Raw genomic sequence first — 56353 nt, forward strand, 5'->3', positions numbered from 1 at the left:
ATAAATCTCCTAGATTATTAGTGTTTCATTTTTTTCTCTGCTCTTCAAGTCTCTAATTCGTGCTTTTAAGTAACTTGTCGTGGATGAAGGTTATCCTGTTTCTACCTGGATATGGGCCTAAGATATCTGAGAGACGGAAATGACAAAGTATGTATATATTTGCGCGTAGAGGCCTGAACTGATATTGTGCCATATTAAAGCAACGGAAGGGAGTCCAGGAGAGTATCTTCTACATGGTCCTTTAGGTTGTTTGAAGAGATGAGATATTTCCTTCATTATGAATGAGAGCTTGGAAGCCATTCTGCCGAGTTAAAAATGAAGAAGCTCTTCACCAATGTAGTCAAATGTATATTTCTCTTGACATTTATTTGGACGAGCTTCTTTTTGGCAAGATTCATTTCAGCAAAATTTTCAAATAATATGACAATATGAATGACGTCATTATTATATGCGATTACTTAAAAGACTGGTGTCAAACGGGAGAAGTCTAGAAGGATTAAGTAACGTTCTTATCAAATTTTGTCGCAACTCTGTAAGTTTTTGTTTAGAGTATAATTTACAAGAAAATAATTGAGCGTGACGGTATTCAAACACTTTGAGTGATGGATCTTAATGGAGAAAGATCTTTAAAAATTGTTCTGCTTAACACTCTTTTTAAAAGGAGATAGAGAAGCTTAGCCCAGAGTTAGCTGGACATTAAGAAATTAAAATTTAATTCTAAATTCTTCCGCTTCATATAAAACAAAAATAAAATAAATATCCTCGCTGCATATTTTTATGTATCTTTGTACACTTTTTTAAAGGAGATTATAAGGTTTAGAGAAAAAATAAAATTTAAGTTGAACTGTCGTTTGCTCAAGTTTCATAGTATTGTCAAAAATCTTTTGTCTTATTAACTTTCTTCTTTCTTCTTTTCTAAGCCTTATAATATCATTTAAAAAAAGTGTGCAAAGATACATACCACCTATTAAAATTTAATGGTCATTATTTTTTGTTTTATATGAAGTAGTCGTTTGTTAACAAAAAAAAAAGGTTTTTTTACCACATTGGCCTGAAAGGCCAAATAAATTGTTACTGGTACTATCTATTGAGCCTTAAATCCAACATAAAAGTATCAGTAAACTCCATTTGTTGGTTTAGACGTGAGTCTCAGACAAAGAGAGACACAAATACTTTAAAAACATTTAATATATAGATCAGATTCTATTATATGAAAATGTAGCTGAAATTAACTTTGCTGAAAAGAAACTTGCTCAAATCAATGGTGTTAAGAATATAATCTCTGAAAATAACCTCCCTGAAATGAATGTACCCCTTTTAAGACACATGATTATTAAATTTATAAAAATGTTATTGTTCAAAGTTTTGCTATTCATTTTGATTTCATATTTCGCCTGAATCAAGTTAACTAAAAGCATATACTAATTAAAAAAGAAAATATATATTCAGAGTGGTGCACTAAAATCTGAAGACTTTGAATTTTAAAATTCAACAAGATATAATTGATTAATTAACAATAAAATTTCAACATAAGTAAAACTATGAATAAAAGTGTGTATGAGCTCTCTTAATCATTCATGTAGCCACCCTTAGCGGTAACGATGGCTTCGAGGCAGCGGCGGCGAAAAGCCTGGCACCCGCTGAAGATAAACTCCTCTGTCATGGCGTCTCAGTACTTGATGGCAGTGGATTTGAGGTCCTCAGGGGTTTGATGACAGACACTGCCTTCCTTCCCCCAAACATGCACCCCAAAGGTGTAGTCGAAGGGGTTGGAATTAGGACTATAAGGAGGCCAAAAGTGTAAAAAAAGAGTTCAAAACGGTCTTGTAAAGGAGGATATGGTTTCTTTAATTGCTGGAGTCAAAAGTGGCCTCTCGTCCGTCGTAAGGCTCTTTCCACCCACTTTTTTTATAGCTCTCTGGACAGTCTTGTATGAAACACTGAGATTCATTGCATGGCCCTCATGGACAATTTCAAATGTTTCATATTTCCCTATTGACATAACATGTCTTATTCTTAATTGAATAATAATCTAGAAAAATTTCAATAAACAAACATAGTGAGGTACAAGTTACAAAAATTTGAGCACATGAATGGGGTTTCTTGGGCTGGAAATTCACTGAATTCTTCATCACTCTTACTTCTCTCAATGAATCTCTTAAGATTAGTGATCTGATTAAAGCACTTTGCATCCTCCATTGCCACCTCCTTTTCAGCTAGTTGACTGACGGAGCCCTCAACATCAATCCAGTAGAGTATCTTACTCAGATCCATCCACATGAAATTGGAGAACTCCTCCACGGGCGTCATCCATATCTCAAAGTAACCAAGACACGTACTGTACAGACACTGTACTTCAACACTGAAATGGTCACACCTTTGACTAAATCCATTCTTTTGCTTTTGTGCCAGCATGGACCTTGTCAATAGTTTTTGAACTTCCTCAACTGAATTGTTCTCCTTCTCCATCTCTTGAATGTGCGTCTAAAATATACAAATGAGTAAATATCGCTAAACTCATTGTCAGAAAACTTTTTGAGCAGCATGGGAAGTTTTTCTTGAGACAAAAAAAAAATATTTTAAGGCTGGATAAATCTGCGTAAATCTATCAATACCTTGGAATAATTAAAGCCACTGTGTCTTGTTATGAGAGAGGAAAGTTATGTACTCCACATCAGCAAACTCACAGTACTCCTTCAGGTTCTATGTGCACACAGTATAGATATGAAAATGTTGATACATTTTAAACATGATATTCTCAATGTCAACATCCAGTGTGTCTACTCCATGGTGAACACAATTATTGAACATGTGTGCTGGACAGCCCATACCAATTAAAGATTTTCCTGAAAGGAATTTTTTATGTTAGCAAAAACATCCCTCTCTTCATCAATACGCCAGATTCCCCCAAAGTTGGTACTGCAGTTGTCTCCTATAAATAGAGTACATTTCGAAAATATCCCTTTCTTCTCCAGTGTTTAGGAATGCATTCTGTAATAGCGTCAGTGGATTCATTTGGGTACTTTTACCCAGCCAACACATAATGTAATATTTACGAAAGAATATGGTGAAATAAAGGTTGGTTAGAACATTACCAGAAACTAACGTTATATTTACGTTGACTCGAGGTTATAAATATAACAAATAGATCCGTTATTTTGATAACCATGATACAACTTAATAATAACATTGACCAATCATACTTAAGTTATTATGACGTTGTTTCACGGTTATAAAAATAACACAAAAGTTAATTAATTATTATAACTTTGTATCATGATTATTAAAGTATCAAACCCGAAATCGATGATATGATATAACGAACGATTACACAAGTATACTGTTCAAGTGTGCATTTGAAAAAAAACTTATAATAATTTACTCATTTTATTGTGCTGACTCCAAATTTGGCATCCATTTTTTGATTGGAGCACCCAATTCGGAGAAAATTGTAAATATACAAATTTAGAAATTTGTCTTATCATTATATGATTATCTGCTTGGGTGAAAGATGGAGGAAAAAATATTAAAATGACTTTTTTCTACACTAATTTAGGGGGGGGGATATCAGTTTTTAATCATTTTGTTGATTAAAATCCAGAATAATCCAAGAAAAGGACGAAAAATGTCGAAAATGAAATGTTTATGAAACGCTCATTATATAAGATTCATTTGTCTTTGATAAGTATCAAAGTTAGTTGTTTAGCAGATTTTAATAATAATAAATAATATTTAATTATAATAATTATCAAAGTAAACTTCAATCATCGTGATCGGTTTAAAAAACTTCTACACCCACCCCCACACAGGCTGTAAGTTATAAATATATATATGTTTGTTTGTGTGCAGGATAGATTAAACGGGTTAAACCTCTTTCTAGGCGAACATGCTGTTGCCTAAATGTATTATTTTCTTCGATTAGAACACACAGACAAATATACGAAAAAATGTTTTTGTTACACAAAAATACCAAAAAAACAAAAACGGGTGCTCATACCACCTAACGCCCTTACCCTTATTTGTCACTTTGAAGCTATTCTTTAGCTGCATCATTCATAATTCATAAAAGACTGGAGCTATCTGGAAATGAATGTAAAACGGGGCACGTTTTTTTTTCAACAAAAAATTCACTAGTGTCGTTCGGCTTATTTTTTTTTTATAAACCCCTATTTCTGTCAGTATTTGGCGCTTTATTGTTTGAGTGGTTGGTGATGCTGTTATTCAGGAAAAAAAAAATTCTACGACTATATTTATAAGCTAAATTATTATTTTGAGTTAATTTTTTACGAATTTTCCAGCATTGAGTCAGGAGCGGTTAGTCAGACAAGCCTACAGCAAGAAGTGTAAGAGGGTATGCCAACATCTGTGTGAAATGGAATGAGAAGAGAAATGCTACAAGAGAACAATGTTCCCAACGTTGAACAGCTTGAACCAAAACAACAATAATCTATGAGATTTCGGGAGTCTAACCATGAGGATTCCTTATTGTTATTGGAAGATACTGATACTGAGAATAGGATGACAATTGGAATACCATTAAGTAAAAGTGTTTTTCCTGATATTATTGAAGATATAAATACTATTGAGTTTTCTAATGAGTCTACTGTTGAGGATAGTGAAGTACAACACTCACTCAAGAACTTTGATAACACTGGGCTTTCAAACACCGTTTTAAACACTCGACACTTGATTATCTTCTTATTATTTCTTTTTTATATTATATGAATATAAATATATGTGTTATTCTTTTATGAATACATAAGTTATTATTATTTCAGTCTTGGGGTTATATGTACTTGTATATGATGTTATTATTTTTAATTTAATAAAATATAATATTGTGGTACGTAATATTCTGTGCATTAGAAAGCGTTTTCATTACAATAGGTTTATTAAGGAGTTGAGCTCAACCATTAAACAACTAAGGGATAACATTATATCAACATTGTTTGAAAGTTATTTTTAACCATTAGATAACGTTAATATAACGCTTAGACAACCATAAAACAACCAAAATTAACGTTTACACGACGTTCAGACAACTTAAGGCTTACGTTAATACAACGTTATATCAACGTTAAATTGTTGCTTGGGTAATTTCAATTAATTTACTTTCCAGCCCACTTTTCTTTCAATCAAATGTTGCATGAGCAGAGGGAATATTTTCTCAACTTCATGATTGTTGGCATAAGTAGACACGCCATAGTGCAGGATTTCTTCGCGTGCCTTCAGAGTAATTTCGACAGAATGGGGGGCTCTCATAGCATTAACAATTGCTTCTGTCTTGGTGTACGCAATTTATATTTTTTGAGCTGTCACCAAATCTGGAAATCCTTAAAAAAACGCAGTTTATTGATCTGTAGTTATTATTATGCTTCACTATTTGAAAAGCGGGGGTACTCTCTGCAGCCGTAACTGAAGTGTCGGTTTTATTCACAAAAAAGTTGACGAGTTCATTCCTCTTGCTGCAGTTTAGTGTTTTGGAGAGTTTACGTGAGCTTTACCTTTATTTACTAGTTACCACTGACTAGTGCTTGCTCTGCATGTCATGCACTCAGCTTCCGAAGCATGACGGCCGAGATGAAAACATGGGTATTTTTTTATTTTCTTCCTTGAACTCACATTCACGTTTAGGCATGGCTGCAAATGTAATGTACTGCTGTAAATAGCGCATGGAGTGAAATATGCAAGTTGCTCAATCTTACCAGATTGAAAATGGCAAAGTAACATTCCAAAGGCTGAAAGTAGTCGTATTTGGAGGATAATTATTATGGCTCTGGCAACCCTGAGATTGGTCGCCAATGAATGACTCTATAGTCAGTTTGCACAAGAAGGTGATACCTAAGGGTGGTACCATTTTCAGATCTTGGAAGTCCAAAATAACTTGTAATCTATGTGAAAGACCAAGAAACATAAATATGCAACGAGACAAAAAAATTCAAAAAATATTACTACTATATTTTTGCGAGAGAGAAAAAATACCGAATGTTTTTGGAATCCCTGCCAGACGTATTTTTTATTTATCGTAAAGGGGGCATGTCCGGAAAAAAGACGACGTCTCGTCACCCTACCTACATATTATATGTACATTATACAATGTAATAGAACGCAGATAATTACTTATTCATTGCACAATGGAGTCCCATTCTTGGTAAGAGAGTAGATGGAAAAGAGGATCTACTTAACTAAGTTTTCATATATTAACTACAACCTAAATAGTAAAATGTGACGTTACCAAATGTAGGCAGAGCACCAAGACAGAAGAACGTCACAATCAACATATTTGTTTTTTGATATAAACACAGTTATGAATATATTATGTAAAATATTACGTTTCCATTTTATTTTCTCATTCATAGAAAACAAGACAAATAAGAAAAAAAACAGCAGATTTAAGAATGGTAATAACATTATTAATAATTATCGTCATTATACCTACTATATAAATGTATATATATATATATAAGTGAAAATAATAAAAAATAATTATAATATTCCTGTATTTACAACAACAATAATATTAAAGACGAATAAAAGAATGATAAAAAGTTTTCATCGGAATATCTATAACAAGACTGTATTTTTTACATAAAATAGAACACAACAAGAGCCGATGTCTTTGACAACAGGTAAAATGATTATTTAGATCGAATGGTCTTTTGCTTATTCATATTTGAGAGCATGAGGGAAATATATGAGGTTAAGAGATCGTCCATTTTATAGCCTAAAGAAGTTTCACATAGTAATTTTGAGCCTCGTACAAGATTTCCTATGGTCATGTGGAAGTATGTATTACCCGAGGACCAATTGGATATCCTCGTAAACGGATGTGTTACGAGAACCTCCTGTAAAAAAACAACAACATGGAATTAGTGAGTTGAAAGATGTAATGTTAATGGATCTCACCTTGGTTTGAGGATGAATAAGACTAACTCCTTGTTTATTGATTGCAATAAGGAGTAATTCAGGATAATTGGGATCTGTGGTCTGTTTGACTTCAAAGAATGCGGAACCAAAAGTAGGCCATCGATAAATGATTTTGAGGAAGGCGATTTTTGCGTCTTCAGGACTCATTCCAGAGTCTTGATTATATCGTTTTATGATTTCCCTCTTCCAATCTTGCGATGAAGCTGTTTTTAACAGATCCGAAGGCGTTATGCTCCTTAACATTTGCGTTAGGGACTGGAGTTCCTGTTTTGATTCTCCATATTTGACTCTATAAATGAGCGCTGCAAGAATAGCTGCCTCCTCTCTTGTGCAACGATGGTAGCCTCGAAGTAACTTGGGAAGTTCTTGATGGAAATGGAAAATAATGTCTGCATTGCGATCCTTACCGGGGACAGTATTCGTCCAAAGTTTTTTCATAAAAAATACTTGATATGTAAATTGAGGTGTGGAACCTGTAATAAAAAAAATAAAAAATAAAATTGTTCAAGTCCAGATATTGAAATGCAAGCAACTTACCATCTCTAGTTGGACGGGCCTTCTTAATCCAATCTGTGAGATGTCGAACAAAATCAAAGAAGAAATCTCCTTCAGGAACAGATATGACTTTATCTGCAATTTTAACAAAGAGGCTGAATCCCTCAGGGGATCTGAGATTCAGCCTTTGAGCAATGCTTTGACAAAAGTCTTTGGCCCTGGTGGATGAGTCTACTTCAAATGCCTATTAAGAAATAAAAATTAATAATTTTTTTTAAAATGTACAAATATCAAAACCCTCTCAAGACTTACCTCATCAGTGTCATCCGGAAAGTAAACTTTGTGAAATATTTGTGTAGTTTTTTGCTGAATGGCCTCTACTTCGACTTGATGAGGAGGATATTTTCTTTGTCCATGCCGAAGTGTCTTTTGGAGTCTTTGAATAGAGTCCAAAGCAATAGGGTGACGTCGCGTTCGCTGGAAAGCAGTTAACTCCTTCATTAGACCCTGACTGCAAGCAAAAAGACCTGTAGCCAACCACATGAGTTCCCAGCCTCTCTCTTCACTTAAGCGATTTCGATTATCTGTCAGTTGTTTCATGATTTGACAAAATACTTCATCTCGAAGAATTTCCTAACAAATCAAGTTATAAAAAAATCATTTAGATAAAAAAAATAAAGCAATCTCATCATGATAGTAATATTTATGATGAAGGTCAATTAATTGCATCTAACTGCATTCTTATAAAGACACACAGTTCTAACATTTAAGAAAAATGGTTAATAGGTGTAATCATTCACATTATGGATGTTCAATGTACAATAAAAAAAAGTTATGTAACTTGACACTCCCTAACGGAGGATAATAATAAGCAACGACCTTTATGAACCTAGGCAGTCCCTAACATAGCTTAAAACTTGAAATCTTACATGTTTGAGAGGTCCTTCAAAAACTTGATCAGTGAGTTCATTTCCAGTTCGAGTCCTTCTTGAGGGTAAATCGCCCATATACTTGAGTATAGCATGAAATATTAGACAGGCCTCATCCTTCATTTCATCCTTATTCATAAGTTTTTTGAGTAGAGGCTGTTTAATGGGCTCACGAGAATGTCTCCATAGTTCGTCATTTGGACGGATTCGACGAGCTGAATTGAGAGTCAAGCTTTTACCCACGGTTCTCTTTGTATTTGGAGGACGAAAATGATCAAGAGCGTAGTCCTCAAGAGTGTAGGGCTTTTCAGATAGTCCATCTGGAGAGCCTCCATTGATTGTACCTCCCATTCCCGGATGGAAAAACCGCCGTCCATGTTCGGACGGGTCCATGGTAAAGAGAGCCTGTTAAAGAGAATTAATTAGATCCGGTTTTTTTAGAACTCTATACTTATATATGTACACTGTAAACAATCTCAAAAAGTAAACAAAAGCCAATGGCACACCCTATAATTATGGTGTATGAGGCAAAAAGTGATAGTAATTCACTTCCTAATTGCAGACATTGGAAAAGGGCTTGTTTAAGTAACAAAGACATATTGAATTAAATGATGGATTGAGTCAAAAACAAGACTAATAACACTTACAAATTTTTATATGTTCTTAGGTTTTTGATGTGTCACAAAGAGTTTTATCAGCTCTATAACTGACTAAGTACATATATTGCGGATATACCAACACACAAAGCTCTACCCTCTCCCTCCCAAAAAAAAAAGTTAGATTATAATGATGAAATGCAAAAAGATTTACATGAATATATATCAAAGAAACGCCTACACATGAGAGGGAAATCGAATTCCAATCATGATTTTAATTTATGAAAATAACAAGAAATTTTTTATGGTAATAACAATAATTAGTCAAAGGTACTGTAATCAACCTTGTAGGTATGTACATTCAAAAAAGAGTGACCGCAATCGGTCTTTCATTTTTTAAAGAAATGATTGTAACATAAATTTTCCACTCTATTAACGCTACCATGACACTCCAATCCCAAAAACAAATTACATCATATAGAAATTTTCCTAATTAATGAGGTTCATCTCCATTGAAGCGTTACAACCACTACAAATAATTAGTTTTGGTCCTTCATAAGGCATTATGATTTCCCTTTGTAGGACAGTTTTTCCTTTAAATTCAATTTTATAAATTAATAGCATTTAAGGATAAATTAGAATGAAATTAATTTATAGGGAGAAAGTAGTAACTTTATTTTAAACGAATGTAGCCAAAAATACTTTTCCAATGAAAGTACCGTAACATATCCCCCCTTTACTTAACTAAATACAAATATTATATGTATAAAAAGCTTCTGGTCAAATATTTCACAAATGAAAACCACAAAGACCACAACGTTTAATATTCTATGCCTCGCAGTAGGAACAGTTTTTAAAGTACATATTATTTTTCACATGGCAAAACAAGTTGCCTATGCACCTCAATAAATGCAATTATACCCATAACTTATAGATATACTCAATAAATATTTAAATATACAACACTAGCATATAGCTAGCTTAAATATACAGAGCTTTTAAATGCAACTTTATTGATATGAGTTAAAATGCTGAGCTTAAATTAATAAACTAACTATATGCCAATAATCAAAATTGACAAGTTACTTGGGGAAAGTAGTCCGACAACAGATCACTGACTACTCCTTCCAAAAGTAACTAAGTTACTTTACAGACTGCTTGATTTTCAAAGTAACTAATTTATACTACAAGTTACTTTTTAAGTTACCTTTAGCAGCTGGAGTAGTTTTACAAAACATTGTATAACTCCACTTAGACATAAACATCTTGTAAATAATTATGAATTAAACAGAGCAGTGGGGTGAGCAAACCATTTGTTGAATCTATAAATAGGATCTCCTCAAATCCCCTGTCTGAAAGTATGTTTCTTTTAAGTGTAAGCACTAAACCGCCTAGACTGAAAAGCCGATCCACAGGAGCTTTTGATGGGGTTGTAGCATTATACTTCAAGAAAATTTTTAATTCTTTAAATAAACGGGAGAGGATACTTTCGAAGGAAAATTTAAAAAAATAGTAACTAACCATGAATTGCTATATAACTTTAATCTGACTACTGCTCTGGAAATATTAGCGCGTTAAATTACTTGCTACTGCAAAAAAAAAAAAAAAAATAATAGTCGGATTTGAGTAACGCGTTGGTGCCTCACTGCTAATAATTGAATGCCGAGACATGCTAGCCTAGGGCCAAAATTCTGCTGCTCTCTACGAAATGCTTGCTGGGATATGTATGGAGTAAAAAAACCTACCAGGATATCGTCGGGTGGTCGATTCAAACAAGGTAAAACGTAGCCAATTTCTGTTGGGAAATCACCCCGCTGATCCGTTCGCTCACATGTACCAACACACCATCCAGAATTGTTTAGTATTCTTTCTCCAGAGTTTTCGTCATCCAAGAGAATCAAATCCCCTTTGTTGACATTCAAAAAGGAGGAACTTTCTGAAATAATATGAATAATAATAGTTTAAACAAGATGGACAATTGATTACAGAATGCAATCCAATTGCAGATAGTAGCTACATACATGGTAAAAAACCCTCTATATATTTAGGTCATCCAAATCAAATATTTTGACATGTGCACATGACGTATGTAATATATAAATAAACTTAAATACATTTGATATCGTTACGCTTTCTGAAAATATACGTATGTAGAGGAGAGTGGCCGAAGATGGACTAACATGCATCGAATGCAATAATCACCAAGACACACTTACATTCCACTTGTTATGCGCTACTTTCAAAGGAATCAATCAAAGTGGATGTACATAATATATATGTAACTATATTTAGGTATGTATACATCTCCCTTTTACCTTTTCTTCCTATTATGCTTCTAGGTACTTTTCAGAAGAAGAATAAACTCACTTCCCAAGGTTTTAGAAATCACGGAAATGTAATTATATTGACCTTTATATAAATGAATATATATATTTATATAATCTTCAACTTATACTCCTTAGAAATATATGTATAAATACGAAGAGTACTATTAAAATTTTTTAGATTTCATTTAAATGTTTGTAGATCTCATTTAAATATAATGTAATAATTAAGGGAAATTCTCTCAGTTTAATACACATCTACATTTTTTATTTTTTTTTATTTTGTAAAGAAATGTACATATAATAAGAAATTAAGAAGCCTGAGAAACTATGAGAAGTTTCACTTTTGCCAAAGAAGAGAATAAAAACAATTATAATTAAACTAAGGAATGATTTTTGAATACAAATGGTATTCACAGCTAACAATATGATGGAATTACATATATTACACACTTTCATGGAAGACATTGAAGAAACAGGCACATCACAGAGAAACACACGAGAAGGAAGAGTTTATCTTCCTCAAAAAACCCTATTGCATACCCACGACTACCACCATCAAATGAATAATAGAACACAGCGTGAATATAGAAGAATCATTCTAACAAACAAAATTTCTAGGATACATACAGCTTATATGAATCATACTTAATAATAATAAATTAGAAATTGAGCTCTCATTCATTGAGGTGTAATGAGTTATGCAAAATGGGATTTTACATATGTAGAAATAAATCTATTTATAAATACATAAATAACTGTATCATTTCTTACCTTGTGCCTTGTAGTCTTGTAGTGCAATGACAAATTTGGATCTTTTCTTGAGTCCTTCTAGGAAATAAGTGACTAAATCCCGAATATCCTCTGCGTTTGGACTTTGGAAAGTAAACTCTTCAGAGCGGATGGTACTGAGAGTAAAGGTTTGAGCAAAGGCCTTACTGCTTCTGAAATAAAGAAAATGATTATAATGCAGATTTTTATAGGATACTCGTAAGAGACTAAAATAACACTCAAGGGAAGAAATCATCATTCTAAAAATAGGAGAGAAACTATTATTTTTTATTTAAAAAGAAGAGGTCTGCAAATAATAATAAAACCAGTTTTTCATGGTCAGGACATTCCACCTTCGCAATTTGTACACTAAATATTAATATATATAATGCAAAAATAGAATAATAGTTTATTATAACATTCAATGTACCTACAAAGTGGATTAATGAGGCTCTTTACTAGGCAACAACACACCAAATACTACTACCATTAATCAAAGATAATTTATAAGTAAATAAATATGATTAAAATTTTTTTGACACTTGACTAACCGCACACCACAATCACTGAATAACAACTTATGTAGTGAATATTTTTGAAAACTTTTTTTTACAAACCAAGTCGTATATTAATTTTTTTTTTTAGAAGAGGCTCGCCGGAAGGAGAATTTTCACTTTTTCATAATATGATAAAACGATGTATGTACATAACGTATGTATGTAATGTTTCAAAACTTATTGAGAGTTTTTTTTTCTCTATACCTTTCACGAAGGCATATATATGTAATACCATGTAGGACCGTAATGTATTAACATAATATAAGACGTTAACTTAGGCAAAAATTCTGAAGCGGAGAGATCCTACCTTTCCGGGCCTGCCAAACATCGCTCCTTTTTAAAAACTTATTCGTATTAATAAGGATCGGCCTCCTTAATAACAGGCATAATGATTATGATATATTTAAATATTCAAGGTCCCCCCAAAAAAAAAAAAAAAAAAAGATATACATATATATGGTATGAATCTCAGGGTGTACCTCATGTATCTATCTAAATACATACGATAATAATGTATGTGTAAATTGAATTTGAAATAATGAAATAAGATCCAAAGAAATGGACAACAAAAATTTACTTTCCCGACCTTCCCTCCTTTTCCCTATAAAAGAAGAAAAGGCCCGAAATTAATCGGAAGTTAGTTTATTCCTCCCAACAACTCGCATTAAAGTACATTCTTTCAGTTGTCGATTTTTCTATTAATCATGTTTCTTATTATAGTTCTGTATTGGTAAATTCAAATTAGCTCAAGTGATGATTTGTACAATTTTATGCTGTTATTGAAGAATAGTCATCCCACACAGTTAGAAAGAATTGGCTAACTTCCAATTAATTTCGAGTCTTTTTGAAGAAGATAGGTTGAGAGAGTAAATAAAGGTCACAATAGTAGGAATTTTTTTCACACCTTCAGAAGAGCTAATTCAGTTCAACCAAGCAACGTTCATTGCACAAATAATAAGGAACAAACATAGCAGAAAATCAAGAAGAAAATAGGGTGTTATTTGACTGGGATAAGGCTTAATATAATATATTAATAACAATCTCACTCCATTTCTATATTTAAATAGAAATAAATAAGTTATTTTTAGCTTGCACGCCTCACTAATTTTCTTCACTAACTTAAAATTTACGATGTATTTTATGGTTAGCTTGCCATTTTTTCCCCCTCAGGGGCATATCCAGGGGGTGGACTGGAGGGGCTGTAGTCCTCCCAAAATTAAGGTTTTATTGCTTTTTAGATTGGTTTATCGTCATTCGGGCAACTTATGCAACAGAGCAAGAATTTAATATTTGAAATTTTTTCCGAGAAATTTAATTTTTTGAAGTAGCTATGTACTTTTGAAATTATTTCACAAAAAAATAAATGAAAAGGCATATTTTACTTAAAAGTAGTAAAAGATGTCTTTGATACTTACTCAGTGCAACTCCATTTGACTAATTACAATAACATTAAAAAAAAAAGGAATCTCTTTAAAAAAAAAAAACCCGGAACTTTAAGGTAATCACTCACCCAACCCCTTTTTGAGCTAAGCGTATGTTTTTCCTCTATAAATTTTATTTAATTGACTTTAAAAACCAAATGCAATATATGGATGTGTAAAGAAATTGATTTTTTTCAAAAGATATATTCCCACAGATATTATATAATACAGCATATGTTGCTGGTTTGAATTGTTATATTTTTTTGCTATAGAATTAGATTTCTTTTCGAATATCTGCATATACATCCAGAGCATAATATAGCGGAATGCACTTTATTACCTTAATATAATTTGCATATATGCAGTAGGGGCCCTTTAGACGGAAAGAAAGAATTGTATAGGCGACCTTGTTCTATAAGATTGATAAATAACCATCCCAAGATATCAAAAAATATAATATATATATAAATCTCATTCATTGATATCCATCTGTGTTACAAGTATTTATTTACAAGTATATGAACATAGAATAACATGCCAACAGTTGTTGGAATGTTTTTACCTTTAGATACTTAAATTAACATACCTTTATATATATATATATATATATTAAACTGAGCATTTGAGTAGCGAAAGATATTATACAAATAAATTATATCTATATATGTAATTATGATTTAGGGTTCTTCGGTACACACTTTTTCACCAATTGTACGCCATAAATTTATTTCTTAATATGCAATTTTAATATTATCTAAATGTAGAGAATAAACTGAGTACTTATGAGTTATGTACAAATCCAATGAAACCTTTCATATAAGTACATTGTTAAATGCCAAATTATAATGCAATTTTAACAAGCTACTTGCTATTACCATATTCATTTGTTTATCAGAACAGAATAATTCGACTGTGAGATTAATGTAAATATCAATAAAAAGTTTATTAGCATTCCAACAAGTAAAACTGTCAAAAACATGGACCAATAAGATTGTACCTATATCGATTTAGAGGTTCTATGGGTTCCGCTTCTTAAACCACTAGAACCAAAAACAATTAAAATTCGAACAGAGACCATACAAAATTTGTTATTGGTTTCAATTTATTGTATTTTCTAATAAAAGATAGTTTCAACCAAGGTTAATAGAAATACAAGGATATACCATAACACGTGTACGACTGATGTTTGACTTCCACGACGTTTTTTAATATTGACTTCATAGTAGATAGGTGCTTTCGTGTTTTGTAAAAATCTGTTTTTCTTGCCCAGGAGTCGGTCCGATACATTAAATAGAAAATTCTAGTAATAGGGACGTCATAGACTATGAGTAGTTGCGTATTTTGTCAAAATCTGCCTGTCTTGCCTAGCAGTCGGTAAAATACATCAGATTGATAATTCTAACAAACCCAATTACGTGATGGTCTAACCTTATATTTCTATTAACCTTGGTTTCAACCCCTTGCTGAACCGTGACCTAGACCGTTGAAATGAAAGAATCGAGACTGGAATACATATAACCCTTGAATCTAAGTGATAATAACATCTTGAAACCATCAATAGAGGCGAAAACTGTCAATAATAGTGATAGAAATTTATAATACTCCTCCTGACTGAAGACCTCCTTACTTGAAATGCAATAAGTATACCACTCATCAACAATCCATGTGAGACACTATAATTCCTTTTCAAAATATGGCAATGTGTGTAGATAGATGATAATTAATTATTTGTAACAATAATAATTATTCTGTGTAAGAATATCATATTCAATGTTCTAATTAGTGTACTATTTTGTTTATTTATATATATATACGAGGTGTGTTTAAAAAGTAAAATGACTTTTCAAATTTCGTGGTGAACATACCTTTGGTATGCTCGATTTTTTAAATTTTTTGATTAACATATATTTAGCGTTTCACGTATATAATATGTTCAGTTTGTTTGTGAGAAGCATAACGGTTAGGAGTATTTTGAGTGTCCGGTGATTTCTTGCTATCTCCATTCGGCGATTGGGTTTGGTTTTGACATCATAACCCTATACCAATAATTTTTCACCAGTTATGACCCTATCGAGCAAATCAGGATCATCATTGACGTATGTCAACAGCTCATGAGCGATACTCATGCAACGATTATTTTGGTTCAAAACGTTCGAAAAAAATGTATGGGACGAGCCAACCGATATGTCAATAACCTCAGGAACTTCTCTGATAGTAATTTCCTTCACTGCTTCAACGTTTTCACATGTCGTTGACGTGCTTCAGCGTCTAGAGCGAAGCTTGTCATTGTCATCTTCCCTGCCATCTTGGAAGAGGTTGTACCACTTTTAAACATTTTTTTTTACTCAGAACAGTTTCACCGGATGCCACTGCCAACATTTCAAGTGTGTTGGAGCACCTAATTTAATTTTTTTACAACAAAATTTGATGCAAATTCTTTTGATATATGTTTATCAAAAGCAAACAATCGCCGAACACGAAAAATACATCTAATTTTTATGCCTCTCACAAATAAACTAAACATATTATATAGTTGAAACAGTAAATCTATGTTCGTGGTAAGTGTACTAACATAAAAAAAGTTAAAAAATCGAGCATACCAAAAGTACGTTGCCCACAAAATTTGAAAAGTCATCTGACGTTTTGAACACACCTCGTATTATTATACAAATTCAAATCCTTCAGAAAACTTACTCACCTTCAACCCTAAATATGTTATTATATAGGTAAATGTAATGTACAAGTCCTCCAAAAATAAAATATTTCTTGAGGTCAGCCAAAAGAAAGAGCAATTATGTATTTTGTAAAAAAAAAACTATAATTGGTTCTAGGAACTCTATAAAATATCGACTTTACACTGCAAGACAAGGAACTACAACTATTAAAAAAAGTTGTGCGATCGTGACTGAAGAATCTTCTTTCAAATAAAGTATGGACATTTGTTGATTACCAACATATTGCATTCATTAATTAATCATTTAAATTTAGACAGATTAAGATATACTTCTTTAGCTATCAAAAAATAACATTGGCTACTTAATATTCGGACCAAAGTAGCTATTCACAATTTTTTTTAATTTAAATTGTGAATAGCTGTGGATTCAGAATTCAAAGATATTTAATAGCCAAATAACTTTTTCAAAAGTGGAAGAATTTACAAGACCAAATATTATTCATTCTCAAAGAAAATTCTTCAAATTAAGTCAATTCTGATTGGCTTAAAATTAGAAGCTGCTACATGTTCCTCAAGGCACGCAGCCAGTTTGAACAGGCCGTCTCCCTCCTAGTGAAAATAGAAGAGTAGTTGCAACAATAACACGATATTATAGGTTGGCGTTAGGGAAATAGTTTTCCTTGTTTTTAGATTGAATTGTTTATTTTTCCCTTAACCACTCTTTCCCTAGAGTACTTTAGTGTTACCCACTTACATTTTTTTTTGTTAGCTATTGATTATTCTTCTTATTTTGCCGTTGTGAGTGTTCAGAACATTGATTGGTTGAATTAAATCGTTAAGTTGTTAAAATTCTTAAATAATAGGTCGACTTTTGGTGGAGTACCGGGCAAGGAGGTAAAGTAGAACTATGAAACCTTACTCCACAAAATCCAGGAACAATGATACAGACAATGGGTAAGGGGTCATAGGTCAGAAAGGCATAGTTTTACTTTGCCAATTGCTCCACCGAAAATCGACCTATTACCTATATGGTCGCGAAGAATGAAGCAGCTGATTTCAGGTTTTTCTGTTTATTTTTGTTGTTGTTAAGCTTTCATCTAATCTTAAATGAAGAATAATCTAAGGGTTGAGAAGAATTGACAAATTACTTTTTGATTTTGGGTCTTTCTTTCTTTCTCTTTTTCAAAAAAGGTCCAGGAATAAAGAAGAAAACATTAGGAGATGATATCTGAATGCTCGAAGGACCTACATAGATCAAGTCTGGAAATAACATTTTTCTAATGTGTGTTTACAAGATACAACAGCTCGAATCATTGGAACCTACTACTCGTGGTGAGAATATTTTAAGTAATCCTATATGGAGCCCAATCTTTTTTTAAAGTATATTTATCAGATATAGGTGTACAGTGAGTGCCCATGTCGTTAATGCATCATTTTTATTGCTTGAAAACATAAAGACACATCAACACAAATATAATCAGTAAGTAGGTCGTCAAGTATGATTAATAGTGATTAGAGGCACTCTCTCACCACAAAATAAGTTAAACATATAAATGATTTATATACTATGTATGTTATTGAAACATAATTTCACTTCTTAAATCATCACGTTACTCTACCTCCTACTGACCTTGATAAAATCCAAAGAAGTTCAAAGCACTTGGATTAGACTACTTATGCAACATAATTTATATGCCTCTTTCTGTTCATGAAATAACGTGAGGTAAATTATAAAAGGAAAAACAAATCATGCATTTGTATGACGACACTAAGTGCAGACACTTTTTGGAAATTTACTCCATTATCATCACTGAATTTGATAATTTTTAGCAGGGGGGTGGGGGCAATCCCAATATGTGTGAAATTTGGACTTGTGAGGGGTGAGGGCCGTTTGGGAGTCCCTCTAAGTGTGTCTCTTTCGAAATAATTTAAAACTTCAGTAGGCCATAGCTCTGTCTAGAATAGACCAATTTCCTTTTTTTGCTTTAACATAGTCTATTTATGTATTCAACTGTATTCTTTCCTCTTTTATTTTGAAGTGTGGAGTTAACATTTCAGGTAAAAATAATTCAATTTATTTCTTCTATAGACAAAGTACAACTGTTAGGTTTCGGTCTAGAAATCCGAACCAACATTATGTTCATGTTCAATCTGAACCAGTATCGTTGTTTCATTAATAAGGGTCTCTCAAACAGAGTATCAACCCTACTAAGAACCTATAGGAATATATTTGCAAAATCTTCACGATAGTGAATAAACGATATTTTTATTGTGCAAAGCACAAATCATCGTTCATTGTGGTTCAAATCTCAAATATACAATAAAAAAAGAATGAGGATTACAAGGATCAACCATGATGATCCAGACGGAATTGTAAATGTTTTGAATATGAATGAGGGGATTTAATAGAAATTGGATGACACATCATGCAATGTTTAGATGTCTTTGTCTTTTTTAAATACACTTTTCTAGTGATTTTTAATTTTTCTTCAACATATTATATCGTAAAAAAATATTTAGATCCTTTTTCATAGCAGCAGTTAAAAAAATTATATATTATATATACAAAACGTCACACCACGACAAGGATCAAAGAAATTAGAGTATTAATGTACTTTTTCTTAACAAAGTGACGATTTGAAAATAAAGTATTACTCCGCCCATTATTGTATGAGCTACATACACACCAGACTACACTTATTAATTACTACATCTAACAATAATTACATAGTTTTATCTACATATGCATACAAGCTCAATGAGTAGTACATACAATAAAAGGAAATCTCCATTCACCCAAAAACTCCTTCATGTCCTTATATATTTGCATCCATCGAAGCAAACAAAGGTTAATAAAGAGTATACATTTAATTACTGTTCATTAAAAAACAATAAATCATATTTAATGGCTTAATTATAAGCTACATTAACTAAATACATAGGATCGTATTTTATGATCAATGAAAACAGGAAGTTGTCAATTGATTATATATACATATGTTTTGTAAAAATTAGCTTTTTGTTCACGTTGTAACTTGTACAAATTGCCATTGGTACGTTTGTAAATTAGTAATTTTTATCAAAATTCATATATCACACATCTACTGGAATTTCAATTATTGCATTATTCTGATCAAAAGTATATTGTAATTTTTTTTATTTGAGTTGCTTAATCACATTTATTGGATGCAACTTGTACAAGTTAAAACTTGTACATTAGCTATATACTTAATGTATGGATAGTATAGGGGGGAAAAGCTTACTTTTGACTGGACACACTTGTAACCTCCGGAAAAGACAATTCCAACAAAACTTGTTCCTGATCGTCTACAACATAGACTCCCGTCCAGTTCACAGCAATAATGACATCGTTCTTAGGTAGATTAGGTCCCGAGTATCGAAAAGCCTCGTAGAAACGTGAGAAAAGGAGAGGCCATTTGTATTTTGCATAGGATACAACATCTTCCTTTACCTTCAAAACATTTACTCGATCCTTTACATAGTAACTCTGGAATATGAAATTTGTGATAAAATCATGCTTGTTGAAATGTATGTTTCTCTAAAAAGGGATCCTACCTTTTTAAAAGCTTGCACAATAAGCTGATGCCACTCAGTATGAGCTCCTTCTCTTTGAAGACAATAGTCGGGTATATAATTTGGTAAAAGACCCATTAATCTCTCTGAATCTAAATCTGTTCCAAATTCTATATAGTACTGCTGGGCTGCAATCATTGCAAGATCCTCTTCTTTCTCACAACGATACTCCCCAAATTTTACACCGCGTACATTTTGCTGATAAATTAGATTCGTGGCCACAGAGTCTTCTGCTGGATCATGCCACGGAGAAAAAATCTCTTTTCTAAAAAATAATCTCCATGGAGCATTTCTTTCTTGAGCCCCCTGCTCTTTTGCATACTGCTCACATTGAGAGATAGCATCAAGTACATGGTCCCCACCACTACCAAGGGAAGAAACCTATAATTCAACATTTTTTTTGTTAAAAAAATATATAAACCAAAGGCATTATTTAATTGCTTCTTACTTTATCAAAGAGAGCAATGTATAGTGAAAAACCAAACTGATCCTTGAGACCGATTTTATCAGACAATTGGTTACATAATTCTCTGGCAGTGGTAGCAGAGTCAGCAAGGAGAGTCTTTGTATTTCCATCCATGAACGTAATAGGAAGCATAAGAGGCTTTTTTGACTTAGTAGCTTGTAACTCTAACCAACTCGGAGGCTGATTACGGGTACCATTATTAAATGTTCTCTTGAGGCGATCCTCACAATATGGGGCATATCCTGGAGGGCCATCTCGAATAAATGAGCGAAGATGTTTCACGAAATTATCAGATGGAGCAAAACATCCAACACAAAGAGACAAAAGAATCCAACCTCTTGCATAAGATGACTTGGAGGGATTATTGGTCAGTTGCTTACATATTTGACAATAAATTTCGTCCCTAATAATGGATAAAACTAATAAGTTTTTAAGAGCTTAATTAAATTGTTTTACCTCAATTCAGCCCTAAGGATTCCATGACCAATGATGAAATGCAACTTTTCCAAATTTGAAGTTGGTCTTGACTCCAACCACGAATTGTAAGAATCTGCCGTATACTCTTCCTCCTGGAGTTTTCTCTTAATCTCATCACCCATTTTGTTCTTCCTTTTTAAAGTTAAGGAAACAAGTTTATGACGGATTGATTTTTGCTTTTCTTTAATGGAGGAAGTTCCACCATTGACAATGAGGGGCACTCTTTCCTCTTCAGATACGTCCTCTCCATTTTCCATCATTTTAGCCTCCAAAAATTCTTTAGAACGAATGAAATTCCTTCCTAGAGTGGCAGTAACCTTAGTCATAACTGACGTATTATCTTTGTCCATTGTGTGATATTTAGGCTCAGGAAGATCTTCCATAAAACGAAGGATTGTTATCCACAGAGCGAGGGCTGCAAGTTGATCTCCTTGAGTTTGAAGAGGCAGGAGTGAATGTTTCAGGGGTTTTCGACTATGCTGATGAGTAAATGTCCCTTGAAAATAGGTTGCAGCAAATTTTTGAAACTTGTATTCAGATAAATCTTCATCGTCTTCAGGCGGTGTTGGGATACCTGATACAATGTCACCATTTGACACATTCTATAATTAAATAGGCGTACAAATAAGAAATAACTTTATTATAATAAAATAATTTACTTTTTGTACAGGAAGATCCCGAAATGCACTAGGAGCTTGAGACTCACTCAAATTATCTTTTTGGTCTTCTAAGAAACCAAACATGTCATCAACGACTGCAGAATCATCAACAGGTTGATCAGCTTTCTCTTCGGCATCCTTCATAATTTGCAAATTTCTTCTGACAAGGATTTCATTTTTCTTTAATTCCTCTTCTTCTTCTCGGACGAGGTTATCCATCCGTTCTTTAAATTTCTTTTCAGCCACTTCACGTGCTTTCTTTTTGCCTAATTGTTTTTCCATCTGTCTAGCTTCATACTCTTTCATTTTTAGAGCCTCAGTTCTTGCACGATATTCAATCTATAATATAAAGATAAGTTTAACAAAAAAGCCAAGAATATATTTTATGGGCATACTCTTAGTTTTCTAAACTTTCTCTGTGCTATGACTCTTCTGACATGAGATTGAATTTTAATGACTGCGTTGAGTTTCCTAAAATATTCTTGTCTGACTAGGGCTCCTCTACATCTTGCTTGAAGACGAATTATATTCTCTCTTAAACGTTTGTATTCTTGGCATAAGGCACGTGAGCGTATCAGAGCTTGAAGTCTCATATAACCTAATCTCATTCTTTGGAATTTACGTTTTCCATTATAAGCACGGAAATACTTTTGAATAACTATGGCTGCAGCTTTTTTCTTAAGAAATAGACTTCTATAGTACCAGCCTTTTATGCAACGTTGAAGAACTAAAATTTTACGTGTCAATACTCTATCACGCTCTTGTTCAAGAAAGAGATCCTGTGCATCCTTTAAGAACACTTTTGTTCGCCCTAATTGATAATCAGCTTTGCCCAAAGCACTCTGACAAATTTTAGCAGTGGCTCCACGACAATTGTCCTGTAATTTAGAAGCAGGAGGACATCCAGATATAAGAAATCTATAACGATCTACAAATTCCGTAAACGTGTGTCTAATTGGATATCCCGCACGACGAATACGAATTGTTTCCATCATACCAGAGTATCTCAATTGTCGACAACAAAGCTCTCTATCAAACATCTAAAAAATAAAATTTATAAATAATATGTTATCTTCATGGAAGCAAGGTTATTCGTACCATCGGAGTTTTGAGTTCGTTTGGCTTAATACACCGAACAAAGAAGGGATTGCACATTCCCAATGTGTTCATTAGAGATTCTAGAGATTTTTTAAACTGAGAAGATAGAGTTGGGGCTCTTTTACGAGTTTCAGATCCCATGCTTAAGTCCCTAGCAAAAATTGCTTGTAGAAACTTATTTTTGGAATCATGAATTAACTGAAGTAGATCGGCACTAAAAGTATCTCTATTTTTGTCCAGAAATCCTCTAGTATCATAAAAAACGACACCAGCAAAGTGATTGAGTCCAAAGGAGGTGTTTATATCTGATTTAGGCTTAAGATAATTTCTATTTGAACCGTGTCTTTGGTGCAGTTTATTCAAAAGTGTTTGATCATTGCCCTAAAAGATCAAAATGTATAGGTATATGTATAAATTTAATGCCTCATATTCCTTTTACCTTAGGGAATTTGGATTCCTCGTCAATGAGAGACATTATATTTAAAGGTCGTATGGCAATCAAATCAAGAGCTTCTTGATTATCAACAAATTCGATATGATGCCAATTGATTGCCTCTAGGTTATATTCTTCTTGTTCCAATTTAAAAATATGACGTACAAAAAACTGTTGAAGATTTTCATTGGCAAAATTAATACAAAATTGCTCAAAAGAATTGGTGTTGAAGTTTTCAAAACCAAAAATATCCAAAACACCAATTGCAGATCGATCATCAGAAGTGTGTAGCTCTGGTTTAAAGATGGCTTCATTAATTTTTTTAACAATATGTATGAAAAGCCTTCCGTAAATTCCTTTTGCAAAGGCATCACGAACATCTTTGGATTGGTTGGTATTCAAAGTAGACACCTAAAAGTATATTAAGACAATACTCATTTGAAATTATGGTAGTACAAAGTATGTGTAAAAATATTTTCATTTCTTTATGCATTAGATAGTTCACATATATATATACTTTTTTTTTGCAAAAAGATTTAAAAAATACATATTTATCGGTTTGTTTATCCGTTCAAACACCCACATTTGATTATCATAATTTTCATTCATCCCACAGTCAAGAAAAATAGTGTAAGTGGATGCAATGAAAGACAATATTTGTAGTGTTCAAAAATAAACTTTTCATCCATAAAATACTACCAACAACATACCACTGTTTCTCCTTGAGCAAAAATAGTCTTTGATGTCAACGCAGCAATAAGGGCCTGTTTATTGACACCAAGGATTGCAGCTACCCGTTCTACATTGACATGTTCAGGGATCTCAGTAGCATCTAAATTAGAAATGACCTTGGCTTTATACTTGACATTTCCCATATGAAGAAGAGCCGCGAGGATTTTGAGTATATCCCAAATATCCTGATCAGAGTACATTAGCACTTTCATTGCAGATCTGATATCTGCAAATTCTGCGGCATCATCTCTACCATCACAAAGAGTGCTTCCTCCCTAAAAATAAACATATAATATTGAAGACAATATGTATTTGCATTTCTTTGTTAAAGGTATAAAAACTCACTCCAATAAGGTACTTGTAATGAGTAGCATCTTTAAGCTCGAGTTTGGCTTTGTGTTCTTTGGACAAACCAGCTAACATACAATAAAAAATATGATAGTTTCTCTCGTCCTTATTTTGGTGACATATTCGAGATTTTTCAAGAAGATACTGTTCAATCCTTGCTCCTTCAATAACTCCAGTTTGACTGAAACGGATATCGATGTATTTCCCGAATCTGGAGGAGTTATCATTACGAACAGTCTTGGCGTTTCCAAAAGCTAGGATAGAAAAATGTATGTTTAAAATTATGTTAAGTCCGTCAAAAAGTAATTATACATATGTATATATGTAATACTATCATAACAGTTTATGATCAGGATTGAATAACAATAACTGAATAATTAGGGTAATAAATCAAAACCAATATTTATTACCTTCCAAAATAGGATTAGCTTCCAGTATTTGCTGCTCAATCCATGAGTGTTTCCCGCTGATGGCAGCCAAATATTGAAGAATAAGTTTGGTGCTCTCTGTTTTTCCAGCACCAGACTCACCAGATATGACAATACATTGATTTTGACGAGTTCTCATCATCAGAGTATAACAATTATCTCCTATAGCAAAAATATGGGGTGGAAGCTCACCAATCTTTCTCTCCTTATAGAGCTTGATCTGCTCAGCTGTGTAGATAGGAAGGATTTGATATGGATTAACTGCCACCAAAATTGATCCCGTATAGGTCTGATAGAGCGTAGGGAGGATTATTATGAATTGATATATAACTATGTTGTACAAATAAATACTTACATAGATGAGATTATCATTATATCTGATGAGAAGATTCCTCAGAATCCCTGCCTCATGCAAATCACCCAGGCTAATCATGTCTTCCACTCCTTGTACTGAGGTCGGATGCATTGCTTTTATCCGCCTCTCCGGAGTTAACCATTGTTCTACGTCGTCATCATCGACAACCTATCAGAAAACAGAGAATGAGAGAGAAAAAAAAATTAATGTACGGCTTCAAGAGAGCATATTTCGTAATTTCCTGTTGATTTTTATCAAAAATTTTCGTCAGCATTCATTTTACTCCCTATGATAACTTTTGTTTCACCTTTGTGCAGTACATAAAATATGAATTAATGATAAATTTATAATATGTATGTATACAAGTATAAGTTACAATTGAGTTGCCCACAAAAGATGCCCCCATAGTTTATAACTACATATATACATATGACCAAGAATGAGTCATTTATATCCATTGTCAAGATATCCAAGGGACCAAAATATAAAATTAAAAACTATAAATATCAACGTAGGTGGACAATTCATGTAAATAACTAGAAAAAAGAAGACAAATTGCTACTTAATATGTCAACATTTTTAATATATTACTTTAGTAATAAGAAATATAAAATTAAGAATTCAAGTTCATAAAAGGTCAAGTACCAACGGTGGGAAATTAAAAATAAATAAAAACATAATGGTGGGGTAACGCAAAAGCAATCTTGATCAAAAAATTTAGAAAAAATAGGGACATTCCCAATTTATTTTTCTAACTAATAAACGTTTCAATATTTCATTTAAAAAATGTTTCTGGAATGGTTTGAAATCCCCAGGATTTCTTAGCTATAGTCTAAAATCTAGAGCTTTCATTTGACTTATGAAATATCCCTGGGCTCCCTGATATCAGCTTTCAAATATGATCATCATATTCTTTAGAATTTTTGTCACCTTTAAGCGGGGTCGCTCATAAAGTTTGATTAGATTAATCAATTGGTTAAAGAATATAAATTTAAATGTGACTCATTTTTGAGAAGAATTATTGATTGATTTTTGTGTTGACAGGCCAAATACAAATGAATATTATAAATATGAATAAAAATAAATAAATTTACCTGAATTTTACGTCCTTCCGCAGAAATAACTCGTGCTCCAATAGCAACATCGAATTCTCTTCGAGACGTTGGCTCTATCCATATATAATCCCCCTATTTAACAGAAAAGTAGTTTTTTGTAAATACAAGCTCAATTATAGAATTTAAATACACCTGGGTTACTATATATGTATGTATATTTCCCATTCACGTAAAACAAATAGTATGAGTTATGACACATTGCTACACACAAAAGAATTGGTTCCTCTTTATGTACTACAGATAATATGTATATTATTTACATCATAGTACTATGATGATCATCACTTTATTGTATTTTTGTTCAACTCCTACTCCTTCTAATTGAATTGAACTTTTTTTTAAACTCTAGGTCCTACAAAATAAATGGTATAGCTAGTGATACAGAGAATTCCATTAAAATCTGAACACTTTGAATTTTAAGCTTCAACTAGATATAATTTATAAATTACCAATAGAATCTCAACAAAATTAATACTATAAATAGATGTGTGTCTCAGCTATTTCAATAATTAATGTACCCGCCCTTTGCTGCAATTATGGATTAAAGGCGGCGGCAGAAGACCTAGAACCCGCTGCAGATATAGTCCTCTGCCATGGCATCCCCGTGTTGGTTGACAGTGTCTTTGAGGGCCTCGATGTTTGGAAGTCGAACACTGCAGGCTTTCCTCTCGACATGCTTCCAAAAAGTGTAGTCGATCAGGGTTGTAGGGGGGCCAAAAGTGTCAAAAAAGAATTCAAAGGACTCCTTCAAAAGAGTCTTGCAGCGGAGGAGATGGGGTTCTTTCATTGCTGGTGTCAAAAGTGGTCTCTCTAGCCTCACAAGGCTCTTTTCACCCACTTTTTCTATAGCTCTCAGGAGAGTCTGATGTGAAACTCCAATATCTCTTACATGTGTCCTCATCGACTCGAGGGTATTGGCATGTGCAGTTTTCTTTTACTTCTACGGATCCTGTTTGACCTATTTGATAGAGCTCTTCTTCCTCTCCAACGTTTCGGACTTGCTGCGGCGTAGACAGTTGTCTTGGAGACGCCCAACTGCTTTGAGTGTGTCATTTTCCAGATTTGTACGTAAGGTAAACAGCTCATGTTTGTTTTGTTTTGTAACTAATTGTTCATGCTTTAATACATCGAAATATGAACTAATTTCAATTACTCATCCTTCATTAATTATTAAATTATTAATTGTTCGGATTTCAATGGACCACCCAGTCCATAAATGAAAATTCTCTTCACTGGCATCAAGGAATACAATCTTGTAATGCCTTCACAATCATGTACATATTTTGTAGAACACCAAAAAAGTTTTGTATGAGGGAACTTTACATTTATTATAATTATTAAATAAAATTTATGGAAAAGATTTCTTCTTCATACAAAAAAAAGTAAAAACAAAAATCCACATAAATATTTCCCTTAATTTCCTTTAAGAAGCCATGACATATAAAACGACAGCCTTATATTATATATGAACATTTCATACAAGGCCATACTTGTATTAGGGGAAATAACTGTACTTAAGTGATGATTCCTATCGTTCATGGAAAGAGTAATATCCATTGCTTTAAAGTATTGAAAGTTACTCCCCATTTGTACTTAAAAGATCACATTTCGACATTGGTATTTTACTTTTGTATGTATATTAGAACCCTTTCTTTTTAATCATAGATAAAGGTCAAGCTATCTTGCGCAATGAATGTGGAGCATCATTGGCTGAGGATATATGTAAAGAGAGGAATACTTTAGATATTATCCATGGACATATATATAATCGTGTGTGAGAGAAAATCGTGGAAGATATGAATATAAAGGACTAAAAAGGTCATTAACGTCCAAAAAAAAAAAAAAAAAAAAGAAGTGATTTAAAAAAATATATATATGTATATGATTTGCCAGCTATGATCCAAAAGAATTGAATACAACTTAAACGCCTGAGTGAGCTCACTAAAATATACTGTGCGAAGATTACTGAAGCAGAGAAATATGTTTGTTCATTGACAATTTTTTGTGATTTTCATTTAAAGGGAAATTATGAGCTGTTGCATGACTTTTATGATACCTATATTAATATGAAGCATTCGACAGTGTAGAATGGATGATAGCTTTGTGAATATCAATGAAAAAGAGAAAATTAAAGTTGCGCAATGGCTATTAGTTATTAATTATGTAGAAAAGATAATAATGATTGGATTTGCAACATACTTTGCATATTTTTAATATGATCATGAAGAACTCAAATTTCGTATCGCAGGGGGTGGGGTTGTAGCCCTGACCAATTTAGGGATTTGTTTATTTTTACAAGAAAATATAATATTTCGTTTTTTTTTCAAAAATTTAATGCTTGAAATTTAAATTTTTAAACTTTTTTTTAAAAACAAATTAATTTTTTGTGAATAGCTGTGGATTTTAGAGATTTTGGAAATTTTTTCCCCAAAAATTCAAAAAATTTAATTAGTTCTAGATTTTTGAAATTTTTTACGAAAAAAATTTATATTTGAATTTTTTTGTTTTTTTTTCCAAAAACCAAATCCCCCTCTAATATAATCTTGCGGACGCCCCTGTACTCCATATCTTTTTCCAAAAAATTAGGTTAAATCATTTGGAAACATTCAATAAAAAAAATACTAATACTAATAGAAAAATATTCCAATTCTTGAAGGAGCATTGACAGGTAATGAATAGAAAAAAAAAAGAAGAAGACCAAATGAGTCCCTCTTACCCTTGTCACAATCACCATCTTGCTTGCTCTTTAGAGTATGTTAGAAGAGTACTGAAAGGCACGGATCTTCACTCTTGAAAGTAAACTACAATGAAAAGTCCTGAGACATGTCCTGGAAAATAAATACATACACTGAGTCAATGGATAAATTTATTTATTATATTATGTACATACATGTAAAAAAAGTATAAATGATTTAAAATTATCTTGACCTTTTATTATTAGGATTCGTGGTAAGGATAAATAGATTTTGTTTCTTCATAAAATGGATGGACGGATGTTTGTACATATTAATATTTTAAGTCATATTTAGAAGAAAAAAAGGTAACTTTGAAATTAGGAGAGATTTTTATACTGTATATTCAGTGGTACACCATCTGTTATTATAACTGCTTTGAAATAAGGAGAAGTTTTAAAAAATAAAATAGAGAGTGGTAAAAAATTAAAACACAATTGAATTTTCTTCATACAATCATCTTTTTACATTTACAGAATATATCCGATTTACATAATGTCTTATAAGAAAAGTCTACTCTTTGACAATTATATTAGTATGTAAATGAATTGTCAAGAGTCTTAATGACTTTACAACACAATTATGAATGAGGAGGTCGAGAATATTAGTTACTGAATAACGTTAGGGGGAGGGGAAGGAACAACAGGAAACAGTTGAGTTCTATTAGTAGTACACCTGTTTTGATGATGCATTAGTCCCTTAAATACTCAGGGTGGAGTCCAACTACCTTTGTACATCATCCATCCATTTATATGTCCAAAGTAATGCACATAAATATGTCCAGTGTTCAAAGAAGGGAATGAAACTCACCGGTTAGAAGGAAGTCTTCCCGCAAAGCCTCCTCATGTTTACAGATAACTACGGCACAAATACATAGATTAGGATGAAACCTACACAAAACACGAAAACTTTAACACACTGAAAATAGTATTTTGAGCCACACTCCACAGCACAGAAAAGTCAAAAACTGACTTCCTCTTTAGTCACACAAAAAACAACAATAAAAGAGAGACAACTATGGACTAAAAATATGATGAAAAGTCCCTAGAACTAAGACTGATGATGGCAATAGCCAATAATAATAAGTAGAGGGTATCGTTCAATACTAGCAGCAGTAGTAGTAGAGCGGCAACTCAGGAGCTGGATTTCACCTGCATAAGATCGCACGCATTATTGCTTTGACCGGGTCTACCTGCTACGACGTTGATTTTGCATTGGAGGTGAATCGTACCTGAGGAGGGAAGGAGGAAAAAGAGAGGAACTTGAAACATAGATGAACAGGCGTGTATGCACGTACTGACAAGAGAGAAGAAATATGAGACGAATACTTCACTCACGGCCGCCTTGGGTTCTATCCATTATGGCAATCATGCTGATTGTAAGGAAACACTCTATTTTCTCTGCTCCTATTTGGCGTTTTATGTTAATCTATGTATATCTACGACAACAGCAGGAGTTTTATCCCTCATGTTGTTGAGACACAAATTGATAATGATTGTCCTTCTCTCACTGATAACTGATTGATAAGGTAATAATACAATCCCCAGGAATGACTGTACAAACAATAATCTATCATTTAAATCAAGTAACATTGAGGGCTTGATCTGTATGTTTATTCACAAATATGAAGTTTATGATCATGCTCTTATCATCGTCATCAATGAAATCCAATTTGCTACAGACTGGATTAAGTCATTAAAATGTAGGAGTTATTTTAATGAAGATAAAGTGGATAAACCTATACATTATGATGTTTTCGTCTCCATATAAATTGTTATCATGTACCAATTATGTATTTTCTCATAAAAGCACATTTTAATTCCGTCATTTAAACCATATCATTCATCACCTTTTGACATTGGAATTCTATTCTTAATAGGCTGTAATTTAAATTATATTTATTTTAAATTAATATATTTTACATCTTTCTTTCTTTTTTCCAATTAATTATATTTTTGATTTTGGTTCTTTTATATTTTTTGAGTTGATATAGTCGGGCATAAGACTAAATATACTTCTTGTACTATGTCAGTTCAGATTTCTTTGGTCTAGTCAAGTCTTATGATCAGTCTTTACAACTTTAGGTCCTTTTGTTTTTCCTAAAATGCCGAAAGCGTATTAAGCCAAGGAAAAAAAAATCTGACATTTCTCTCCATTTTTTTTTTATTTTTTTTCAAAATTGAAAAAAATTATATCTACTGATGTAGCTAGGATATTTATAAATTTTTTAATAATTTGACTTCTATAATTCACCTGATACAGTATGGTCCGTATTCATCCAGGTATTTAACGAGTTCAGGATCCATATACCCAGGGGTCCATCAAAATCTGAACATTTCAATTATAAGCTTCAACAAGATATAATTTATTAATCAAAAATAGAATTTCAACGAAATTAATACCATAAATAAATGTGTATCTAAGCTCCCTTAAACATTAATGTAGCCGCTCTTAGCAGTAGTGATGGCTTCCAAGCGGTGGTGGAAAGCATGGTACACGGTGCGAATATAGTCCTCTGTCATGGCGACTAGGTGCTGGCTGGTTGTGGCTTTAAGGGGCCCGGTATTCGGACGACGGACTCTGCAGGCTTTCCCTCGACATGCATCCAAAAGGTGTTGTCAAGGGGGGCTGACATCAGGGCTGTAGGGGGTCCAAAAGTGTCAAAAAAGAGTTCAAAATAACTCGAAAGGGTCTTGGTACGGGGATAATGGGTTTCTTTCACTGTTTGGGTCAAAAGTGTTTTCTCCACCATCACAAAGGTATTTCCATCCACTTTTTTGATAGGTCTCTGGACAGTCTTGTGTAAAATTCCGAGATTTCTTGCATGGACTTGAGGTGATTGGCCTCGGCTATTTCCTTTAACTACTCCGAATCCATTTTGGCCTTTTGATAGAGCATTATTCCTCTCTATCGTTTTGAATTGCTGACGGCGTAGATGTGGCCCTGGACACGCCCATCTGCTTGGAATGCGCGAATGGAAATTCGTCGATCACATTCAAGTACGTAATCTAAGGAGCTCAGTTTTTTTATGTTTTATATACAAAAGAGGCATGATTGTGGTGTTATTTTTGGCAAAAAAATAACACCACAATCAAAGATGAGTGAGCAGGGGCATGATCGGGATGCAGAAGCCATGAATGGTTTTTCCACAATTCAGGACGTTTTCTTCGTATTACTTCTTGCAAGAAGCTCATAACTTCAATATACTACTCTTTATTGACCGTGCGACTATATTAATTTCGATATCATAACCATATAACTATTATTCATGCCCAGTTATGCCCCTTTTGGCAAATCAGGATAATCATTTACGTCTGTCAACAGCTCATGAACAATGCTCATGCAACGATTCTTTCGGTCAAAATTAAGCAATTTTTAAACAAACTTCACTGACACTCGTCTCATGCCCAAAACGTTCGAAAAAAAATTTATGGCACGAGCCAAAGGTTATTACAATATTCTCAGCAACTTCTCTGACAGTAATTTTCTTCACTGCTTCAACTTTTTCACCTGTTATTGAAGTGCTTTGGTGTCAGGAGCCAGGCTCGTCATTGGCATCTTCAAGGCCATATTGGTGAGTTTGTACCATTTATAAACATTTTTCTACTCTGAACAGTTTCACCGTTTGCCATTGTCAACATTTAAAGTGTTTTGGAGCACTGAATTTCATTTATTACACAAAAGATGTTGCAAATTCTTTGATCCATGTTTTTCAATAGCAAAAAATCGCCAAACACGCCAAATACTTCTAACCGTTAGGCCTCTCACAAACAAACTCAACATATTACATTGCTTGAGCAGTAAATATATTTTCGCGACGAGTACGCTATAATAAAAAAATCCAGCTTCCAAATATACCATGCCTGTTCAATTTGAAAAGTCACCATACTTTTTGAACACACCTAGTATTGCATACCTACTATTCTAATAACAATCAAAATTAAGTTTTGATATGCAATGTCTAGCAGGATAGTATCATAATATATATTCAATCTATTGGACGAGAAATTGATTTATTGTATTGTCGACAAATATGGAATTCAAAGGTTTATTATTATAATGATGGAGGAACTGTTATTAACATAATAAAATAACATCATACAATATGTATATAAATTTATTTATATATTGAACTTTATAAATTTATAATAATAATAAAACTGGTTGTAAGCCATCTTCAGTGTGATTAGTAGTATAGAAAACTATATATTCGTTTATTATCTCTGATTTGTACTCTCATGTCAATATTACTAAATAAGCTCAAAAATTATAGAAATATGAACGAACGTATATCAAGAGAATTCTGATGTAAAATATTTCATATCAACACATAAGCAAGCTATAAGGATTTTTTTCAAAATGGAATATGGATTATGTTTTTATTCCTCGACGAATTATCGTTGAATTCTACACCCAAATATTGTTATTAAGCCTTTGAGTGTATCTTACAACTGATTTTTGAAAAATTAAAAGAATGATAGATTACCAGATTTGTTTGAAAGACCATATTAGATACAACACGAATCTCTATACAATAGGTAAAGTTCTTGTGCATCATAACTCATTGCACAAATATGAATGCAATGCCTATTATTTATTCAAATAGAGGGTGAACCCTTAAGGTTGTAAAAAAAAAATTAACTTCAAATTAAACTTTTATAACTCATAGAATTTTAAGAGATCTCAGTGTATAAAATTTCATAATAAATTATTGATTAATTGCCCACAAAGTTTGTATAAACCATTTATTGGTCATTTTTCAAATACCTGAGAAAATAAATTAAAGAGATGCAAGAAATTTATTAGTTTGTCGAAGTCTGGCAAGCCTCTTAGTATTGGTTCTTTCATCAAGGCTCTATTCGACCTCCCAAAAGGATCGTATTTTGGTCATTAAAATATCTCATTCATCCCGTAGGAAGTGTTGGATGTCAAAATTAGATTCAGTGATAGTATAAGTAGCCATCAAGAGTTTTGGCATGGTGCACCTTTTCTTTGTGCCCTAGGGGAAAAAAAATAACCATGTGCCGATTCCCACTTAAAGTGAGAGGACCTTTCAGTAAGATGGTACTCAATCTTACACGTCTAATATGATGCAAAAACTTTTATCCTCTATCCACTCCACACTTGAATCTGATGGATTTTAGAATCTCGTTCATTTTGGAGGCAGTGTTTACCTGAAGCCCATCCTAATTTGGATGAACTGAATGCTTCTCTAACTAGGGAATGTAGCTACATTCCCATTTGATGGCCCGCTCCGGCATTTCTTAACTTACTCAAGGCTGTAGTTCCTGCAAAAGGGGATCACTGTGACTTTTGTTTGCCAATTATTGATATGATATTCAAAAGTATTCATACAAAATTTTAGGTTATAAATAAAAAAAATAATATATTTTACATTATTTAGGGTCAACCCTGTATGTCTATAAATATTTCAATTTATAGGTGTATATATATAAAGTAAAATAATAAATATAAGTTTTCTCCTATACTTGATTTTTATTCAATTGACGCACCATATATAATAGCATCCCTTTGACGACATAAGTGACATAGACCTAGATATTTTTACATATCTACATAGTGTATAGCTATGGCGATCCATGTATTAATAACCCTTTTATTATTGAAATTTTTAAATTATGAAATCTTGTTGAAGGAAAATATAGTGGAAAGTATTAAAATTAATACTAAATATTTTTTCCATAGACATTTCAAACTCCCATACTCCTTGAAAGCAAATTATAGTCAAAAACTTTGTAGAAATCAGTGTTACAAACGCCTTTGTTGGTCGTGTATATCATCAACTTGTGTTTCATTTGATCCATGTAGAGTAATTTTGCTCTAATTCAAGTAAATTTTATAATTGAGAATATTCTGGCAAATTGTGCCTTTTTTGTAACTCTCAGTCTCCGTCCGCATCATTTATTAAGTTTATTTCTTTACTAACATACTAAATTAAATATATTAAAAGTACTAAATTATTAATAAACTAATATATTGTTAATTTCTAACCATCCAATAAACATATTTTGGTGTGGAAGTTCCACTCACGAGCTGACACTTTATATGCACAATATATATGCCTATGTAATTATGGCTATAAAAAAATCCCGAAAACTAACATGGTAACCTTGACAAATTTGAAAAAATGTTTTCGAGAAGAGCAGCTAAGGTGTCATTACGTTAGGTTAGATAATCAAGAGCCAGCAAGTAAATAAAGTAAGGCTATGGGCAATAATTACTCTGTTTTCAATCATCAATTCTACTATAAGTCCAACAACAGGGACTTACACTTATAACAAAAAATCCCGAGAATATTGGACATGTTAAAAAAAGAAATCAAAAATCAACATGGTAACCCTTACAGTTTGAGGAATATTTTGAAGGAGATGAGCTACAATCAGCTGTCACAATGGAGGAGAGGGAGAAATAAATAAAGAAGCAAGAATTACTCCGATGTCTATCCCCAATTCTTCTCTGAGTAAAATTAGGAATTACAATTATAACTCCGAATCAAATTCTCAGGGTTAGTATCCGTCTTTAATGAGCACACACGAATGTTCAATCATGTATTGAATATTATTGAATCTTTTAAGAAAGGATGTTCACTTCTCATAAGTTAAATAATAATGAAAACTGCTATAGAAAAGACAATTCATTCTTCAAATTACCAATTCCAAAAAAAAAAACGGACCAGTGAAAAATTCACAGGATTTACATCACTACTTATAACTCCCCAACAATTTCTTATCTTAACTGTCCGTCATTCATAAGAACACACACTTGTGGTTACATTTTATACTGAGATGTTCTCTCCCGAAGCTTCAAATAATAATGCTAACAGCTTTAAAAGATAAATATACTTTGCTTAGGTTGCCAGTGACAACACAACTTGCACCCTAAAAATGATTAGGATTTACAATCCTATATTTAATATTATTTTGTGTATGATCATTGATCAATATACTTCCCTTCATCAATGAATATTCATGCCTATGAGATAATAAATATTACACATATCAGATAAGACAATTAAAGTACAAGTATGTCATACTTTGAAATGTATAGAGGATTGATCTTTCTTTTTTTACAGCTTGAAGAGGATCACTTTTTGACAAGGAAGGATTAAGTATCTGCTCGAGTCGAATTACTCATAAGTCACATGTCTGAGCATTGTTCATGTCTTGTTTCTTTTATTAAGCATTTAGTTGAAGAGTATTAAAACTATCCGGATGTAAACATTGAGAGGTCAATAACTTTATTAAGAAAAAAAAATAGCGTAAAAATTTATTCATAAATAGAGACGCCTGTAGAAACTTATCAGTATGATGGCCAGCTGTGATCGCTTATGTCAATTGTAAGGAGCAGAACAGAAACTGTTAACTGATGACAGTATTGGTCAAACCGCTACCGGCAACCCTCGGTTACAACCTTTTCAAATATAAGCCAGTGAGTGTTTTGAACAGGGCCGACAATCGCATTTTGTATATGGAGTGGGATAACATTCAATAAACAATAATTCCATGGGAGAGATGGGAAACTAGTCACAGTGTGTGTTTTATTAATTAGGTTTTTAGTTTTTCTAGAAGTAAAATAATCTCTCCTGAGATTTCTACCTATGAATAAAAATGTAATAGGGTTGAATTCTTAAATGATGTTTCACTATAGAAATTGCCTCATTAGTAATTTTACAATAGTGTGTAAGAAATAAATACGTTAAGTGAGATTATCAGGCCACAAATTTTGTAGATAGGAAATTATTTTTACTATATTAGACAACATTTTTTTGATAAAATAATTCACTGTGTAAACATGCAGAGGTTTGTTTAGTCAACATTGCCTTCTCGTTCAAAAAAGTACAGTAATTAATAATAATTAATATGTATATTTTACCCGCTAGAAGCTGTAAACTTACACACTCGGAAAGAAAAAAGAAAATAGCATGCCATTGGCCTCATAGATGGCGACAAGCCTCTTGTAAAGAGAGTTACAAGTATTGTGAATGAAGTTCGGGTCCATCGCATCCCACTTCTCGTCGAAGGAATCCGTCATGGGTACATGCCCTCCTCCGGATGTGCATCTAAAAGAAAATTCAAGAGGATTGACATCTGGACTGTATGGTGGTCACATTCTCTTGTCCCAGACAACGATGTTGTTAGCTAAGAAAGTATGAGTAATTCTGTCAGTGTGAGAGGGGGCCCATCTTGCTGAAAGACGACGTTTCCGTCGAAAATTTGAATGGACCCAGGGGAGTAGGTTGGTCTAGAAAACATCGATGTACATGGCTGCCGTAAGCAGGTTACCTTCCGGGAATCAGATCAGGTGGGTCACAATACCGTTGGAAGTAACAATGCACCATGGCTTATACTGGGTGTTTGGTGGTGGCTACGGTTCAAAGGTCCTAATTGATTTCCCCGAAGTTGACATAATTACCATTACTGCCATTAAACTTTTATTCGTTTAAATTCCTCTAAAAGTTTTCTGTCTCAAATTTGGTACTATTAAAAAATATTTTGTCAAAATTGTCAAAACATCTAACAGTCCTCTCCCTAAAAAAAAGAGAAAAAAAAATCATAATCACGGATTCCCAAAATCCTGTAGGCACCCCCTGATGATGTTATCAGTATAGAATTATTCTTAATATAAAATACTTCGATGTCGGTGCTTTATGCATATCAAAAAGTTAAAAACAAGTTAAAAGTTGTAGCAATATTCACTAGAATGGACACTCGGTAATGAAAATACAAATAAGTGAGGCGGAAAAAAAATTTCAATTTGACAAATAGATACATGTTTAGAATTTAAAATAATTTGTATTTTATATCTCTAAGCACTGGAAAAGCAAACAAGGCGCACACCCCTCCCATTTTATAGCATAGAAATTGTAGCACCCTTCAGCATAAAATTTCTTTATATAGCCCTGCATTTATTGAAAATATATCAGTCATTAAATGCAAGTTCTTTTAAACCTATAATACCAAAAGGGCTGGAGAAAAAGTAATTTCGTATTTCCCGTTTTTTAAGCTAAGTATATCTTATTCATTGTTGGTCACATTGGATCATACGATAAGGGATTGAAAAGGTGTGAGTGTATACTACAAATGCTTTTGGACAGTATTGAGCTAAGCAGTTCAATCAAGAATTGTTTGCATCGAGTACGAAGGTATCATACAAAGAAATTCGCCCTATTCTACATTTTTACCAGGTGAATGGGACAAATGTGTCGAAAGCAACCAAGAAAATTTGAGATGCACATGAGCCGATTCTTTCGGTTCGTGTTGCACAACAGTGGTTCGAGCAATTTTTTTTAACCGCTCAATTTTGCCTTTCTATATTTTAAATTAAGGGCAAATCTAATTTTTCAAAACCAAACTACTTACAAAAAGGCCAATTTAGCAACCCTGTTCAGGGGTGTATGCAAAAGTTGTTTATTTTTTTATTTTTTGAAAAAAATTTAAAAAATTCCACCGCTGCATAATTTGATTCAATGACCTTCTTTCTTAGAAAATTAAATTGCTTAAAAATATTTTCTTTCTCTTTTTTCTCATAATTATCTTTTTTCCCAGTGCGATAATTTAAAAAAATATACTACTTAAATAAGAAAAAGTAGTGGGCTGCACTTAAACATCAAGTGGGCGGCAATGCGGCCTGCAGGCTACATGTTGGACATCTCTGGTAAAAGTAAGGATCGCTGTTCGTGTATGTGTCTTGCGGAGTTAGTCATCAATCTCAATTCTTTTGTGTCTTTGTGAGGGCATTTTTGGATTACTCTTTTGGAGGTGGGGGGGTAATACACACAGTTTCCCAGCTAATGGGATAAATTATCCCATCCTCCCATGTGTTATTTTTATTCATATCTTTTATAAGTGTTCAGATTTCAACTAAACACTCGGTAAATAATGGAGTTTATGTCGACAAATCATCAAATTGCATTTAATAAAACTAAAAAAAAATTCAATATAGATAGGATTTAATCATAATCTTTAGATATAGATATCATTTAGACGTATCAAGATAAATAATGGGTATTTGATCATAGCTATAAATTAATATAATTTGATAAACTAAACTAAGAGGTTGTGTGAGTTTAAGGGTTGTTCATTTTTTTTTACCAAGTAACGATTTCTTATTACTGGTAATGTATGTTCATAAAAATGTATGTACAACCATTTATGTTTCATTTACAGCCAGGGTTGTAGCTACTTAATATGATCACCTGAGTATATTTAAATATACACACATAGGTATATACTTAAAAGGCTTTGATCCAGAAAAATAAAGCTTCTATTTATGTACATATTTTCATATAACAATTAAATAACGCATTTAAAAAAATGCTGGTCATGCCAAAATCAGATTATTCATTCATCACTCCAGCTAGAAGTACTGTTAGACTCCGTGATTTCTTTTTATACTATGGAAATATTTTTAATTATTCTATTACTCCAATAGGTAATAATGTCATTGATACTTAAGAGATAGATGAATGGATGAATCATTACCAAGATTATTATTCTTTGTTTGAGTTGTAACTTTTGGGCATCATAAAGTGATTATTAATAATACCTATATTTTTATAGTCCTGTTTTTGTTTTGTATATTGTTACGACCATATATGCTCATATATTTGAGTTTGTTAATGCATCAAATTGTACTGCACGTAAAAACTCGTTTCTGCTTCATAACTATTGTCTGCTTTGGTTATCTATAGCCATCTTTCAACAGGAATATCATTTAATCCTATTATATGTTTGCAGAATGATTTTCTTTATGTTTAAAACCAATAATAACTCAATCCTGTCAGCTAGGACTTTAAACCTTCGTTATATGCACACTAATATACTCAAAACGTCTCCCTAAATCCTGCGTAAGTCAATCTAAATGGGTCAGATTAAACTATTAGGATCTGGGGAGGGACGAGGATTGTTGTGGATGCATTGTGATTTTTGAATAAATATTTATAACAAACTATGAAGGACAAAAGACCAGGTTTTTTTTCTATCTAGATTTGACCAATGGGCTTTAGTTATGTTCTAGACCGATTGTTCCTCAAATGTGGGTCGCACAATATCGAATATTGAGTCAATGAGTGATTTGGTGACGATTATGATTTAGTATTAGCATGAATTTTGAGAACTTCTGCTCCAAACATATGTCACGTCATTACTTTTATTGTAGCACACAACCTTAACTAAGAAAAACACACAGAAAACCCCCCAAATCAGTTAATAATTTGCCTTTTCTTCCCAACTATGGAATTATTATTGTTGGGAATTGTTTCCAGCTTTAAAGAGTTCATTTAATTTAATTAATCAACGTTCAAAATACTGATAAATGGAAAGGAAGCAGAAAATAGTGATGAGACGATTAATCGGAATCAGGAATATGATAATCTGGTGTTTTTCTAGAATTGGAATCGGCATCAGGAAAATAATTTTTAATTTGCAACTCCAATTTTTATTTTTTTACTTTGGTAGGTTATCAAAAAAAAAAAAAAATAGCACCCTCCAAAAATTAACTTTTTCTGAATAAAAATTTTTTTTTTAAATTAAAAAAAAATATTTTTTTTCACTAAATGTTTTGTTAACAGTTGGGGATTTTTAAAAAACATTCCAACCCCCCAAATATGATCCTTCAGATGATCCGCATAGTAAAACTGTATTTTAATATTAAAGAATTGTCAACAGAATCAGAATTGGCATCGGCAATTTTTAGTAAAATGGCATTGGGATTTTTTTTTTTGAATTTTCCCATTACTAGCAAAAACATTGACACTGTATAGCAAAACGTGGACAGAATGACTGATTTTGGAAAAATGCCAATAATTTAAAAAATTTTTAAATTTTTTAAAAAAAGTTTGAGACACGACCTTTGTAAACATGTTCATTGAATATGGCCGCCCTCAGCAGCAATCACAGCCTCCACACGGCGGCGGAAAGCCTTGCAGGAGTTGATGATGAACTTTTTGGACAAGTTGTTCCATTCCTTCACAATGGCAGCCTTCAGGGAGTCCATGATCGGGTGAGGTGTCCAGTTAGTATCCCTCTCCAAAGTCCCCCAATAGCAAAGTCCAACGAGTTCAAATCTGGCGAAGATGATGGCCACATGTCCTTGGGCCAAAAATCAGCCATGTTGTCGGTGCAGAACTTCTGGCATTTGGCCGATGTGTGCGAGGGTGCACCATCTTGGGTCCACACATAGTTGTCGTCTAGGTAGAGGCCTTCAGCTATGGCAGTATGGTGAACCTCAGCACCTTGTAGTAAGACTCCTCGCCGATTTTCTTTCCAGATTATTATCGAAAATTTTAACTATAAATCTTTCCTTCCAGGACCTTCAATACCAGCAAGAAAGTATTTTATACACCTATTACAATCATTGTTAAAATTAAGCTATTAAAATTGTTCTATGATTACGATAACTGGAATTGCCTGTAGTTACCAAGAAATAGTTTGCATGGCCCATGCTTCCATTTAAGATATCAGCCTCCCTAATAACAAAATGATTATAACTAGTCCAAAAATAAAGAAATAATGTATAATTGAATTATTTATCGTCTTATCAATCTGTGATGCCCATGCCAACAATTTAGGGAATGCACTCAGTTGTACTGCAGTGAAAAACTTTGTATTTCACAAATATCCTAACTATATTACTTGTTCGTACATCTCTTCCTTATTTGACAAATTTTACCTCTTCAAGTTAATCTATAATAAGCTGAAAAAAGGATAAGATTAAGTATATTATCCCTGGAAGTAAATCAATAAGATAAAAATTTCTCTAGCGAATGTATAGCTACGAAGTAGTAAGTAGATATTTCAATATGTTTTCATGGCATTTTGAAGAAGAAATGGACTACATATTAATGCCAATGATTCTTCGCAACGGACCGTAGCAGTAGCATTCTGTTATTCCTTCCAAATGCATTGAAACGTACGTATTATAATTTAGGTTTGAAGAATTGTGAATACAACGGTAAAAATTCAACTAACAAACCTATATAACTAAGAAGAAATAGAATTCCTGCCAATTATTATCCAAGGCAACAAAAGTCTCAAGGTGAAAACGTCGCAAGGTAAAATATTAAAAGGCGAACGTATTGTGAATTTTGTTCAATATGTTTGATTATTTTGGGTTTTTACTGTTATATTGCCATTGTGTTTGTATCCTTTAGTGTCATTCAGAGAAAAGAGGTTGGGAGATACTCCCTATTCTTTGTATTTAAGATATGATCGTGTGTTGAACATACAGAGGAGCAAAACCCTCATGAATTTGTACACATTTAACTATTCGATTTAACTATTATATTTCAGGAAGTAAATGGTAAATTTTTTTACTATGAAGCTGTCAAATAAAAATTTCCCTTACACTTTAAATAAATCGTCTATGCTGGTTTTTAAAAGGATTTATCCTCTTTTAAATGTACATAAGAATTTTTAATGGGCATCATAGCAAAAACTGTGACTATGTGAATCTTCCACGAATATTGAGTAGTTATTTGTCTCCAATAAAACCGCAAATTATTGTAACCGCAAATAGATAACTGTGAGTGAGTGATGACTCAATGTGTACAAATAGATGAAGAAAATTGCATCAGTAGTTATCATCTATAAAAATATTAATTGATTCCTTTTTCTTTTTTTTAAAGAATTATCTATGTTTTAACTTTTTTGTTGTGTAACTGCATATTATAGACCATTTTTTATACTTAAACCGAGCTTAGAATCAAGCTCAAAGACTCGAAACTTTAATTGGACTTGTAAAAATAACCATTGAACAGCTCTGATATAGAATGGTTAAATAACGAAACCTTCTCTTAGAAGTTTGAAAAAACAATAAATAAAATATCATTTATAATCGAAGAAATTGATTTAAATAACCCCCAAAAATGAAGTTGAGTATAGGTATACAAAGATGTTTTCTTAATATTCTTTGCTTTTGTCTGATAAAAAGTGATAAAATTATATATAATCTAAATAATTATTAGCAGGGAACTATAAATTGTTTATGTCATAAACAATTTGATACATAATTACCTTAATTGAGCTTCATCGTTATTTTATATAGCTAGCAATTTACTACGCATAATATACATAATTGAAGTCATTTTAGGTTTGACTACTTGGGATTAGTTGCTGTAATGAATTAAATAGTCAAGATATAATGATTACAAAGATTATGAACTAATTGACTCGCAAAGTAATGAAATATGAATGCACATTTTATTGCAAAAATGTTGAGGTTTTGTATAATTTGCAACGTCTACAATTCAATTAAATATTCAAAAAGATAATATAGATGTCTTTTAATTATTTCATGGAAATAATTTTTTTTTTTGTATTCGAAGGCTTATTTGTAATTAGATTGAAATCCCAATCAACCAAAATCGGTAAATAATTCTTAAGCAATTTAAAAATATCTTAATGATTTGTAGAAATAATATTGTTGGAAGGGAAGGGTTCAGAGATGGGACTAAGAATATTGGATATCCTAAATATATTTTTGTTATTTGTTTTAAAGCTGTAGAATTTGCCTTGTGATGTTATTATCTTGATAATAATGAAGTAAATACTACTTATAAACGCAAAGTCTGGGAACATATTATTATAACTAAAGTTATCCACGTGTTGAGATATACTCCATTTACCAATGTAATATGTGAGCGTATTTACAAATTAAGGGAAAAATTCATATGGAGTGGCTTACATTTTATAGGCTGCACAAATACGCGAATCGAAGGGTGGGACCTTGAATAAACAAATATTGAAACTACGTGGAAAGGGCGGATCTTCTCTTGGTTTACTAGATTAAGGAAAGACTGTGATTTCTGGGCTATGGTGATCAAAAGTAAGTCCGAGAGAGAAACTGGATATTTTCTTATTGGCATACTATTTATGGAACCATTAGTGTTATTTGGGGTATATGTTGTTACTACTGGAAACAGATAGGTAGATCAGGTAGTTAATTATGAGTAAAATTATACATGTCATGAGCTCTAACGAACCTCTAAACTTTAATCTTATGTCAAGTAGTTGTGATGTTTTTTTCTGGGAAGAGGACTAACTTCTGTTGGTAAATATTTATCTCGTAGAGATACGGGGATAGACAATTTCATTCTATTTTTTAGAACCAAGAGATTATTTTTAAACTACCCTTCCGAAACCTGTAACTTTAAGCCTTCAACAACTTTCGTCATAGCAGTCGAGACACTCTCTAATAGTAGAATAAGATCTACAATAAAAAGAGTCGTCAACGGAGGGCCGTCTCTTATCGTCAAGAGAAGATTAGACCGTAAAACAATACTTAAAAATAACTTAACAGATTCTCATCAAAAAATGGTTGAGATGCAGATTGGCCACCTATTCTCTTTTTACATATAAGTCAAAACAAAATGTGGGTATCCTGTATAAGTTGGGCCACACGTCATACTTTCTCTTTCTATCCCCAAATTGGAGACAACGACAGAAGATAGTTGAAATTCAACTCTTTCAGCCTTTTTAAAATAAGAAAATAAATTTGGTACGTCAAGCGTAGGGACGCAAAGTGAAGGTAAGAATATAATTGGCTGAGGAAGGGAAGACGCGAAGTGAAGCGAAGAATAAATTGACGGACGAAAGAGATCTCCACTTTTCCAAGTTATTCGGTTAATTAGCCATTCGAAGGGTCACGAAAGTAGATGGAAGGTCTCACCGTGTGGAAGAAGCTGTGAAATTGGCTCTTATGGAGTATTCGGAGGAGGGGGTGGCGGACAGTATAATTAATTGTTACCACTCATTGCTGAGCAGTTTCTACGGTTCATCAGTTTTTATTGATCTTAATTCAAAACAGATGTACTAAAATTATCTTAGTATTTGTATTTGCAATTTTTTATTCTCTTTAGTATTATATATACTGTTGAGTATCCAACTTATAAAAAATCTTGTTTACAGTATTATTTCTTGGATAAAGAAGTCGCACAGTTCTAAGATAAGAAGTGTATGCTCAATAATTAGCCCCCGAAAAATATCCAGATATTTAGACAAACTTTGGTTTATTAATATAGATTTCAATGGATATGGAGGTTATAGAACAATTATATATAGATTAATAAGATGTTAAGTAAAGACTGACAAATATATTGGTTGAGTTCAAATTTGAAAACTATTCCTTCCAGGTAATACGGAAGGAATATCAATTTTATAATCAAAAGTGTTATGTAATGTCTTTTATTTACTTTTATCTCATGACGTAGGGATTTGTTTTAAATAGATAGTAATGTACCTTTTTATTAAGTAGATTTTACGTGTTTATACATTTTAGTAGTTATGTCTATGTACATCCTTTTAGGATTTATCCCTTACAGAATATATATATTCAGTGTATGATTATACCCCCCAATCTAAAGGTTTTATTATTGACTTTGCTCCGGTCCGTTACTTCCGTCTGTTGGTAGTGTTTGCAGTACACTACAAAAAGTTAAATAATTTATTAGTATATAAGTAATATTAATAAATCAAAAGGAAATTGTAGCTGTATTCGCAGAAAAAAGTTTAAATTTATTTTGATATATGGTGTGAAGAGCTCAAAATAGGAGGTTGTATAATTTTTCCTCTTCTTTAATTGTCATTAGGGTCAATTGATCTTTTGAATTTTCTTATTAAGAGGTGTACTCAAGAAGTAATGGGCTTTTCAAATTTCACGAACAAGACACTTTTGGTTTATCGATTTAATTGATTTTTTTTATTAATTCATGTTAATACACTCGCCACTAACATATTTTCACTGTTTCAGCAATATAATATGTTTAGTTTGTTTGAGAGGCATAACGGTTAGAAATATTTTGTGTGTTAGGTGTTTTTTTGCTACTGAAAAACACGAATCAAAGAATTTGCATCCAATTGTGTAAAAAATGAAATTAAGGGCTCCAAAACACTTGAAATGCTTCGTGGATTGGAAAAAGCGTTGGCACAAGTGTATTGTATCTGAGGGGAATTATTTTGAAGGGGACAACATAAATATTGATTAAGAAATAAATATTTTTTATTAAAAATACAAAGTGACCTTACTTTTTAAAACACACCTCGTCTATCTATTTTTTTTTTTTTTTTTTTGCCGCATTTAATAGCGAGGTTTTCCTAAAAAATAATCCAGGAAACTTGAAGCCCCTTGAAGTTCCCAAATCAACTTTAAAATTAATAGTAAATTTTGACTTATATTTGTTCTTTAGACAAATGGAGTTGATTATTTAGTTGGTAATCATTGGAAAAAGATGGCGATGTATGTAAAGAAAAAACGAAATATAGCGATTAGAAAAAAATAAAAAAAATAAGTTGAGCGTGTGCCCTTTCTTCTTTATTATTTAATCGTCGTGAATGTGTCTCAAAAAAAAAGAATTCTTGCCTATCTTTAGTGCAATTTGTTTTTCAAATGCATAATAAAATAAATTTATTTGAATTTAAATATAATAATTATATTTTTCCTACACTAATGCTATTTCAAAGGTAAAGGTTCCCTGCTCTAAAGCAGTAATTCATTTTGTCCCCCAAAAACATCTTGCAAGCAGCTGATTTTAACAATGGCTTTAATTCAGGGACACCATATGTCTCGCTCCTACCTATTCCTCACGCTCTTACACAAATCCCAAGTCATTGGTAACACGTACTAAGAATATATTAGAAAACAAACAGCCTTTTCAAATTTCTAGATATAATACGATAGTTATTAACAATTTTACAATTATGTGAAACTTGCTTGAGACCATTGAATTATATTTCTGATAAGAATTTTACAGCTCTGTATTAGAAAAAAATAAATCTAATAAAAATTCAACTTGATACCTTCAATAAATTATGAACTAACCAAAAAATAAAATAAAAACGTCAAGTGTCCAATGACACCATTGGTCTTCCTAGGATTAAAGTTTGCTTTATCTTACGTGATAAATATCTATAGCATTATTGATCAAATCTATTTAAACCGTAACCCAAGAGATAATTACTTCAAGTTTGTTATGCACTGACTTGTATATTGGAATTAGTGTTTTTTGAACAACTAGGATAAAATCTTACATTACATTAAAATCTTTGATTTATCTTTATTTTTAAATAGCACATATTTTAACTAAAATACCTTCATCATTCCACATCAAATCACTTATTTTTTGTTAAATAATTGGGTTTTATCTACCCTTAATTTGATAAAATTTATTTTGCATTATAGATTTGAAGAATTTGAGACTCAAATATAAGGTTTTACATTAGCTAGATGGTCCATTTCTTGAAAAAATATGTGGGATATTAGTTTTATAAATACATTTTAATATTTGAAGATATTTGGATTATTCATATAGTTTTAGAAACATTTTTGATTATATACATGACCTTAAAATTTACTTTTTTGATCAGAGTTTATTAGGGTTTAGGTGAAATCAAAAATATTTATGTTACTTTTAGTAACTAATCGTTTATTTTTGAATACTCCTATATTGATATTTTGAAACAAGATCATGTCTTAAGATTATTTTTTGTTTTTGTAGTTGCTCTCTGATGCCTTGTTTTTTTGATATATTCGATGACACAATAGTATCTTCGTAACATATAGAATACTATTTTCTTTCCTATACTTATAACTTTTCGCATAACACAGACATCATCGTAATTTTGGAACTGTTCCAGAGACAACATGATCTTCCAAATTAACAACTCTACCCTAAAAAAGTTACTAAATGGTTTTAGGACATAGAAAGTTAACTGTTTATCTAAGGTAACAATAAAACATTTCGAAACCACGTCAAACATGAATTTGCTTACAAAATATATTCAACGTAGTAGTTTCTTGTCTGAACAACTATAATTATAATAAATGGCCGCATATGAAGGATTCACAAATTTCAATACTTTACAGTAGCATTATTTTTTGATGCTCCCTCCTTTGACTCGGAAGACGTGCCCTTCTATCTTGATTCTTTCTTGGTGACTTGACACCGATAACATTGGCCGATCACTCTTAGTGATTCTGTTGTCCCATTGTTTCGGTACAATTTTATCTACTGTCATAATTAATTGCCGCACAGAAAGATATAGGTGCACTGCATTTTTAATCACCAAAGCTAATGAGGTGAAGTATTAATTTGTAGGATTTGTTAGTGTAGAGTGACAGGGCAATCCTCAGGATTATATCACTGAGGATTCTCCGTATTTTTGGAATCAATCAAACACATCAAAGAAAATTAAGGTATTTCATGATTTGGCTCATCTAATCAAAATCTTGAGAAACCATCTTTTGGATAAAGGGTAACAGTAACCTGGTGGATCTCAATTCACAAAAAAAAAATATTTTATACAACTGACAGTAAGAGATTGTCAAGAGCTAAAAATTGTATACATTATCAAGGATATCCATCTGGAATGTCACGGTAGTCGAAGACATTGTGTTTTTCTAGCACACAATTGTTAAGCCATACACCAGCATTTAATATCTTTTTTCCAGCAAATACGTCCCAAGCTTAGTTTATTAAAACTGTAAAGTATTAGTTTGATGTCTTCAATAGTGAAAGCCCATTGATTTTAAAAAAAAAAATTCTTGTGGATTTGGCATCCATTTGGATGGAAAAAAAGGTCCTCGATAATATGAAGGAAACAATAAAGACAAAATAATTTTAAAACTAATTAATTTATAATTTTAGGAATAATAAATAATTTCTGCCTTAGCCTGTGGTATTCAAGGACTTGGTCACATAGCAAGATATTTCGCTAAACAGTTTGAAATTAAATACTGTGAATATGGATTCAGGAAAGAGATCATCATTCTTGTACTGTAGATATAACACCTTGAATAGCATCCTTATCCAGAGGAGGGTTGACTAATCCATAAAGTTTCTTTTTTACTCAAATAAAACAATTCGAAGCAATCTTTCAGGCTTATCATGGAGTAAAAATTTCAAAAAAACCTCAAGTTATTGAGTCATTAGTATCTGTTCTTGAAGTATCATTTCCAAATTTCCATCAGGATGTCATAATGAAATATGCTCGTTTAAGAACCTTCATTAGAATTAAGGAACTAAATAATAGACTAAATATCCAAAAACAAACAAAGAAATTAGACAAAAATTTAAGCAATTATCACATAATAGAACATAAGTTTCTAAAAATTATTTCAAATTTCTTGTAATTGGTTAATAATAAATTTTTCATATCTTAAACTGCTTTATACAGATAATTTTTAATAATAAGTTAAATTAAATAAAAATAGAGATTTTATCATTTTATTATCAGATTACATTATAAATTAGATAAAAAATCGCTTATTACCACTGATTAGCATTATACGACTACATCATAGCCTCAATTTACTTGACACGCCTTGACATGCCCTCTCTTTTATTTACCCCTATATACATACATAGGCTATGAATGGCTTACTAACAGTGACTCCTCGTGGATAGAAATGCAGAGTTGTTAGACTACTGCATTTTTTATTGGTGATTAAAATATAAGAATACATAGTTTAATAATTATCATTTATAGGAGGTAAAAATAAATTTTGATACAAAACTAAGCATTTAGAGAGATGTAATCATGTTGAAGGTGTTCAAGTAGCACGCACATGGAGTACATAGTTGAACCTAAAACAATCTATTAGAAATATATCTATTAAGTACTTGAAGTACCAATTTTGAAAGAATTTCACATCCAAACAAGAGCAAATTTGAATTCAACATATCAACTACGTTCAGAACACTGATTAGGGGAAAGAAACAGAAATATAGGCAGATGACAACAAAAGGCAGTATGCACTTTTGTATTAGGAGGTAACGCTGTGCATCGATATAATTTCATACTTCTCGGAAATTCTTTGGAGGATGAAGTAATAGAGCATGAGTAAACTAAAAAAATATATTATCCACAAGGTGGCGTGACTGTCTGTAACTTTTTGTTGAGTAGTTATTAAAAAAAAATGGTGCATGCTAAGAAGAACTTTCATAGAGGCCTCTTATGTGAGTAACATATGTATACCCAAGGTAACTTGTATTTCTAGTTACCTTGTGTATAACTATATTTTTTATAAAATAAAATTATCATTATGGGAGTTGTATTATTTTGCCGCAAGGCGGTCTCACTCTATCCGTTTTGTTTACAGACTAATATAAGTAAACAACGCTTATGTCTATTGGCTAAATACTAATTTATTTATGATTTCTGATCTATTTTCTTATTGAAAGCAAGATTGATAGATACGAAGAAGAACTGTATATATTATGTGATGTAGAATAGCTCTGTAGCACCTTACATTTAGTGAAATAAATAAACAATAATCAGGTTTCATTTTTAATCAAATGATTTTCTAATCTTTTTATTAAGAAAAAATATTTTTACAATCTTATTTGTTTGGTGTTTATAATAAGGAAGAATTAGGGTCAAGGTAAGAAAGACTCCTGTTGTGAGGTGTAAATCATTAAGTAATGTGTTATATATACCTTAGCTTAATTGAAATCGTCACTCTCTCCATAATCCCTAAGTATATTCCATTTCTAAGCAAAAAAAAAAAAAAAAAAAAAAAAAAATACAGAGAAAACATTCACTCTGTTTATTCTTAAGAAGACACTCTAGAATCAAAAACAATTTCTCAATGTCTGAAGAAAAAAAAGATACATAAAACGAATAGGCTCATATAAAGAATGAAGATCATAAGATAGTTTTGAGTTAAAAGTAAAAAAAGTGACGTTTTAAAGATTCTAAGCCGTAAATTACAATTGAATTGTGATTAATTATTATGCCTTCCAAATTTAATCTCCTTTAAGTGTCATTGACAGAATGGAATGCCCTTAATTTATGCCGAAAAATCAATACTTTAAATAAATTATTTTTTTGGTATAAGATGACTATCCAAACTGGTTTTTTTTTCAATAACTAATATTAATTATGTATTTAGTATCTATAAACAAATTATTTTATCATTATAATTAGTCAAAACTTAGTAATATTTTGATTTGTGATGATTAAGTACGGGTACATTATAAAAGCTTATTTTCTCATTCTTTCTCGCTATTGGACACGTCGAATAGTTCAAATTCAGTTATTGCAACCTTTTAATAATAAGAAAATTATATTACGGAATATATTATTGTAGTAGGATGAGAGGGACCTCGACTCAATCGATCACAATTGCTCAAATAAGTTTCCACGTAGGATTAGCCAATCATTGGAGTCTGTACTTTATATTTCCTTGTATATTTGTTCATAGTTACTGGATTTGAGAACATAGAAGTTCATCTCCATAATACTTATTATGATTATGCTGCAATTATACTGTAAGGGTTCATGTTAGATACAAGAAAAAGTCGTAGGGCTTTAATCTATATCTTCCTACTGTCAGTTTAAACTGACATCCCTTTTATAGGTTTTATACGTACTTTTTTAATAAATATGACTTTAAATTTCAGATTGATATGTAATTATATGATATTCAACTCCCAATAAATGAGCTTTTTGATATAAAAAGTATAAAATTGTGTAATTGATATTTACAAATGTTTATTGGAAAATAATAATTCTTTATACAGACTCCATCCTGATTGTTTCAAGGATTTTCTCATAAAATAATTCAATTAAAGTTATATATTGGTTAATATGTATATAGTTATCAATATATAAATTTGGATATCAAAATATAATTTTGCATTTAACACAGCAAGATGCATCAAATCTTTTTATCTTTTGATACAAAAATCTTAGTTGGGATAATATCGGTTAATAAATGAGATGTTATCTTCTCTACCCTCATCCCTCAGTTTACTTATTGTCTCCAAATCCCCTTCCCCCTCCCGGAATACTTTATAGGAATCAAACTCACAACTTACTCCATATAATGATACCTTCAATTTACTTTCATATTACAAATTTCTAATCGTTCGAATATCTCGAAAAAGTCGAGAACCTCTCCTCCTACTCCAATAACATATTCCTTATAATGTATTTTCCTTATTACAAAAAGGTTTCAATAATTGAATTTCAACTATCCCCTGTAACTGTATCCAATTTCGAGATAGAAAAAAAAAAAAAAACAGGCACACTTATACTCGTACAATGTCCTTTTAATGTTAGTCTTATCTTTCAATTAAATGATTCATATGTGAATAATGCTATCATGAACAATATTATAAATCCTTAGATATTTATGATAATGAATTAATTGAGTTGAAATGATTACACTTAAATAAACAAGGTGTCTTAAATAACTAATTATTCATGTATATCATCCATGCTAGGAAAATTGAGGTACAATTATATCAATACATTAAAATCTTTGCTTGCTTCTTAAAAACGGCATTACCTAAATCAAATAACAAAATAAACTCTAATTTATTGTCGTCTATCTATTTTTTGGGTTCTTTTTTATTAATGTTCTGAATGTTGATTGGTTGAATTAGAACAATGTAAGTAATTAGTGGTTGTAAGAATTTTGAAGCTATACATTTTTATTAATCTCCCGCCAAAAAGAAATGTATACTTCATTAGAAGGAGTTCATAATTATTATTGAATAAAACTTTAAAAAGCAACTGGATATCATTATACTCAGGAATATCTAAAAGGATGACGGTACCCTTTTCCCCATTTATACGAATCCAGTCCCAAAGTACACTATTATATTATCAAGTGTTATCGTATATCTATAGCTGTTTTTCTTTATTTATTTATTAATTAAAAAATTTGATGGAATTTTTTGAAAAGTGTGTGGATAAACTAACTCTTGAGGATCACGGAAAATCTCGAATCCATTATTTTGTATCGATTTCTATGATTCTATATCCGGTATTAGACATTTTTTCGAAGAGGGTCATAGCTTACTTATAGTTTAAGTTTTAATAGTTGTTATTTTTTTCTTGGGTGGGGGAGGGGGGCAAACGATTTTCTCAGGAGGAATGGAAAAGCCTCATAGATAGAGACCAGGAACTGTCACTCTCCGTGGTCACCTATTTCTTTTTCATTTAATAGTATAAAATAAAATAGTTCTTATCACAACCATTCCTATTGTTATGAGAGAACTTATAAGCTGTTAGTAATTTAATTCAAGAATCGTGTTCTTCACTAAGATTTAAAAAAATATCTTCAATGGTCTTAAATTGAACAAAAACAAACATTTTAAAACAAATTAAACAACATAAAAGTTTTAAGTTTTTTTAATATTGGTGATAAGTAAATAAGCACTCAAATTGTATTTTTAAACATAAAATTTACTTAATTATTAAGTTATTAATTTTATTTTCTATTAACTTCGGACATAATATAACTATATTTAAAAGATACATTTTACTGTTGCCAGAATGTCCTTGATAATTATCATATTTTTTATAAAGTTATTGCCATCACTTCGGATAATGCAGCCAATTTTAAAGTTACCATTAAATTAATTGGTTAAATTAGAAAAAATATTGGAAGAAGAAAAATGGAATAACTTAAAATTAGTTTCGTGGATAGAGACACGATGGAACTCTGTGTCCCCATGGCACAACGTGCATTAAAATTCAAAATTAAAATCGATATGATTTGTTTTGAAGAGAGGACGATGAGTTAATGACAAATTCAATTCTCCATATTTGCACAATTTTTTTTTTTTTTTCATATATCAACATTATTGGATCCAAGATTCAAGAAACCCTGGTTTAATTCTTCAGAATTAATTTCGGATACAATTTCAAAATTGAAGAGGAAGGGAAATGTTGAAACAGCTAACACAGACGAGGATTATGATGAGGAAGAAGAGGATTCGTGTCTCTAGAGCACAATCTCCAACGAAACGAGAAAGTTAAAAAAAAAAAAAAATATTATTTGTCCTCTTAAAATGACAACATCAGTGGTGAATTAAATAAATTCTGGCAAGAATTGGTTGTATCACCAAGTTTTAACTCAGAGTTTTGGTGTATGTCTAAAGGCCGGCACTCCTTCCCTGAACTCTACAAAGTTTTTAAAAAGTACTCTTCTATTCCTGGATCGTCTGTTTCTTCTGAAAGATTAGTTTCTTCAACAGGGCAAATCATAACTCAATCAAAAATAGATTGAGGGGTGATTTGGCCGAAGTTTTAATAGTATTAAATGGAAACTTAAAAGATTAACATGTTGCCTATAAAACTTAAATTTCCAAATATATATTTTTTAAGATATTAATTATAGATTTATTTTTTATTATGGAGTAACATTGAAATGAGAACTATTATTTTATTTATGGAGGGGTAGAGAAATTTCAGAGTTTTTTTAAACATAATTTTGCAAATTAAGCAGGTATTTTAGTCATTTTTTATTCTTAATAGAGCTGTGGTACAAAGTAATAAAAAGTTATTGCGTTATTTATATTTGTGTTTATTAAAATAGTCCGGTAAAATAATAAATCAATTCAAATTATTTAAGTATATTTTAAAAATCGACATTATTTTGGTATACAGATATATATTTTTTGAGTAATACAAATATTATTCCCTAGTATTATTTAATGCTCCTTTGAATAATAATAATTTTTTTAATCCAAAGTAGGAAATAAATCATATCACAATTAAGACTTTTTAAAACTCTCCTTAAGAAAATCATCTGTAACTACGTGTCAAAAAGTAATTCATGAACGGATTACATTCAAATTTTCTTGAAAGACCAAGACAATATGTGCTCTTCCATATTTTTCCTGAAACTGGCCTTTGTTACTAAATAGATAGTTTTAGAGTGTTAAACGTATTTGAAAATTACTATAAAAATTAAGGCGAGAACCAGTCGTAACTCATCTAAAAACTATTTCCGAAAAACAGGAAAATTGAAATAAATAGGTGAATAGGTGGATTCCACTTAGTAAAAGAACGTTTCTCATGCATAATTGAAATAGATTCCCAAATAAAAATTCTTTCATTTGACTAATTAATTAAATCACTATCTATAATCTGATAAAATTAAACAGTTTTCTTGGGCACGTTAAAAAAAAATCCTTATATTTATGTTGTTATTGTTCATTTCTTGTCTCTCTGTCAGTCTTTCAGACTCAAGAACCAGTCTTGAAAGGAAAAATTATAGACCAACGATCTTAAGGACTGGTCCGAAGGACCAGTCCTAATATTGAACTGGACTGGACCGAATAAATAAGGACCGACACAACACTAGTTATATGTAGTAAATAATTGTGCCAGGTATAAAGAAAATATTTGGAATGCAAAATATTTAACAGGGTGAACAGCATTTGAAATGGATCAAAAGTATTATGGGCGGCTTAAATCTATTGCTAGTTCATTCATCAGTTTCTGTACATAAGTTATACAATCGTAACTGAAGAACAACAATACACACAACCTCTCACTGTAACATTACACTTTACACTGATGAAAATGACTATTCAGAAGACTAAGTAATGAACTACTATGTTTAGTGCCTACGCTCTACGCAAGACAATTATAGAGAAAGTGGAGGTGTTAGGGAATTGTACAGCACGTATTGAGTACACTTGAAATTTATGAAGTACACATATACATTAGTTTCAACTTTCAAGTTCAATAAATTAATATTACTTAATAATTTATTTACATGATTAATAACCATATAGAAAAAACTTTAACAACATTCAATAAAAACCTTAGATTATAAATAAGTTATATTTTCATCAATTTTATTCCGGAGTCGCTACAAATATTCCGACTCCAACAACAAAAAAAAAAAAAGATTCTAACTCCGACTCCCACTCGATTTATTATACATTTTTAGTTAAAAAGGTTGCTGATTAAATATGTATTAAGTTCCGACCATTTAAATTTTACAATGACTGGAATATAAATAAAGTAAATACCCGATTAAGAATAAGTTTTACAATTATTTTACAAGTTTCTGGTCTAGGATAGCTTATTTTAAATAATTTATGATGAATAAAATGTTTTTTAGTTATAAAAAAACAAAGGAAAGATAGTAAAAAGTGGAGATTGAAAAATAATATATCCCATTTTACGGGTTTCCGTACTAAAAAAGTCCCAGTAGAACGCGAATTTAATTTTTCTTGTTCCTAAAAACCACGATATAAGTAGGTATTCCCTGTATTTTTAATAAAAACAGAAATTTGAAGCAATGATATGCGTATTTAATTTACATGGAAGAAAAGGAATTAATTTTACATAAATGTCATATACAATCTACATGTATATTTTACAAGTATATACGTGACTCTTATCTGTAATTAAATATCCTTTAATTACCAGGGGTGTTTATAAATGAGGGATAAATATA

General features: G+C 31.8%; 1 protein-coding gene and 1 long non-coding RNA gene across 2 annotated transcripts; one reads left to right on the top strand and one right to left on the bottom strand.

The window, feature by feature from the left end:
- Positions 1–6483: 6483 nt before the first annotated feature.
- ck (myosin-VIIa ck) lies at positions 6484–30483 on the bottom strand. Its single transcript, XM_040725577.2, has 22 exons — positions 29942–30483; positions 29116–29227; positions 26379–26471; positions 25285–25452; positions 24912–25218; positions 24499–24755; positions 24132–24428; positions 23428–23832; positions 22989–23369; positions 22286–22930; positions 21891–22229; positions 21211–21833; positions 20737–21157; positions 20271–20669; positions 19958–20202; positions 12046–12215; positions 10693–10883; positions 8352–8756; positions 7735–8055; positions 7465–7666; positions 6907–7400; positions 6484–6845 (listed from the first exon to the last, which is right to left on the bottom strand). The coding sequence occupies exons 2-22, from the start codon at positions 29131–29133 to the stop codon at positions 6639–6641; spliced, it is 6588 nt and encodes a 2195-aa protein (XP_040581511.1). The 5' UTR covers positions 29134–29227; positions 29942–30483; the 3' UTR covers positions 6484–6638.
- A 19072-nt stretch (positions 30484–49555) lies between these two features.
- Positions 49556–54267, top strand: LOC121129652 (uncharacterized). Its single transcript, XR_005868470.2, has 2 exons — positions 49556–50102; positions 53464–54267. It is a non-coding gene; the product is annotated as an uncharacterized lncRNA (long non-coding RNA).
- Positions 54268–56353: the final 2086 nt, after the last annotated feature.

The sequence above is a fragment of the Lepeophtheirus salmonis genome, chromosome 14 (genome assembly GCF_016086655.4).
Source record: "Lepeophtheirus salmonis chromosome 14, UVic_Lsal_1.4, whole genome shotgun sequence".
Classification (NCBI taxonomy): Eukaryota; Metazoa; Arthropoda; class Copepoda; order Siphonostomatoida; family Caligidae; genus Lepeophtheirus; species Lepeophtheirus salmonis.

Bases quoted from the DNA above. Each gene is read 5' to 3' on its own strand.
- ck (XM_040725577.2), bottom strand. The intron at 25,219-25,284 runs GTAAGTATTTAT...ACGCTCTATCAG, and splicing joins ATAATGATAATCTCATCTAT to ACCTATACGGGATCAATTTT. The intron at 23,833-24,131 runs GTATGTTGTTGG...ATATACTTTTAG, and splicing joins TTGCTCAAGGAGAAACAGTG to GTGTCTACTTTGAATACCAA.